Source organism: Pinus tabuliformis, chromosome 8 (assembly GCF_031772625.1).
Source record: "Pinus tabuliformis cultivar Carrire ecotype Pingquan chromosome 8, CPIR1, whole genome shotgun sequence".
NCBI classification, from domain to species: Eukaryota; Viridiplantae; Streptophyta; class Pinopsida; order Pinales; family Pinaceae; genus Pinus; species Pinus tabuliformis.
The window spans coordinates 749,716,007-749,788,095 of record NC_142294.1 but is presented as its reverse complement, the minus strand read 5'-3'; the positions used below and the strand labels follow the sequence as shown (position 1 = coordinate 749,788,095).

The following is a 72,089-nucleotide window of genomic DNA, read 5'->3' as shown; positions in this document are numbered from 1 at the left end:
TTCCTTCGGAAAGGAACAACAGAAAAATGAATGTGTTGTTCCTTTGGAAAGGAACAACAAAAAAAGCAAAAGTGTTGTTCCTTCATAAAGGAACAACAGAAAACAAAAGTGTTGTTCCTTCAAAAAGGAACAATAGAAAACGAAAGTGCTATTCCTTCAGAAAGGAACAGCAAAAATGCAGAAATTTTGTTCCTTCGAAAAGGAACAACAAAACGTAAAAGTGACGTTCCTTCGGAAAGGAACAACAAAAGGCGGAAGTGTTGTTCCTTCAGAAAGGAACAACAAAAATGCAGAAATGTTGTTCCTTCGGAAAGGAACAACAAAACGTGAAATTTTTGTTCCTTCGGAAAGTAACATCAAAACAATGGAAATGTTGTTCCTTCGGAAAGTAACATCAAAACAATGGAAATGTTGTTCCTTCGGAAAGGAAAAACAAAATCGTGGAAATGTTATTCCTTCGAAAAGGAACAACAAAATGCAAAAGTGTTGTTCCTTCAAAGAGGAATAGCAAATCGGTGAAAATGATGTTCCTTCCGAAAGGAACAGAAAAATGCAGAAGTGTTGTTCCTTCGAAAAGGAAAAATAGAACGGTGAAAGTGTTGTTCCATCTGAAAGGAACAACAAAATGCAAAAGTTGCAGAAATGCAGAGATCTATACAGAAAGTAATTTACACAAAGAAAACAAAAGAATTATCTACAAAATTTGAAAGCAATCAAATCACTTAGTGAACCAAAAGTGAGGAAGAGTTCTCCTCCTTAGCCAGAATCTACATGTCAGAGTCTTCCCAGAGTTGTTGGTCCCGAGTGAGTGGTTTGTGGTACAATCGAACTCGGTGGCCATTTTCCTTAAAGGTATGTCCATATCCATCAATGGTGGTTAAAGTAATGGTGCCATTATCATGCACCTTCTGGATTTCGTATGGTCCCAGCCAACAAGTTTGAAGTTTCCTCGGAAAATCCTGAAACCTGGAATCGTATAGGAGCGCCCAATCTCCTTCGCGGAAGACTTTATTTTTGATGAGGGCGTCATGCCATTTGGCTCTCTGTTGTTGGATTAATGCGGTATGTTGAAGCGTGGAGAGCCTGATTTCATCCAGCTCATTGATTTGTTGTAGTAATTAATCTGGGCCTCATTTAAATCTAGACCGACTTCTTGTGTTGTTCTCAAGGTTTGTATTTCGAATTCTATTGGAAAGATGGGTTCTTTTCCAAATACTAGGTGATATGGGGAATAACTAGTAGTGCTTCTCGATGTTGTTCTGTATGCCCACAAGACTTCTGGTAATCTTGTAGCCCAATCGCGTCTGTGTAATGCCTTTACTTTTACTTTGACTTGAGGAATTGTTTCTTGTTTCTGGTTTTTGCTTGATGTGTGTGGGATTGGGTAGTTTTTAGGTTCTGGATTATTTTTTTTTTTTGAAAGTTTTAAGATGACCGCACATTCTGTTTGTAACATAGTGCGGACATCCCCGCACTGTTTCTTTACTACACAGAGCGGTACCGCATCTGGTTCTACTGGAAGCCTGCGGACCCTGTTAAAATTTTTGAAAAACCTAAATTGTTTTTGTCCAGTTAAGTTTAATTTTTATTTTCGGCTTTTAGTGTCTACCCAGATCTGCATGTTTTCTATCAAAAAGCCTTGTTTATGAGTTTCTTTCAGCAAATTCTTCATCTCATCAATCTCCATTAAGTTAATTGGTTGTTTTGAGTCTCTTTTTTGAGAAATTCTTAATTTGATTTCCTTTGGTCATTACCTGGAAGGGGGGCTAAATTGTGTATGAGTGTTAATCGCCTTTGAGTGTTTTTATTTTTTGATCTTTGGAACTCTCACCCAATTTTCTTGACTTGCACTTGATTGGTTCTTAGATTACATTAGAATCATCTTGTGTTTGAGAATTCTCTTGCATAGATCACATTTGCATAATTAGAATTCTCATTTTCAGAATATGAATGAACAATGTGCATAGATTACATTTGCATACTTTTCAAGTGAATTGTGCATAGATTACAATACATTCTGGAAAAAACAATCGTAGATTTAGATCAACTTTCTTTGATTTGAATTTACATATTTTTATGCTTGTTTTTAACACACAAAAATAAAAATAAAAACTGTTTTGGAATTTATTTGCATTAGTTTTTCTTGATGAAATTAGTGCATTAGAGAATTTGTTATATTTCTCTTAGTGAAGATCCCACTGTACCTGAAGCAGACGTCAACTAGACTCACTTGGACTCTCTGGAGGGTTCTCTTCACTCGAGATGGTTTTGTGAAGAAACTTGTGCCAGTCTATTTCATTAAGCAGGTTGTCGGGGTAACTGTTCCAACCGCCCTTTCTGTATTGAATTCTGCGACGTTGGATTTCATCACCAACTAGTGTTTTTAGTATGGAAAGTTACTGTTTGTGTGTGGTTTGACTCCTAGATTTGATACCGCTTGTTAATTTGATTGTTTTTACTTTTAGAGACCATAGGTGTGAATTGCGAATTTTAATTGTTAGGTATGAATTGTGAATTGTTAATTTTAGTTTTAAATTGTTAATAAAATTCACTGAAGTTGAATATAATGGCAACTGTTCCGGAATTTACCAACCAAGGAACCCCTCTTAACGAGAATCCTAGTACTTTTCCTTACTTTGGAAATGTTGGTCTTCCTTATATGGCTACTTTGTCATTACCTGGATTTACAATAGGTTTACCGATATGGTTATTTTCAACTTTGTTGGCCCCAAATACTCCAATTGTTCCACCTCAACTGAATGCTTCACCTCAACAGAGTTCACCATCTCAACATCACCAACCTTCTGTTGACCCTTTACCTTCTTCTCCTAATTTTTCTTCCTCCATTTCTTCCTCTTCACTTGGTAAAATCCTTGACGCTAGTAACCAAGTGGCTAAGAAGAAGAAGAAAGGGAAGAAGAAGAAGAAGAAGAAGCAAGATAAGAAAGAAGTCAACCAACCAACCATGCCTGTAAGTGTTAGTTGTGTTGAGGAAACCTCCAACATGCATCGTAAACCCAAATACCCTTGCAGGCTTTGTAAGGGTGACCACTTCCTTATCAATTTTCCTGGTATTCCAAAGGTCTTGGAATTATGGTTAGAAAAATCTCATCAACTTTCCATTGATCCATCAACCAGTGATAGTCAGGTTCCTGGGGAAAAGGGTAAAGTTAGGTTTCCTTGTAAGTTATGCAAAGGGAGTCATCAAACTCACATTTTCCCTCACATGGATGAAGCCTCAAAATTGTTGGAAATCCTTACTGTTCCAGAGCAAGAATTTCCAACTGGTTACCCTAAACTTTCTCCCAACCTACCATCAACTGACGGAGTGATTGATATAATTTCAAGTACACTCAATCCCACTCTTCCATTGGAGAGTGAAACTCATATCACTCAGGTTGATGATCCATTAGTTGATCAAGTGGTCGATTCAATTTCAGATTCGGTCAATCCCACTCTCCCTTTAGAGATTGAACTTCATACTGCTCAGGTTCTTCTTGTTACATTAGATTCTTCTACGCCAGGGGGCATTTCACATGTTTCTACAGAACCCACTCCAAGTATTGAGGTCTTTTCCTTTGATTGGAATAGACTGACAGAACCTCGTCTTCCTTCCTCCATCCCTTTCCAAATCATTGTCAAGGCTTGTGGTAGGGAAATACACCACACACAGGTAGATGAAGATGCTTTTGTTAGTATTTTATCCTCAACTGCTTGGAAAGCTTTGGGTTCCCCTCAGCTTGTGCCTATTACGCAGAATCTGAAAGCTTTTAACAGAACCATTAGTGAACCTTTAGGGATCCTTCCTAAGTTTGCTATTACCTTGGAAGGTAAAACTGTCTGTATTGATCTTATGGTAGTTCGAGGTCCCTTGGATTTCAATTTACTCCTTGGGCAAGACTATGTTTATGCAATGAAAGTTGTCGTATCGACACTCTTTCGCGTGATGTCTTTCCCTCACAATGGAAATATTGTGACTATAGACCAGCTTTCGTTCCCTAGTCTTGTTTCAACTACCAATAATATGACACCCCTAAATGTTCTTGATTCTAAAGTGGTATCTACCTTGCCACGGGTTAATTATGTGGCAACTGGTCCCACGTTTTCAGTTACCGATGTAAGTGAGCCTCTCACTGTTTGCTCATCTTCCTTTGATTTAGATCCGGTAATTGACATGGAAAACTCTATGGGATTACTTGAACGTGATGTTCTTATCACTCTTGAGTCCCCTGACATGTGTTCCTTCCAGAGAACTATTCTTCCTTCTGATGAAGACCTCTTGGAAGCCATGATCAAGGTGTGTCCATTAACATGTATTTCTTTCAGTTGGAAGCCATAATCAGTGGGTTCGAGGAAAGTTCCTTTTACTGTGTCGACCTAGTTAAAAAATGAATCAAGTATGAGGACAGTTCTTTTCCTGTGTCAACCTCGTTAAAAAATGAATCAGTTGGTCAGAGGATAGTTCCTGTTACTGAGTCAACCTCACTAAAAAATGAATCAGGTATGAGGACATTTCTTTTCTTGTGTCAACCTCGTTAAAAAATGAATCAGTTGGTCAGAGGATAGTTCCTGTTACTGAGTCAACCTCGCTAAAAAATGAATCAGGTATGAGGACAGTTCTTTTCCTGTGTCAACCTCGTTAAAAAATGAATCAGTTGGTCAGAGGATAGTTCCTGTTACTAAGTCAACCTCGCTAAAAAATGAATCAGGTATGAGGACAGTTCTTTTCTTGTGTCAACCTCGTTAAAAAATGAATCAGATGGTCAGAGGATAGTTCCTGTTACTGAGTCAACCTCGTTAAAAAATGAATCAGGTATGAGGACAGTTCTTTCCCTATGTCAACCTCATTAAAAAAATGAATCAAGGATTTTAGAGCATAGTTCCTTGTCTTGTGTCAAGCTCGTTAAAAAATGAATCAAGGATTTTAGAGCATAATTCCTTGTTAGATAGATTGTAGAGAGTAGACATGAGCATAGTTCCTTGTCTTGTGTCAAGCTCATTAAAAAATGAAACAAGGAGCCTTGAGCATAGTTCGTTGTCTTGTGTCAAGCTAATTAAAAAATGAAACAAGGAGTCTTGAGCATATTTCCTTGTCTTGTGTCAAGCTCATTAAAAATGAATCAAGGATTTTAGAGCATAGTTCCTTGTCTTGTGTCAAGCTTGTTAAAAAATGAATAAAGGATTTTAGAGCATAGTTCCTTGTTAGGTAGATTGTATATAGTAGACTTGAGCATAGTTCCTTGTCTTGTGTCAAGCTCATTAAAAAAATGAATCAAGGATTTTATGAGCATAGGTCTTTGTCTTGTGTCAAGCTTGTTAAAAATGAAACAAGGAGTCATAAGCATAGTTCCTTATCTTGTGTCAGGCTCGTCTAAAAAATGAAACAAGGGTTTTGAGGATAATTCTTTTCCTGTGTCAACCTCACTAAAAAATGAAACAACTCCCTCGAGTCTTTCCAAGATCTTGAAAGTAAACCTTCATTTCATCCACCTGGTTGAATGCAATGAAGCTTGGGGGGCATGTACCTCATTTTGCGTCATTATGCTGGGGGCATGCGAACTTATAACAAGCATAGTTTTTCATTTCAAGCTTGTGTAAACATGAAACCAAATCCAAGCAGAGTTCTCTATGGTTCAAGCTTGTGTAAAAATGAACCTATATCTAATTTACATCTCGTGATTGTCGTTTTTATCCGCTAAATTCTATTAGATGAGCCTTGGTTGTTTTCATTCCATCGCCCCCATCTCTTTCGCTGATCATATGCTTTCACTTGGTTGTTTACCCTTCCTGAGGGACCGCATCTATGAGTGGTTTTATTAGCCAACCTCTTAACCATTACATGTTTTGAGTAGTTCCTCCATTGCCAGAACCAGTTGCTACCCTTTATACCACTTGTTCCTCTAGGACGAGTCGTCTTTAAGCTCTTTTCTGACTCGTAAAATATGAAAATATTGCTGAGTTTTTCTTTTTAAACTTGTTAAAATGGAATTAAAAGGACGGTCCACTTACAACTCTTTTCTGACCGTATAAACATGAAAAGATTGCCGGATTTTTGTTGTTTCAAATTCGATATTGGTTATAAAACGACGTGTCGTTGATCACTTTTTTACTTTTTCGAATCAGAGACACTAATTATGAAAAGTACTCCTTGATCGTAATGGTCAAGTGGTTCTCTCAAGTATTATTTTATACCTTTTCGGGCTTGGGAGACACAAATTTACGAAAAAGGACAACCATGGAGTTTTCTTAAGTTTTTCTTCTCACTCCCTAAAATTGAAAAACGCCGAGTTTCTCCTATACTGGACTCATTAAAATTTAACAGTCAAGGAACTATTTAATTACAAACAGGAACGGACTACTCCTTCTTAGGGTTCGAATTTTAAACTAAGTTGGACTCATCCGAAGGATGAGCTTATAATCAAGCAAATGTTATCCTCCTCAAGCTTGTCAAAAATAAAGAGGTACTTGCCAGAAATAGTGGGGGAAAAGAGAGAAAAATGGACCTGTTTGTTATACTTTGTGTCTCAAAAAAGCATTTAACCACTCTTGAACACAACACTTTTTGTACTCCTGTGTTGGGAAATCCTTTTCCTAATAGTTAATCAAAACATATTGAAAGTCTTCAGCCGGTTTCTGGGTATTAGCTTTGGGTCAATTGTCACCAAACCATCCGCAGTGTCGTTATGTGTTCAAGAGGTCAGTGAAAATAAACCATTCATCTACAAAATATATGTCATCCATCTTGACCATCCCTGAGTCAGTCCTTGCAAACATATTTCTTCAAACTTGATTTATGATTTTGTGTTGTGGGCTTGCCTACGACGGATCACTTTCTATCGACTTCAGCTCATTATCTAGAAAGATGATCTAGAAATCATCAGTACCTTGGAATCTGCATGCCTCAATGGCATGTTTCTCGCCTTCGATGACAGGTTGCATCATTGACCTTCGATCAAAGGATTCTGTGACATGTTCGACATCAACACATCTATTCACATTTCATGGATTGTACTAAGTACTTTGAGAGCCATTGACATTACTGGTGGTTTCTCTCACACTTGTTAACAATTTACATCATTGACTGGTAATCAAGTGGTTTCTACCATGTTCGACTTCGACACATTCATTCACATGGATAGAATCGTACTAGTTCGGGAAGTAGAAATCAAGACCCTGGATCTAGTTTCCACCATCCAGGTTGCGAGGAATTTTTTTATTCATTATACAGTGGACTATTCATAAACAGATGGCTGCACCCATACTGTGTCTACATATGTCTATACTTGAGATGTATTTCAAGATCACTCCTATATCAGAGCAGTTTAGTTAGCTTTCTAGTCAGTTTTGATCTGAGTATGGGAATGCCTACCTTAGCGATGATATGATCACATATATATATTTTGTATTGAATGTTTTTACAGGTTCCAACCAGGCTCTCCAAAGGATGATCCTCAAAATGATAAAGTACTTCACTCTTCTTAGATGACAAATACTATCCTCATCTATTACAGACTTCGCACTTTAGGGGACAATCTGCTACACAAAATATTGTCACCATGACATTCTGCAGTCAGTGTGAATCTATCACCACTCATGCTATCCTCCTATGAAAGTCTTAAACCTCAGCTCTTCATGTCAAGCCTTGAAAATGAGAGAAAGCCCTTAAAAATCTCTAAAACTCTGGTTCCGCACTTTCTCTTAGCATTACCTGCGGTCCCGCACCTACTGGTCATGTCCCCTGTGGATCTGCCTGCTCTGTTTCTGTGTAATGGGTGCGGACCCCTGTAAAAGTAAAAAAGGCGCAAGTACATTCTTAAAAACTCACTTTGGGTTATTTCTGGAAGCTTCTAGAGGGAATCTTGAGGTGGAAAGTTTGCTCCTTTGAGGTTCATGCATCCCATAACTAAAGGAGATAACCCCTTGATGTGAGGAGCTTATCCCTTTGAAGGAGGACTCTATCCCTTTAAAAGTGGACCTGGTAACTTCCTTCCTCTGCACTATAAAATGAGGCATTGGGCTGGTTGCTAGGGAGGTTAAAAGATGAACATATTTTAGGGTAAATGTTGTTGGAATTTAGACTTCCTATTTGAGTCAGTGTGAGTATATCACCACTCATACTATCCTCCTATGAAAGTCTTAAACCTCAGCTCTTCATGTCAAGCCTTGAAAATGAGAGGAAGCCCTTAAAAATCTCTAAAACTCTGGTTCTGCACTTTCTCTTAGCATTACCTGCGGTCCCGCACCTACTGGTCATGTCCCCTGTGGATCTGCCCGCTCTGTTTCTGTGTAATGGGTGCGAACCCCTGTAAAAGTCAAAAAGGCGCAAGTACATTCTTAAAAACTCACTTTGGGTTATTTTTGGAAGCTTCTAGAGGGAATCTTGAGGTGGCATGTTTTCTCCTTTGAGTTTCATGCATCACATAACTAAAGGAGCTAACCCCTTGATGTGAGGAGATTATCCCTTTGAAGGAGGACTCTATCCCTTTGAAGGTGGACCTGGTAACTTCCTTCCTCTGCACTATAAAATGAGGCATTGGGCTGGTTGCAGGTTAAAAGTTGAACATTTTTTAAGGGTAAATGTTTTTGGAATTTAGAGTTCCTATTTGAGCTTGAGAGAAGAGATTACATACCTTTTGGCTTCTTTGGGAAGAGAGTGAAACTTGTCAAAGTAGAGGATATTCTTGCTGGAACCTGGGAGGAGCTTGTACAACATCAAGGCACCAAGGTTGTAAAGTTCTTCTTTGTTTAAAGTTAATACAATCAGATTCATTTTTCTCAATAAATTGTCTTCTATGGTTTATTTCATGAATTCCTTGATCATCATGATAAATATGGTTTATTATATTGGCTATGCAAGTGTTATTTGATGTGTGCATGTTTATGTTTGCAAGTTCTTTAAAAGGGAGCTCATTTGGACAAACGAAGCGTGGCTTCCACAAACTAGCACTGGACTTGAGGTAGGGTTTGAAGCATCTCTTGGCTTTTATTTATAAATCACATATTTAGAGAAAGATAGAATTTGTTTGGTTTGCTTGTCGCTAGATATCCATAGATACTAGGGAGATTGGTCTTGTCCGCAAGAACGATTTATCCGCCTGACAGGGTTGAAGTGCCCAAATATGTCTATAACACTCATGGCTCAGGCAGAGCCTAGTGACGATACATCGTTGCAGCACCTTTTCCAACGTGTCTAGAGCTGGGTCAAAATCATCTCCGTATGGTGTAAAATCATCCATGTATACTTCGAGCCCTTAACTTATTAAATCTAAAAAGATGCTGAGGGTAGCCCTTTGAAATGTGGCAAGGGCATTGCATAGGCCAAAGGGTAAAACTTTGTAGGCAAACGTTCCCCAAGGATAGGTAAAAGTAGTTTTGTCTTGGTCTTCAGGGGCAATCTGAATCTGATTGTATCCACTGAAGCCATCCAAGAAAGAAAATAATTTCTTTCCTGCTAATGTATCTAATACCTGGTCAATGAATGGAACGGGAAAGTGGTATTTTTGGGTTTCTTTATTTAATTCTCTGTAATCTACACAAATCCTCCACTTTCCATTCTTTTTCGGCACCACTACAAGTGGAGAGACCCATTTGCTATCGAAGATAGGATAAATAAAGTTTACATCTAAAAGTTTTTGTAATTCAGCTTTCACAATGTCTTAGAGATGAGGGTTAAGTCTTCTTTGGGGTTGGCGAACAGGTCTTACATCCTTTTCTGTGTAAATGTGGTGTGTACATAACTAGGGATCGATTCCCTTCATGTCCGGATAATCCCATGCAAATGCTTCCTTGTATTTTTTCAGTATTTGGATCAGCTTCTCTTCTTGTTCAGGATTCAAGTTACTATTGATGTTTAAAGTTTTTCCTCCCTCAACCTCTACAGTTTTGCTATTTGAAACGGAGGTAGTAGGTATTGTTTGATCATGAGTGTCTTTGAGAGGATCTCCTTCTAATTCATTATCAAATGCTGCCTTTATCATGTGACATTATACGTGGGATCTGGATTCAGCTTGGTTAATAAAGTTGTTAATAACATCATCCTCTATTTGATCTTTGAAATTGAGGGCATTTTCTATAGTTAATGGGGATCTAATGTTTTCGGTAAAGTATGATACAGGATGTTTGTTAGCTTTTATTATCATTACACTTGGCTGGGCTGGAGGGTATAGGGCTAGATTCTTGATATTACTCCCTCTAGTTATGGTCATACTGCCTTGTCGGCAGCCAATGTAAGCATCAACGAATGTCCATCAAGTCGGTTTTTGGGGTTTATTATCAGAAAGTCGGCAGGATATTCCCAGGAATCAATATATACCATGACATCATGTAGTGTGCCTTCCGTCCTAACCACTGATCAGTCAGCTAGATCTAAAAAAGTGGAACTTGGTTCTACTGATGTAATGCCCAGTTTTTGACAAGTGGTGGTTGTTAAGATATTAATTGTAGTCCCTAAATCAACTAAGGCATTTAAAAAGGTTTGTCCATTGATTTTCACTGTCACTATTGGATTTCCTGGGTATTCATATTTGATGGGTGCTTCTCTTCTTGATAATAGGTCAGATAAGGTGCCAACTACTTGGACTATTGAGTTATTTGTTATTCTCCTCCTTGGTTTTTTTATACATAGCTCTTTGATGGTCTTTGGATATATTGGGATATCTTGGATAGCTTGGAGGAGTGGGATTTTTATGTACGAATTCTTAAGTTCTCCCAGAATATCAAAGTCGGGATGTTCTATAGGGTGTGGTATAATTAATCGTTCTGGGAATGGGGGAGAAGATGTGATTGCTTGATGATGAGTCGGTTTTCTAACCACATCTTCTTCTTGTAATGGTTTTTCTGCAGGTAACTGATTTTCAACTTGAACATTTTTATCTCCCTCGGTTTCTATAATGTGCCCATACCTTAATTAAATGTTGTTACACTCCCTTAGATCGGTTTCTAGCTCTGGTGTTTCAATTATTTGAACAGATTGGACCGGTCTGTTATTTGGGTTCGGGTTGGGTTGGGCTGGGAGTTGCGGTCTTAAATTGGACTGGGGATTTTGTTGTAGTGCTGGCAGTGTAGGTTGAGGGAGAGGAATGGTTCCTACTGGCTGATTCATTGGTATTTGCCAGTTTGTCTGCCAGGCTTGACTCTGCGAAGTGGGAGGGGACCATTGTGCTGGATACGCATTGGTTTGCCATTATGGTGGAACGTAGGGAAAATTTGACCAATTAGATTGGCTTGCTTGATTCGGCCATGATGATGAAGGAAATGGTTGTTGTGACCAATTTGAGAAGGGAGGTTGATTTTTCCACATTGTATCATATTGTTGAGCATGATATTGTGGAGGCTGGAAAGAAGAAGCTGGATCGGGGAACATGCTTGATTGTCGCAGCTGCCATTGATGGCGCTGATTAAGTAGGTACACTGGTTCTAGTTCTTCTTCTGCTTCTTTGTATACCGCTTTCAAACCGGGAAGTGAGGGACAACTTTCTGTAGAGTGGTCTTTTGTACAAATGATGCAAACTTGAACCGCATCTAATGGGCACACTTTGTGGCTGTGTTTCTTTCTGCATCTGGGATAGAAGATTTCCAGATTTTGCTCTGCCTCTGCTTGTTTCTGTTTGGCTTGCATAATATCGAGCTGTGTTGTCAGAGTCCCCAAATATTCAATGTTTCAATCCATTGTTCCTTCATACCTTTAATTAATGTTGTTTTTAATACATTGTCACGTAAGGGTAATGATGCATAAGGAGATCGTTGAAGATTATACTGAAAACATTCAACATATTCTTCTAGTGTTTCATTAGGTCTAGCTACCATCTGAAATATTTCATATTTTAACTCTCTGGATCTACAATAATCCTGATATTTCTTCAGGAAAGCACTTTTGATTTGATCCCAATCATTGATAACACCCCCACCCAACCCCATAAACCATCGTAAAGCAACCCCTTTTGAGGTAGAGAGAAATAGTTTCAGCTTCTGGGTGTCGGTGGTATAGTCATATCCTCTGCACAGCACATCGAATTCAAACAAAAATGCATCTGGGTCTTCCAATGTTAGGCCATGAAATGTAGGGATACCCTGGAGAGCAATTGTCTTCATAGGTGCATTGACTGCATTATCTACAATGGGATATTGCAGTGTGGAGGTTTGGGTGTTTGGCTAGATCTAGGCCATTTGGTCAAATATATGCCAATAACCTTCCGGGATTTCTAGGAGGGTATTCTTAGGTTGGCTAGACGGAGCAGGGATGGCCTTAATAGAACTTCCTTTGTCTGGGATGATGAGAGTTGCTAATGTCTGGGGGGATTTTAGTTCTTGAGGTTCTTCAACTTCGTTCTAGATGATTTTTGCAGCACTTCCCTTATCTGGGTTGCTTAATGCCTAAATTATTCCAAGAGGAGATATTGGTTCTTCAGTTTCCCCTGTTTCTCCTCTCCCTTCGCAAAGATTACTAAGGTTCCCTTCTTGCAATGATTTTGGGCTAGAATTCTCAATTTCTTGAAAATCTTTCTCCTCAGTTTGGCTGTGCACCTCAGTAAAGGCTACAGATGGTGATCCTGTGGCCTGAAGGGAACTAGTAGGTTGTCTAGAAGCAATTTTCTAGGTCCTATTGAAGGCTGATATTCTGCTTTTTTAAGGATTTCGTCTATAAAGGTCGATCTGCCAAGGGTCACCAGCCCCTTAGCTTTATCAGGCTTGGGTAGTGGTTTAGGATTCTTTTCAGGTTTTTTCTGCTTATTCATGCACACAAATCAAATTTTTATTTCTACCCAAAACAACAACAAATCTATAGTAAAGCGGGTAGGGGAGCAGGGCTGTTACATGCTCCGTACACAGGTTCTTACCTCCCATTTTTAAAACCCAATTCTCTCCTAGCAGGTACTTACACTACTCTAGAAAGAAACAAATGGCTACACTCTTCCCTGGCAATGGCACCAAAATGTCGAGCAGCAAAAAGGGTCTTTTTCACCTCTATTTACCCTACATTAATTATCAATCCAGGTACGATTTGTTATCTCAAAGAGTGTACTCAGTCTGAGGCAGTCACTTGTCAAGAGTAATGCTAGTAGTATAGTGCTTTAAATACAAGAGTAAACGGATGCTTGGAATAAAATCTACTTACAAAAAGAAACTTAACACTCTGAGACTTAAATCATTCACTCAGAAAGCTACATCACTTCATTAGTCAAGGGTGCAGTAACAATAACTCTTTCCTTTGTAAACTGATATAATTGGAAAGCAATCAAGGAAAATATCATCAACCTGGGAACTGGACAACAATAGTTAATGTTCACTACAGTTTCAGATCATTTTGTTCACACCAAAGTAATGATAATTGAAATAACAGGAAATGGAACAACAACTAATCTACTTAAAAATATTGAACAACAAAGCTTTAACCTACAGAAATGAACGAAGCAGTAATTGTAATATATAGGAATTAAGCATCAATCTTTACCTCAGAAATGATTTGAACAACAAACGGATATAGGACAACAAACTTAAAGGAAGTTATGAAATATTGAACAACAACCTGAATCAAATGTAAATGCACAACAAACCAAATCAAATATTGCACACATCACATCTATATTGAAAGAAACAGTAATCTGAGTTTCGGCATAACAATTATTAGTCACGGTTATGAAGAAATAGAAATTGCGATCACGGTGGAACAAAAATCCCAATGAATACTAATCACACTTGGAGGTAAACCGTAGATAAATACACAATAGTACTGATTTATGAATACGCAGCACCGTTACTCTGTAAACGAACAGTAATGGTAATCTGTAAGGAACAAAAATGTTATACAATAATCTGCTAAAGGAACGACAATGCGATATAAATTCAGAATGAACAGCATAACATTCTAGTTGCAGAAGATAACCTTACTATTCAAATGGGAATGTGATATAACAGAGCCAACATATGAAATAATAAGGAACAATAGATTACTGAACAAAGAAGATAAAAGAAATCAATCCACACACGACTTGGAATCGGAAAATAATTGTACAGGAAGCAAGTGATCCACCAGGGCCGGGCCCTTAGCCTCTTTCGCCAGATTGTTATTTTTAGTTATCTCTTCGTTCTCTTGCGCTGATTTGGTATCTCCTCTTCCTTTTTGTGGCTTGTACGCTCCAATATGGATTGCCTCATTTGGATGCGGTTCCCTGTCAAAGGGACAACGATTGATTTTGTCTTGTATTTTCCTTTGGAGTGGCGATCTTCCATTTTCCTCTTTTTCTGCATAGGAAAAGGTAATTATTAGACATTTTACGTTGCTCACAAATCTTCTAAACTTTATCATAATCTTTCATCATATGCTCATTTCATAATGCAAAGAAGTTATGAATTTAAGGAAAAGATGACAAAATAAGTGGTGATTACATACCTTCCCTAGTGCTCAACACAATAAGTGGTGATTACATACCTTCTCTCTTGCAAAGGTTCGACCAGTTTGTGCCCTAACTCCTTATATCCCAACCTCATTGGGGACATGCAAAGAAAAATTGATAAAGAGCAGAATGATCTAATACCACTGATTTGAACTTAAATGAGAATGCAACAAACCATAGATATAACCATAAATTTAGATACACAACAAAAATAACACTTCATTTCATTAATATCAAATATTGAAATATGCTTACAAACAAAATGGAAATAAACTAGCTCAGGCGATTGTAGCTTATCTCTTAGAAGAGATGTGCTAGCTACATGCCTCTGAATTGTGTTATAATGAGGCTCGAAGGCCTATTTGTTATTGAAAAACAATGAAAAACCCTAAACATCGAAAAAATTAACCCTAGGAGATGAAGCGCCAAAACTATGGGCCCTGTTTGGGTAAATTGGTACATCAATTTCACGGGTTGTAACTTTGGCGCACGATCTCCTTTTGATGCACACAATACCTCGTTAGAAATATCTAACTGAGGACTACAACTTTCGAATGTAATCATGAGTTGACTCATGTTTTCATGGTTTTCCCAAAAAATGTCGTTTAGGGACTCAAAAGGGCTACGGAAGTTTAGGACCCGAAAAACTACCAAAATAGCAAATTATGCAACAATTAAGGAAACTGAAAAATTGAAAGAGACAATGTTGGGTCCCAAGTGGAATAGGAGGGTTGCCACTAATATCCACCTGGATCAAAGTCAAGAAGGATTACTCAGAGATTACATGACGGTTACGATCGTGTACAAGAACGTATTACTTCAATTAGGGCAAATATTTCTCATAAGTGATTTTCTAGCTATGTTGCACTAAATTCTTCGATTAGCCCTCTATTTTTACAGAAGATGGGTTGAGTGATGCCATGGTGGAGGAGAGTGATACTTGTGAGACAAGCTTTGGAGGGATTGGTTATTGATTCCAATACTACAATAGAGTTGGATTTGCAGCCTATAAGTGAAGTTGACGCAGTGGATTTGCATTCCAACAATTTGGAGAAAGTGGTGAGCATTGGTGAAGTTTGACGAGGATAAGTGGTCTTCAAGATCACATGTATATCCTTTAGTGGTTGGAGGAAATGAAAGGTTTTTGTTCTTGAATTTGATCCAAATATAAAATAATATCTCAAATCTAATTTTGAGTGAAGAGAGGAAAGGGAAGGGTATCATTCTTACCCTCTACTTCAGCTTGCTAGAAGTTTAGATGGCTTGCTTAGTGATTACAAGATGGATACAAGCATGTTCATGTGCCAAAAAATTTAGTAACTTAAGTATTTTTCATAAGCTACTTGATAGACATGTTGCACTAACTTATTCAATCGATGAGAGTTCCAGAGATTCCATTTCTTGCAAAGAGGGAGTGCTATCTTTTCGTTGCTTTGAAATTATTTTCACCTAGCTAGGGGAGTACTTGGTGTGATGATGAAGGCTTGCGATCCCCTATCCCTTTTGTTTTATTTTTTTTGAATTACTTGGTGTGATGATTAAGACATGCTTCTCGAGGTCATTGTTAGCACACATGTGATGGTTTTGAAAGATTTTACAAGGGTGCACTTGTTTAGGATGATGGTTGCTTATAACATGTATTAAGGACCATGGAGGATGGTTTTATACTCTTGGAATTTGTGGACAAGTCATTAGAGGTATTGGAGACACCATGCACATATGTCGAGGAAAAATTCTTGAGTTTAAAAGCCAATGATTGGAGGGTGGACAACGGACACTTCATTTGGGGCTTTGATAGTTGAATCAGAATACTTAGTTCCATATTTTTGTGTCAACATCCCTCACATTAGGCCATATAAAAAAAGGGAAATTTCTTTATTAATCACAACTACCTAGTATCTTATATATCGATATTTGGTGTGATTATAGCTACTTGGGAATCTTGTAAGATCATGTATTACTTTTGTAACAAATATTCGATGATAATTCGATACTAGTATTAGGGTGCTTTCACTTGTTAGATGCAAGTATGTGGCTCTTATTAATGATTTGTGTGATGCAAGTGGAAGATCATGGGATTTGAAAATTCGTGTGATGTTGGGAGCTTCAAAGGTTGGCTTGTAGAGTTTGGTGTAATGCCTTTCTTGGCCTTTGTATTATTGAACAAAGTTCGTAGTCATTGTGGAAAACATATCTAGGTTTGGGAGGCATCAAAGACTCTTTTATTAGGATGATTTGTGAAAGGAATTGTTGCACCAACTCAAGATGAACTGGGATGTTTTGCTTTTCATTACTAGGATAATATGAAGTGTACAATTGTTATGCTAAATTTTTCATCATAAATAAGATATTTATCTTGGATCGATCAATGTTCATTGCTATTTTACAACATGATTTATTAAGATAGTGGGACTGAATTCTATGTTGTCATAACATGCTTAATGAAACTTTAAAATCTATAATATTATATTTTCATTGTAGCTGAAGTAATATTCATATATGTGTAATAAGATGGATATTTCCCTAAAAGACTGTAAAATGATGTACACATGAAGTCTTTTTCATGTTTATGTCCCTGATTTTACCTAGAAGTAGTGATGCGAAGTTTTGAATTTTCTTACAAGTCCATTGAAGAAATTGAATACAACACCAAGGATACAAAATCTAAAGAGTAGATATGTGGCCTCATAGAAGTGAGGCATATATTTATAATTGGGAAGATTCAATAGATATTGACATATATACAAACCAACATGACTTTAATAAGTTTACATGGTAAGTTCCAACCTCAAAATCATTAACTAAGTGATAATACTTGGGGATCATAAAAAAAGGCACAATCATTCTGTAAGCAAGAAATATTTCATTGGGTCACCTAGTGCTATTTTTTTTTACAATGAAAAGGAACTATTCACTTATCCCTTTCTCTGCATTTGCATCTCTTTTTGTTTAGTTTATATGTGACTTTTGGAACATTCAATGATACCGGGGGGGGTTGAATTAGTATCAACAATTTTTAACTTAAAAATCTTGTAAATGCATCCAAAGTTATAAATCAAAGCACATAAATATACAAAACACAAAATCTTACGTGAAAAACATATAATTATTTTCTTTATATATATATAGTACATTCAGATCTATCAACACTAATTGAAAGGAATCACCAACTCCCTAGTTTATCAACACCAACTAAAAGGAAACACAAACTCCCTAGTTTATGAGCACCGACTGAAAGGAAGAGCCAACTCCTTGATTGATCAACATCAAAGCTTATACAAGAATCAATATTAGTCAAAGAAAGTTCACTCTTTTGGAATCTACTCCTTTGTCCTTCACATAGGTACTAGGATTCCTAAACCCAACACTTCCCTAAACAAATGATCCTTGCACTCGACCTCTAGAGATCTGCTTCCTTCATAGGGTTTGACCTACTCAACATAGTACAATGGTATATCTTCCAAACAGACATGAATCTTGATTTCAAACACTCTAGGATTTATCCCTAAAAATAGGTTTGAGTTCAACCCTCTATACAAATCTAAAATTTGGCCTTCAGAGGGGACAAAGTTCTATCCTCAAGAATAGTTATGTAATTAGGCTTCTAGCCAGGGAAAAAAACAATAAAAAGGTGTGACAAAAGATCTTCCAAAATAATACAAAAAACCTTAAAAAATCTAAAAACAATTCAAAATGTGCCAAAAATCCTTCCCTGGAAAGTCTCTCCAAATAAGCTCTTTTTAGCTTCTGGTTCATGAGTTATGAACCTTACATATCTTTTCTTTGCTTTTTTGAATAGATCTAAAATATCTTGAGTGAGTTGCTTGAAATTATCCTTCTCGTGCCTATTTATAGTGCATTTGGGGTCTATATTGAGCCAACTTGTCCACTGGTTGCACTGACTTATGCACTGGCTAGACTGGCTTGTGCATCTGGCAAAATATATAGTGAAATTTTGAAAAATCATTTCTCCTAAACCGTGAGGAGTTAGAGGGAGTGCCATACACCATTAGAAAGGTATCAAAATAAGATTTCCAACCATATATGCTATGGTTCCATTTGAGCTAGGTAAATGGAGAAAAAATGCATTAAAATATAAGGTATCCAAATGGGGCATTGAGAATCCAAAAACTTCTTTCATTTGGACATCCTTTGACATCAATGACAACTTCTTTCAACAATCTCCCCATTTTTCATTGATGGCAACCATCATACTCCCCCTGTGATGATGCTCCCATTGCCTGCGTGTTTCTTGATCTTGCTCTCCCCCTTTGACATAAAAAAAAAGGTTAACTCCCCTTGAAACTGTCTCTCCCCTTTTCTTTCTTTATTGAAGATTGTGCAAATAAATTTGGAGAAGAAATTACTCCGAGTTTCTGTCTGAGATACTCAAATGTCTCTTTGGGAAGTGGCTTAGTGAAGATGTCTAAAATATGCTCCTTCAGGGCCAACATATTCTAGCTTAGTATTCCTTTTTTTTACTTGATACCTTAGAAAGTGAAACTTTATAGGAATATGCTTAGTGTTAAAATGCATATTTGGACTCTTAGAGATGTTTATTGCACTTGTGTTCTCACGAAGTATTGGAATAGGCTCATCAAATTTTACTCTTATGTATTGTAAGGTTTTCTTCATCAAGAGGACCTAAGTACAACATGTTACTACTATAATATATTCTACTTTTACTCTAGACAAGGATACTTAATATTGCTTCTTATGTAATTAGGATACTAAATAGTTTCCCAAGTAGAAGGATGCTCCACTTTTACTTCTTTTGTCATCTATAATTCCTACCCAATATGAATCTGTGTAAGCTACCTGTGTTAATTCCTTTCTTTTTGGATACCCCAACCCAGATTTTGTCGTTCATTTGAGATATATGAATATCCTTTTCATTATTAGAAAATGAGTTTCCTTCAGTGCTGCTTGAAATCTTGAAACCTATCCAACTTCTTGCATTACATATAGTCTTGAAGCTGTCACATAGAGTAGTCTACCATTCATCGATTTATATTGTTTTCGCCCATTTCGTTGGATTCACCTTCTTTTCTCAACTTTCATATGATGATCATAGGAGTGATCACAGGTTTCTAGTCTTCCATTTTGAACTACTTCAACATTTATTTGATTCACTTGGTTTGAGAGATGAAAATGACTTCATCTAGTAGAAATATATGCATTTCCAAAAGTAAAGTCAGCTCCACATGCAAAGAAATTTCAAATTCATTTGTCATATCATTTGCAAAGTTTTGACTTAATATATCATCATCACTTCCAAAGATGATGTCATCAAAGTATATTTCAATGACAATCATATTATCTTGATTTTCCTTTATCTATAGATTATTGTCTGCATTTCCCTTTCTGAGTCCTTGTTGTTGCAAATACTTGCTGAATATTGAGTACCATGCTCTAGAGGCTTTCTTAAGCCCATACAAAGCTTTATTTAGTTTACAAACATAGCCCTCATCTTTTGATAATAGGAATCCTTTTGGTTGTTCTATGTAGACTTCTTCTCAAGGATAATTTTAGGGGTGAGGGGTTTTAAATTTTTAGTGGGCGAATATTTTGTATCATAGTACATTTTTACAAATCACCTCAAATAGCCCACCTTATTTTAAGGGATAGGGTAAAAAAGGTAAATTTAGCCATTTTCAAGAATAGGTTTTATTTAAGAGAATCCTATGGGCCAAATACCATATTTATAAAAGAGGTATGGTAAATTAATAAAAATATAAATAAATGAGAGGTATGGTAAATAAATAAAACATTTTTTATATTTACTCCATAATTCACCTTATATACATGTAAGGGTGTAAACAAATAAAAATATAAGTAAAGTGGTGGTATGGTAAATAAATAAAACATCTTTTTATACTTACTCAAAAGGTATGGTAAATAAATAAAAATATAAATAAACTAGACATATCGTAAATAAATAAAACCTCTTTTTATATTTAGTCCATAACCCTCGTTTTATTTATGAAGGCTCAAGAAAGAGGTTTTATTTAAATGAATCCTATGGGCCAAATACCATATTTGTAAAAGAGGTATGGTAAATTAATAAAAATATAAATAAACGAGAGGTATGGTAAACAAATAAAACATTTTTTTATATTTACTCCATAAGTCACCTTATATTAAGGAACACTCAAAAAATGGATTATATTTAGGTGAAACCTATGGCCAAAATACTATGGGACAGATACCATGGACTAGATTGTTATTAATACCATGCAAAAAACCATTATTAACCCTAATATTAGAATTAATAAAAATAAAAATAACACATGATATTGACTCATGGTATTCACCAAAATGGCAAATGGTATTGACCCATATTCACCTCAAATGTAGCCTATTTATATGTGGGAATTAAACCAGCATGTAGCCTATGCTAAGATTCACTAGGACTTTACAAAGTTTTATTATTTAGTGAAAGACTCGCCAAGATCTTACAAGATTTTATAATTGAGTAAAATATTCGCCATGCCTGCTGAGAGATTCGCCAAAAAATTATATATACATATTATATTATTGATAAAATCGCCTTCCATTTTTCCTATATACCATGGAGATTCTCCCATTTATTATATTTATAAATTTAGGGGGGGTTCTTAAAATTTTCCCTGCTTCTTCTAGATCCCCATTAACCAAGTATAAGTTTACATCCATCTTATACACTTTTATTCTTTTGGAGCATGCATAGGCCAAGAGAATTTTGATTGCTTCCATTTTGGCTACTAGAGCAAAAGTTTCTTCAAATTCTATTTCTTCAACTTGGGATATTCTTTGCACACTATCCTTGCTTTGTTTTTGGTCACCTTTCCATATTAATTTAGTTTGTTTATGAAGACTCATTCTGTACCAATCACATTTTTGTTCTTGGGTCTTGGAACAATTTCCCATGTCTGATTATTCTTTATTTGATTAAGTTATTCTTCCATGGAATTGATCCAAAGTTCATTTCTAGCTTCCTCAAAGTTACTTGGTTCAATTGTGGACGATAATGATACATGCCCTTGCTCTGATGTTTGTGCTTTTTTTCTTCTTTTGGTTTCTACTCCTGCACTCTTTTCCCTAATGATTTGTTTAAATTTTTGGATGATTCTTCTAATACCAACATTTAGGTGTCCACAAAGGTGTTCACTTCTAGTTCATGAGGTATGAACCTTAAACCTCCTTTTCTTCACTTGTTTGAATATATCTGAAATTTCTTGAGTGAGTTACTTGAAATGATCCTTCTTGCACCTATTTATAATGCATTTAGGGTCCAAACTAGGCTTGCTTGTCCACTAGCTTAGCTTTGCTTGTCCACTAGCTAGACTGGCTTGTGCAATTGGCAGAATGTACAACGAATATTTGAATTATTATTCTCCTAACCATGAGGAGTTAGAGGGAGTTCCATATACTATTAGAAAGTTCTTGGAACTTGTAATATTTCTAACCATATATGTTATGATTCCATTTGAGCTACGTAACTGGAGTAAAAATGCATTCAAAGATAGGGTATCCAAATGGGGCATCAAAAATCAAAAAATAATATTTTGAAATATGTAATTTGAATATGTAATTTTCTCTTTAATTTGGATATATGTTGACATCAATGAAAACTTCTTTCAACATTGGTCTTTATACCATTAAACCTAAAACCAAATATCTATTATATGAAATCAAAAAATAAAGAAAAAATTATGGCACCCATGGTAACTTAGCCAATTATGCATTAATTAAACATAAGGAAATGATGAATGATAACCAAAAATAGGGGTGAGTAATGACAAAGAAATGAAGCACATAATAGATCTAATAATTTTGTGGTTGGCATGGATGGCATTTAAAAGTAGCAAGAAGGATACCATAAAGTAGTCAAGGTTATAACATAACAACCCTAAATAATAAGGCTTGAAAAACATAAATATTTTGAACCCAATGTAGTTTAATTAATGTTATGACATATGTTTGAATTTCAAAGCACTAATTAAGCAATAATACCCAAGAACCATGCTAGAATAAGAAACCATTTTGCAAATGAAGAATATTTGGTTTAATTATAAAATGATGCTATTTTGCTAGAAAATAACACAACCCACCTATCCTCTCCCTTGAATTTACATTGTCTAAGGTATATTATTTAGTTAGCCTTGTTATAATCTACAACTACAAACACTTATTGAACAAACAAAATTTATATATGAGGCCATAAATAAACCACATACAAAATTAAGTATCTAAGTAAAGAGAACGATGAATTAGCCATACATTCCCCATTTCCCTTGGTCATTTCCAACTTCTAATATGGAATCATCATACATTGATCAACATTATAGTTGTGAAAATAATGAATAATAAGTCCATGTGAACCACAATATAATTCTTTTTTAAGCAAAGTTTGTGGAAAATATCGAAAATCGCACATATTGACAAGATGATAGTTCAACAAAATTATGACAAAATGATAAATCTTTGTGAAAATACATTTCGAAGAGAAAAACATGAGTCACCCATCCTTTGTGCTACATTTTCACAAGGTACGGTATCTTCAACATTGGAACTTCTTAGATTCCACAACTATACTCACACATTACACAAAGAAAACAAATGAACTAGAGTATTAGACCACAAATAAGGCATATAATAGATTAAATAACGAATAAATGCAATGAAGAATTAACCATACATATCTCCTTGACATAAGTGAGACACGTTAAATATAAGATAAGGTGATTCACATTCATTTATGAACAATAATCCCCATCTTATTTTGTAAGAGAAAATCTTGATTCCCACATCCTTTGTGCTAGAATCCCATAGTGTAAGGTATCTTCACAACTACACCTTTATAGACTTTATTACTGTAGGAACTCACTACATAAAGAAAAAAATATTTGAGTATGAGACCATAAATAAAACACATAATAAATTGAATAAAAAATTAACCATGCATGTCTCCTTGCTATCATCCATTGCCCATTTACATTGAATCACTAGCCATAGAGAAACCCAAATGAGACACATTGCATATAGGATAAGGTGATTCATATTTATTTATCAACAATACCCCCCATCTTATCTCTTTCATTTTCTCTACATACAAGCTTCCTCTTTTAAGCAACAAAACAAACCAAGCCCAAGCTACAAACAAGAAAAAAGACAAAAAAAACTATTAAATACCAGAAATAAAACAAAGCATGGACATGCTCAAGCTCACAAAACAAAAACCTACAAATAATAAGAAAACAAAATGCTGCAAATGTCATAAATCTCTATGCATAATCCTTCTTGCAATGTGGTCTCCTTCTCTCAAAGAGAAAAAGTAGGGAGAATTAGGTAAAATAAATAGAGGAAAAGTAATTGTAAGCATATCTCACAACCAATAATTATCCATAATATGAAACAAACCATTTGTAGAATTTGTTTTATAAAATGGAAAATCCAATTTTTTTAATAATAGTATTAAAATTGTAATACAAGTCAAGCTAGGGTGTTGAATGCAGGAACTTATCATCAACTTACTTTAGGTTCATTTATACTTCATTCTACATCTTAAACACTTCATTGTTATCTTCCCACCTTCAAATCCCTACTAATTATATATATTTTTAAATATATAAATAAACAAAAAAATATCATTATAGAAAAAGAAATTAAAATTAGAAAAGAAACAATATGACCTTTTTTATCTAAATCTTGAGCATTTTCAGAGTTGTCCATGAAAGCACTAACATTGTAACCCTAACAACAACAGGGAACGCAAACGCCATACGTTCGCTTTTTTCTACGGTGAATCTTTTTTCTACGGTGAATCTTTATTTTACTGGTTATTTTTTTCCTTCAATTTCTTCTCCCTCCATCGCTTCAACTTCTTCTGAAACTTTGCATTGTTCATACCACAAGACTCACAGAGTTCATGCAACTCAACAATGGTACCACGGAGAGCGTGGTAATACGTCTTCATATCTTGGAAACACTGCGACTGAGACCGCTTCAAATTCCGTTCTCTCCGCAGCAGAGCTTCAGGGCATTGCTCCTCCTTGCACACACTCGCCCCCCATGTGATCGCCGGGTTCCCAAAGTTAAGATTCAGCCACATCGTCATTATTGCTCTGCCCTTCTGGAAGAAATGCACGAAGTCTAGATTTTTCCCGCTCTGTAAGATCTTCTCTCCACGCCTCTACCGTTAAAACGTTTCTGAGATCCTGTAGCGCAAATATTTCTCTGGGCAATTTTATGGTTTCAGCAATTTGGGCTTCCTGTATCTTGTACTTGTTGCTCACACAATGCTTTGTTATACCTATCTCTGATTCCGGCGATCTGCTTGTGTTGGGCTTGGGCTTCTTGTTTTTGTGGGTATAGCGTTCAATTTTTTCAGAATGACGTTGGCAGTAGCTCTTGCCCTCCACGCGGGGCTGAGAACAACGCCATCGCCTCCCGTCCGATCGCTTGCACCGTAATTCATCTGCCAAAGCGCTTTCAGCGGTTGCCCTCGGGCTCATGATTAAGTTATGTGGGTACAGGATATTCTCTGTAATTTGAGAGCAAAGAAAGATAAAAAGGCAAGAGATTGTACTGTAATTTCAGAGCAAAGAAAGATAAAAAGGCCCGAGATTGTAGTGTGGGCATTGTGATGCAACCCTTTTTCCTATTTATGGTTTAACCTGCGGGTATTTCTTCCATCTTCCATGGCAGCGGACAAGACGAGCTTGCCAGGTTTTTTTTAAATGGGTATTGAGATTGGAGAAGTATTTGGAAACATTAATTTAAAAAAAAATTGAAATAGGTATTTGGAATAAAATTATATAAAAATATTTTATTATAATTGGTTCATTAGATTTTAGCTTTCATTTGGTGATAAATTCATTTTTTTTGGGTGTTTTGGGGAATCTAACTGTACAAATTAATTTATATGGTTATGTTTGTTGGGTTTGTCCATGGTAAAGTGGGGTGATTTTTCGTATTTAAAAATATTGTTTCTTGTTTTTTTAATGTATATATATTTAAGTTAGATATCATCTATGAGTTGCAGACTAATTAGCTTGTGTAGGGTTTAGTCTACACAAAGTCCTATGTTCAAATTTCATGGGGAGGGTTTTGGAATAGGGCTTCCAAAATTCTAGTAAAATTATTAATAATTATTAAATGGATGGTAGGTATTTAACTTCCATGGAATATTGTGATGCAACCCCTTTTCTATTTTTAGTTCAACCTTGCATATATTTCTTCCATCTTCCATGCAACTGACAAGACTAGTTTGCCAGGTTTTTTTTAATGGGTATTGAGATTGGAGAAGTATTTGGAAACATTAATTTAAAAAAAAAAAAGAGACCTGTATTTGGAATAAAATTATATAAAAGTATTTTATTATTGTAAAGTTTGTGGTGGTTTATTTGAGTGGATAATACCACATGCCCAAAAAACATAACTTGTTCCAGAACCAAGTTATTTTATAACAATATGAAAATATTCTCAACCATGGATATTCACCCTTTCTCACATACCAAAAATAATTATAACATTTTTCATTCTTCTATTCAAAAAAATGTTATAAAAATAAGATAAAATAAAATATTTTTATTGTGAAATAAGTTAAAGTTTTTTGGTATGTGGTATTGATAAGCCATGGTATTGATCCATGGTATTGTAATAAATCATATTTACAAGTTAGTAATATCCATGGCAAAGCACGACTTAATATCCATGGTTAATAATGTTGTCATGTTTTTATAAAATATTTTGATTGTGAAATAAGTTATGATTTTTTGGCATGTGGTATTGATAAGCCATGGTATTGGCCCATGGTATTGTAACAAAGCCTATTTATGAGTTAATAATGTCTATGGTAAAGTGAGGGTGAATATCCATCCTTAAGAATATTTTCATATTGTTATAAAATATTTTGGATGTGAAATAAGTTATGTTTTTTGGGCATGTAGTATTGATAAGTCATGGTATTATCCTATTGTATTGTAACAAATCTTATTTCTTACAAGTTAATAATATCCACTGTAAAGTGGGGGTGAATATCCATGGTTAAGAATCTTGTCATATTGTTATAAAATATTTTGGTTGTGAAATAAGTCATGTTTTTTGGGCATGTGGTATTTATAAGCCATGGTATTAGCCCATGATATTTTAACAAAGCCTATTCACAATTTAATAACTAAATCAAGGTATAACAAATTGAATTTTATTATTTTTATTGCTTTAACCTTTTATTATTAATTGAACAAACATTTAAATGTTTGAACTCTTAGCCATATCACTTTTAATTTTTAATTTTTATTATTATAAATAATTAAGCCTACATTTAAAATCGTTTACATACTTAAGGTTTTAATAAAACAAGCCTAGATCCATCTTAACTCTAAATCTATGAAGCCACGAGAGGGATCCAATTGGTGCAAACCTCTTTTTTAGTACAAAACTTGAGGAAAAGTTTCCACCTCGAGAGATTTGATAGATGGATCTAGGCTAGTTAGTAATAGTCACAAATCAAAGGTTCATGTTTTTTAAATATGTGTATGTTAATGTTGAATACTAGAGAGGAGGGGGTTGAAAATTTCACTTCAATCCTTATTTCTCATGCATTTATGGAATAAATAGAAAAACATCACATAATTAAATGAACACATAGAAAATAAAGATTTAACATGGAAACCAATAAAGGGAGAAAATCACATACAAATTTTCTTTTCTTTAAATGATTGTTGTAGGCACCATTCTACACTTACAAAAATTGCAAACTCCCACTTGTAGAAGATATATATCCCCCTTCTTAGTTTTGTAGGCTCTAACCCACTAGAGACACCTGTCCCCAAAGTTTATTAGGCACCGGTAACATTGATCCCCAATTAGTGTTATTCAATTGTTCATATCTTTCTTTTCATCACCTAATCTTTCTCTTAATCTTTTCCTTTCTTCTGTTTTAAAATATCATTACACTAAGGGTTGGGGAAATGGGGTGAGGCGGGAGGAGGGTGTCAAATAGTGTAATTGAATAATTTAACAAGTATTAACAATATATAGTAATTAAGCCATTCAATAAACAACTAGATAAGAAACACATAGGAACATAAGATATAAAAGGAAATTCATGGAGGGAGAAAACCATAAAGCTTATATCATAATATTGTTGTAGACTCCATTCCAATGTTATATAAAATTTACTAGCATCAACCAGAAGGAGATGCCCATCCCCTTATTTGTAAACACCCACTTGCAAGAGGAACCAACCCCCTTTCTTTATAGGCATGGACCTAAACGAAGCACTAACTCCGTGAATTTTATAGGTACCCACCTAAAGGAGACTCGTATCCCCTGATTTGCAGGCACCAACCCACTTAGCCTATTAGATACGTCTTTCATCCATTTGAAACACATACCCACATTCTTTATTTTCTTCTTAATCTTCAATCTTATTTGATTCTTGCTTCAACTCTAACTTACCTAGATATTTAACTGCATCTCAAACATACTCAATCTATCAACATTTCACTCAATCACATCTATAATCTTTGTCTCTATTCTGCATCTCTTTCCTCGAGCCTATGCTCCTTCCTACTCTAAGGTTATCTACAACCCTTCTACTCCGCTTCAGATCTCCATTTCTTCTTCTTACACACAACGACTTTAGCTCACTCTCATTTCAATTGTATAAATCCATTTTCTATTTTATTGTTTTTATATGTATTTATAGTTTTCAGCCTACTTTACCATGGGTGTTGACCCATGGTATTTACCCATGGAAACTCTTCACCTTACTGTATCAATTTTTTTCCTTCACGATATGAGAACTTGAGCCTCTTCATATTCACGTTGTTTCATTTCTAGCATCCCTCAAATTTGTACAATTCATGCTTCAATAAATCCTCCTATTTATAGGCATAACATCTTCATATTTGTTCTTTGGTGGAATTTAATAGTGTCAACATTTAAGCGAAGTTGGTGTCCAAATGCAAAATTTTATCCAATTGTATCCCGTTATTTTCATGCTCTCTAGAACATATGACCATAGGTCAAAACCGAGTGCTTACACCTAACATGGCGCTTAAGTCTGGACCTATGCAATTCGCCAGTGTTAAATACCCAATAATTTCAAAGATGCACCCAATGACCCGTTCAATTCAACAATGGAGAAGTCACTTCCCCCATGAATATATGAACATTAATAAGAGGGTGGGAGGAGTGGGGGTCTGTATTTTGTCCTATGTGAAATTAAATATCCCCCACTTTTTTAAAGTGTGCCCTGTGATCTAGTGATCTACTAAAATCAAATGACAAAGGCATCACTTCAACCCCCCTCCTCCCACACCTATCCACACTTTAACAAGTGAGGGGGCGGCAGGTTGGAGGAGTTGAAGGTTTTGTCCTATGCAGTTTACTTTTGTGCAACGTGGTGCCAAATGAGGTTAATGCGGTCCACTACATGCGACCACTAACATGCGCCAGTGGCTTATGGATAATGGGCCATGTCTTTTCCACATCACTTCCAAGTAATTGTCTCCCACTTGTCATGCCACATCACCACCACGTCATTGGCACGTGTTACTTGAAAAAGGACCACTTGGTTACCCAAAAAGGCCAAATCCACCTGTCATGTGTCGTGACCATAGGGTGCCACATCATCATCTACCACCTGTCTCTGCCAAGTCACCTTGCCATGTCATCGAGGGTCCACTAGGGTCCACATCTTTATTAAAATCCATTACCTCAAACTTAATATTCTTCTTCATTATTGAAGAGTTAGAATAATTGCCATATACCAATGGAAAGCTCTCTGAGAGAGCTATCCAACCAAACAATTTTCATGTGAATTTGAACAAGTTACTTGCAAACAAAGTGCCTTCTAAGATGGGCTACTAAAAAACAACCAAGTCATCATGAGCTTAGAACATTTTTAATAGAAACAATCAAGACATCAATAACAACATAAGCATCATGCATGAAAATTCAACAAGATCCCCCTAAACTTGATATCACTTGACATCACTAGCTAGACTTGACAACAATGACAACATACTCAACAATCTGCCCTTTTGGCATTGATGGAAATACAACCTAACATTACTAGTCATTGATGGCTTTTGGGCTTAAATCCCTAAGTTAGACTCATGAAACTACCATTGTTTGCTCACTCTCTTCATTTTCTTTTGAAGTGCCAATGACTTATCATTCTCCTCTTGGCTTTGAGGTGCTAATAGATGATCATTATTCCCCTTTGAAACCAATGGGAAAAGGATTTAACTACTCCCACTTTGATCATTCTTCCCCTAAAGGGATTTAGATGCTCATTTTCCCAAATGAGGTTGACACTAAGCATAAACATCTTGCCTATGAATTATGGTCCAAACACCACCTTACTTTTGTCGTTGTTTACTTGTATCACGAGATACTGATAATTATTCCAATAGCCAAATGGTACCCCCACTTTGATATATTGGGCTATTGGCTCTAATTTCTACTAAAATAATGTTAGGTCCCTATAATACTAGTGTAAACCCTTATTCTTATTAGTGGAAGCCCCTTATTATATTGTCGTTATTATTGTGTTCCATAGAATCCCACTATTGTTTTTGTTGTTCCCTTATAATATTATTGTTATCTAGGCTCTGATTATATTGTGACCCTTGAGACTCCTATATATAGAAAGGAGGTCTTGCCATTTGTATCATCCAATAATTGTTCATTTGTGTAATGTGAAGGAGGTTTCCCCCTTGAAGAGGCTAATTTTAAAGTCGTTGATCTATCTCTTCTTCTATTTTGTGTGCTTGTTGCATAACATTAGCTTTGGATTCTAGGGTTTCGCTACTTCAAAAAAGGTCATCATGGAATGTTCGCTCTAATTTTTTTTGTCCGAAGTTTCAGAAGCTGAAATTAAAAACCATTTGGGCTGAAATCATGATGCACCTCATGTCATAATTTCAGATCTCATCTCGCTATATTTTCGGAGATATGATCCAAGGAATTTAGGGTTTTTGCACGTTCCTGAATTCCATCTCAAATAGGTGACCTTGGTAAAATCATCATAAATTTATCTCTGAGCATCGGATTCAAATTTCGTAAAAAGTGACAGAAAGAGGACAAAATTTTGTTTTTTGGGTATTGTTTTTAGGGCCGAAGGTTGAAACAATGACACGTAGCACTTCGTACAACTTCGCTCTACTGAACTAGTCTATAATGAGGCCATCGTGGGAGATTGGGCATAAATATTTATTGGATAATCCAATCTTGATCAGACTTGTGGGGTTGTAAAGAGGACTAATTGGGCTACCACATGACCAAATTTCAGACCTTTGAGATCTGAAATTACAGAGATATAACAAATTCAATATCAAGCTCCTACAAAGTGAAAAAAAGGTGTGTAATTTTTTTAAAAATTGCATAAGTTTTGTTTGAAAAAATAGTTGAAGTGATTCAAAGGGCATAGTGAAGCATAATTATCATTAATTTATGCCATGAAGAAAGAAAATGGAAATAACTAGTAAGCAACCCAAAATCTCTACTATGACTCATGCAGAAGAGGAATAAATGCAACATGATATATCAAAATTACGAGACCAAGTGCAACAAATTTCACTCTCACAAAAAGTAACAAAAGCTAAGATGGATGGTTTGAAGAATGGCATGGAATCTAAGATGGATGGTTTAGAATCAAAACTGAAAGGAAACATTGAATATTTGAAGAAAGACATGGAAGGTTTGAAGGGATTTTTGGCAAAGTTACTACAATAAATGCTTCCTAATGGCGAAAAGGTAGTAGAGGAAATTCATGATGAGAACAAAATAAATGTTAATCATGATTTCATGGACTCTAACTTTGGATTGAAGACCCACCATATTCGAAAGATCGATATGAGGAAGTTTGATGACAATACTACAGAAGTTTGATGCATTGCAACTTTATATTTAGAACCCAATCGGTTTGTATGGTATCGATGGATTTTCTCTTGTAAAATAATTTCCACTTGGTCAATTTTTACGGAGGAAATGACAACACATTATGAGGATACAAAGAGCAACACCTTCTTTAGCCAATTGACAAATCTCAAACAAAGGGCTTCAATGGTGGAGCACATTGAGGAATTCCAAAAATTGAATATAAGGTAAAGGATATTCCAAAGGAGCATATGATTAATGTCTTCATAGGGACTTTAAAGGATAACATCCAACATGAGGTTTGTCTTTGGGAATCTGATTCATTGGAGAAGGCATTCAGGTTGGCAAGAAAAGTTGAAATCAAAATTATGGCAACAAGGAATCCTACCACTCACAGCTATAAAGATGCAAGTGTTGTTGCTTCTATACTTCCACAACCTACAAGCTTGAAAGCACAACAATTGGAAGAAAAAAGCGCAAAAGTTTTCTATTACAGTTGTAATAGAAAATACACTAAAGGTCATAAGTGTGCTGAGAAGAAATTAATTTACATAAATTAGGAAGAGGAGGAAGAAAAGGATCAAGAAATGTCAAAAAAAGAGGATATACACCAGGAACCAGCCCTAGAGGAAGAAGAAATGAATCTCACCATATCTTGTAATGCATTGACAAGAATTACCACTCCTCAAACTCTCAAGATAGAAGGGCATATCAAGAAGAAAAAAGTAAAAGTGTTGATTGATTCGGGTAGTACCCATAATTTTATTCATTATCAGATAGTCAAGCAATTGAATTGCTTCCTATATCTAGCACCAACGTGTCAAGTGATGGTTGCAAATGGAGGAACCATAAATTTCTCTGGAAAGTGCCATAATATCAAGCTATCCATAGGAGAATATGTATTGTGTTAGCACCTAAATCTGCCTTAGGTTGAAAGAAGGCAAAAATTAGGATAACCACAAACCACGCTCAGTCTGGTAGCTAGCCCTACCAGAGCAGGAGAGGGCTCTCTCCGAGTCACGCTCAGTGAATGGATAGGCAAAATGGTCTGAGATGACTCACAATGCAATATTTACCTTAGGCTAGTAAGTGAAAAGGGATTTTGGAAAAGATTTTATGAAGTGATCGAGCTTCTAGGATGTATATGGGATTGGCACTTAGCAAAGAACAGAGAAATGAAAATGAAGGCACAAATTATTTCGTGAGGCAAGGTAGGCGGCAAGCGCAACAATTTCGGGTTAAGGTAATGCGGAATGGAAATATTTCTGAAGAGAGTGAAAAGGACATGGTCGCATGAATCATTTTCAACAGAAGAATAACACTGCACATGAAATTTTCCCACCGGCAGAGCAATATAAATTGAATTCTACCTAATCTCACTTAGAAAATTTCACGGAAATAAAGCATGAAATGAAATATGAAACATAACAAGATACATATGGAACAGAAGAACACATTTGCTACACTCACGACCACAAGAATCTCATGAAACAGAGCCACTGCCTTTCATTAATTCTCTGTCAAAAATACACAGTGCAGAAACAGAGTTTCTTTCCCACAGTCTCCCAGAAGTTACAATCGAGCCAAGCTTTTGCAAATAACTTGCATACAATATATAGAAAGTGTAGAGAAGAGATGGAATGCCCACGGGTTGGGAAGTTACTCAAATCATTTCGAAAAGGAGATGGAGAGCCAACCATCAGCTACAGGTGCAGCGCTCTCAAGCATGACATTTGGCTGGGTGACCCTCTGCATTCTTTTGCCACTTGGATAGATGCCCATCTGGAGAGAAAACTCTTTAAATGCCACCTTTTGTGCCAAAAAACCGAAGTGTAGATGATCGGTCCCACTTGGAGAAGTCGCGACCCGAAATGTCGCGAAACGGGAGCAAATTGGCTGTTTTTTCCCGTGTGCACCGCGCCAAATGCTCTGTGCGTTGCGCCACTTTAGAGCCTGTTTTGGGGCACTTGCATGTGTCCAAAATGTGCCCAAGTGGGCTTGTTGGAAATCCTGTCCTGTCTAATTTCTAACCCCACTATAATTTCTCAATTTGGTGCTCATTTGCCCCTCCAAATCTTCATTCTCCCAAGACTGCTTTTTGTGTGTCAAAAAAGTGGCAGAGAGGCCATATTTTGGTGTTTTTTGACCTTTAGAAGACACAAAACTTGTCAAAATTTCTTGCTCAGACACTAGTAGACATATTTTTTGATGCTGAATCCAAATATGCAAGCCGTTCCTTGATTAGAGTCCTATATTTTTAGCGACGCGCTAGTGGCACGACGCACAGGGAGGAATTTCCTATTTTATACCCAAAAAAATTTCCTGTGACGAAAATTTGCCCAAATTTTTTGAAATTTGGGCTGGAGGTTCCCTATGAAGTGCTTTGCTATGCCAAGGAAGCCTCGGCCAAGATTTGAAGCTGATCTTGCTCCTTTGCCTCCTTTGCCTCTTTTGTCGCTTTGCGCAATTTTGCCTTTAGGCTCCTGATTCTTACTTTGGAACTCATGTTTCGGGCCTGGTAGTGATGAGTCATGCGCCTCAGCATGTCTTTCTCCCTGTTTTCTTTGTCCAACAACCTCTCCAAATACATGTTGACCCTCTCAAGGTTGGACTCTCGGTCTTCATTGATTTCTTGCTCCAAAGAGTTGAGCAGAACCCTTCTTCTTTGAGCAGCGCCAATGTTCTGCAGCTCCATGATCGTCTGTTGGTCCTCAAGCTGTTTGTTTCACCGCTCCAGGTAGTTCATGTTCCACTTGGCCCTTTCTAGATCAATGGTCATGTCTTCAATCTCTGATTGCTGCTCCCTGATATCTCTATAAGCTCCTCATTGGTTGGTTCTGCATCTGTCTCGTCATCCTGGAGGAGAACAAACTCGGTCTCCTTCTCGCCTGATGGACGTTCCTCCTGCACTGGTTCTTTTCCCTTACCCTGCTCTTGTGATGTTGATGGCGGAAGTGAGGCCCCTTCCACCCCGGGTGGAGATAACACTCGCTTTGCTGCTGCAAACAACGGTTTGGTGCCTTTCGGATAGCCTCTCTGATATGTGATGAAAACTCGCATGGTGGCAGTCTCATGGCTCTCAAATTGATGTGAAGGACTTCCCATCTCAAGCTCAAATTGATGTGAAGGACCTCCCAGATCAGGCTCAAACTGATGTGAAGGACCTCCCATCTCGTGTTCTTCATCTGATATCACTCGTGGGGCGCTGAAGAAATCACGGGAGATGAAGTCCTCCCAAGCAATACCCTGCAATCCCAACTGATGGTCTACCAAGATCCGGATGAGAGTAAAATGATATACACTGTTTAGCTTCTATCGTTGGGTCTTGCGCTGCAAGAAGTTTTTCATCTTCTCAATGTTGTTGCAGATGAAAAATGGGAGGCTCATCATCCGCACCCTAGTGAAGTGCATGAGCAAGTGGATGTGATAGGCATAAAGGCGAGAAAACCTCCCCTCGCAACTAAAATACTTCATGATCAATCTCATGAGTGGGGCATGCTCATCCCTCAAGAATCTGAATGGAAAAACTCTGGTGAGCTGGCTCAAGCAGCTGTCCTTGATGTAAGGCTCATAGTGATGCCTCTCCACCTTCTTCTTCTTATGCCACTGCTCCCCAATGTTTGGTAACCTTGTTGCTACTGATATAGCCTCCGATGTTAAGGTGAAAGTGACCCCAGCCAGGACAGATTGGCCTCCCTGTAGATGAAGTGCAAAAAGGTGGGCCAACTCGTGATGGACTTTGACATTAGCCACCCTTTGAAAAAATTCATTGCATGCCAAGCATTGAAAACAAGACATGGCAAGTGGGCATGCCTGCAGCTCAGTGAGGGTGCTTGGCTCATCTCTAAGATGTCTGCCACTCCAATGATGTCTCCTATGGGCCCTCTCTCCTGAATATGTGTCACTGTGGGTCCCCTCCTCATACTCTGATGAATTTTCTAATGCCATTACTGCTGCTTGTACCCTGAGTTTTATGCTGCCCTCTGAATCCAATGAAACTGATAGATGCTCCAAAATTTGTCACCAAGGGGACAATAAAACAGGGAAGTGTTAGGAGGGGAATGATGAAAAGGGGAATAGGGGTTTAAAGGAGAAATTTACCACGGATTTGGGAGTGTTTGGGGTATGGTTTTGATGGGGTAGGGTTTGGGATATTTTGAGCTATGGGAATAAGGGGACGAATGGATATGATTGCAATGTAGCTAGGGTAACTATTAGGGGAAACTGCTCCAGGGGAATTAGCTGATAGAGGTAGGGTAGGAGCATATTTAGCAATCATGTTACTGTAGCAAAACCCTAGCTTTTTACCCTTTTTGTGTCATTTTTGTGTTTGCTTAATAAAATTTTCGCCTTTGATTTCATGGTCACCAAAATCGTCTTTTTCTTTGAGTTAAGGATCAATGGTGAAAGGATCTAGGGCCACCTTTGCAATTTGGAGAGCCATTTATAAAAATTTGGGCGATTCGGTGCTTTTTTGGATTCACAGGCCTGTGTGCCACGCGCTTTTCCCAGTGCGCCGTGAGCCGTGTATGCGCCGCACCAGTGCAATGTTGACACTGTGGCCAGGCTCCCAATGCGCCGCGCACCCTGAGTGCGCCGCACCACCTTGTGTGTGCATCGCGCACTGTCAAACGACACTTGTTTGCTTGGAACTCCGGGGATGGGTCTTAGTGGAGATTTCTAGGGGGTTTCCTTAGGAGACAAGGGGGCATGGAGGTGACAAATGATGAGGAGTGAGGGGACAAGGGGATGGGAGCAACCTTGGTGGCGTCTTCACAAATTTGCAAACCCCGTTTATCATTTTGCTTTGATGATTGTTTTCATGGATGGCCAATGCGCTTTAGATATCATTCAACATCTTAGAAACACCAGTCATTGACCAAATTGACAGAGAATAGGTTTCTTTTGAGCCTACCTCTTGCTTGCTAGCCTTCAACCGGGATATAAAACCAATTTGCAAGTGTTTTGAGCTCCCTGGCTATGTGCGTCGTGCGCCAAGCCCAGTGCGCCGCACGCCCTGAGTGCGTCGTGCCCTTGTTGATTTTTCACTGCGGGCTGGTTGCCAATGCGTCGCGCCCTCTGTGTGCGCTGCACTCCCTGGTGTGTGCGCCACGCCCTTTGGAAACCGGCTCTCCCTCACTCAAACCCTCATGAATTTACTCTGTCACCTTTGTAATTTCTCTCCAAGCTTGCCAAAGCACAAATGGTTTTTCTTTTGGGCAAAAACAAGTATATATAGGCTTTGGGAGAGTTGGGTTTAATTTTTTCCTCTTTGAAGACCCACTTTCTAATGTTTGAGTTTTGCACTTTTCATTGACTTTAAAACACTCTGCTTTTCATTTTTTCTTTGAAATTTTGGCTCTCATTATGAAATTTTCGGCATTTCTTTGCAGGGATTGTGTGACTGGGCACCTGGCCATGAAAACCCTGACTGCATCTGACAAATTCAATTGGCGATTTTTTGGAAAATTTTGTCATAGTTGACCTTGTTTGACTTTTCTTCAAAACAGAGTTTTGAAGAAGAGTCGATGTCTCTTCAGGTGATGATGATGCTTTCTGAACCATAGCTGTGTAAGATCTCCCTCTGCCCTGCATGACTTGTTCTAGACATGTTTTTTCAAAGACCACACTGATGATTTCCTAGACCCAGCAATAAAAAGGACTTTGTCCGGTAATATGACCAGACCTTGACTATCATGAAATTCAATGATTATGGACCAGGACCTGGACCAGCAGGGACCAGACATGAGGGAAAATGAGTAGCATGACTTTCTCCGTCAGATCATGACATGTCCCTAGCGAAATGCAGCTGAGTGGATGGAGCGGGACACCTAAAATTGAAATGCACAAAGAGCTTTGATCTCTGACGGAGGGCTGACCAGACCGACTCTAACATTGGCTCCAATGGGGGATGGTAGCTCCTTGGAGGTGCCAAGAACAACAGATCTCTGGAGGAGCTAGATAGTGCCTTTTGTCCATTGGGCTATGGAGCCATCATTTTAATAAACAGCACAAGACTCTGACTTGTTTATACAACTGGAATAACCAAGAAATTGACTCAAACTTGACAATTGGAATAACTCAAAAACTGACTTTACATACTGAAACAAACTGAAATAAAAATGGTATTTACAATGACAGTGGAAGCAACATTAATAGATCAACAATGATACCGCTTGAGCAGCCGACCATTGATCAGCCCTCCAGGACAGTCTTCCCCATTCATTTCCTTCAGAAGAAAGGCATTCTGACCTCTATATGCTGCGATTTTGAAAGGACCTTTCCACAGATTTTTGAACTTTCCATGCTTGCCTTTTTCTTCATTCCTTGCATCCCACTTCAACACCACATCATCCAACTGAAAATTGTCCGCTTTAGCTTTTCTCTCATAAATTTTCTTTATCCTCTCCTGCAACTTGGATGTGTTTTTGAAAACTTCTTCTCTTGTTTGCTGCAAGTGTATCATTTGATTCAGCCTTCTCTGCATGGGATCTTCCTCACTGCTGGCCTCCTGAAGAAGTTTGACCACTGGGGCAGCAAGAGAAGCGGGAAATACTGTGTTTACTCCATAAACCAGCTCAAACGGTGACATACCAATAGACTTTTTCTGACTGATTCGGTCTGCCCAAAGTGCATGGACCAGCCTCTTGTTCCAGCTCTTCTTATTTATTTCCAGCAGCTTCTTGATGATGTTGACCAAAGATTTATTCGAAGATTCCACCAATCCATTTCCTTGCGGATGATAGGTAGTTGAATGACCCAAAATTATGTGATATTTGTGACAAAATTCTACCATCCTTTGCGATTTGAAAGCTGCTGCATTATCAGTGATTATTTTGTTTGGACAACCAAAGCGAGACAAGATGTTATTTTCAAGAAATGAAATTATTACCGTGTCTGTCGCTTGTCTGGTAGGTGCTGCCTCAATCCATTTTGTGAAATAGTCTGTTGCTGTAAGGATCCACCTATGCTGTCCAGAAGAGGCGGGATGAATTTACCCAATTAAATCCAACCCCCACTGCTGGAATGGAGTGCTCACTTCGATAGGCTTAAGTGGCAAAGGCTGTAATTTCTGTTTCCCTTCAAAAATTTGACACTTATGACAGTGCTTTACCATCTTATGCACATCAACAAACAAAGTAGGCCAGTAGTACCCCTCTCTCAAATTTTTGTTCGCTGTTGATTTCCAAAAAAGATTTCCACCACACTCTCCTCCGTGGAAATCCTCCATGACTTTCTTTGCCTCCTCTTCCACCAGAAAGTTTAACAAAATTCCACCGGGATCTTTCCAATACAATGCAGAATTCAAGATACAAAACTTGGCAGCCTTCAATTTGAGTGTTCTTGCTTTGTTACTATAGGAAATCATGTAACTTCCTTTTTTCATCATTTTTAAAGATTTTTTTCACTTGGAGGAGGAATGGGTGGTGTTGTAGTAGTGGAGGGATGGAAATGGAGGAGATGGAGTGGTAGGTGAGTGAGGTCAATGATGGCATGAGCCTTGGATTTTTTTTTCTTTCTATTTTTTTAATTTTTCTGAGTGGCTTTTAATGGACACAGAGGTTGGTATGGTGATGAGCTGGTATTGGGTGAGAGGTGGTGAGGTGTTTGGTCCCTTCTTTCAACCTAGAATGGGCTTGCATAATCATTTTCCAATCATAATTTCATGTCTATAGTGTTTCAGGACATCCTCCTGTAGTAACTACAGGAAACTCCTGTAGTAAATACAGGAAACCCTATATAAGTAAGAAAACTGCATAAAAACTGGTTTTTGATGCCAGGAAGTGAGGATGGATGACAGAGACATAATAGGCATGGGAGATATGAAGTGAATGGAGGAAGAATGGGGTGATGTTTGTCTTTCTGTCCCATGAACTATGAGTCCTTTATTTCCTTTAAAAGCCTACAAAAATCACAAGATTTTATTAGTGGGCATGTTTAAGGTCCGTGCCATGGCATTTTGTTTTTGTTTTTCCTTTTCTCTTTTTATTCCATTTTTTTTGAAAGACATGTAGGTCACTTCAAAGGAGGTTTTCAACCTCTCTGCCTACCCTAGGCATCTCAAGGGTGGTTTTCACCCAGGGATCTTTTTTTTTTCTTTTTTTTTTTCACTCTTAGCCTGACGTGCCCTTTTTGCAATAACTCTTGAATCTGCCTCTTGATCTAGTCATTCTCCATAACAGAGCATCGATAGATCGATCCATTGGGTAGCGGTGCATTGGGTAGTGGTGCCCAAAGTAATAATAAAAGAGCGAGGTCTATACTCTCATACAACATGCCACTTCCACAAATATGGTTGTCTTAATAATACATCACAAACTTCAAGAGGAGAAATATCACATAGTACGTCATCCGTGAAGGGCTTGATGTTGTAGGGAAGGTGGCGCTATTGGATAATGTGGATATCTCATCCTTGGTGATGCCACTCGTTAGTGTACGACTACATATGTGATGTAGTCGGTAGACCTATCTGCTTCATGACCTCTTCTAAAATGATTTTCTTTTGGCTCCTACTATCGACAATGAACTACAGGGAAGAACCCTTCACCATCATTTGTTGATGCATGTTGGAGGGTGACTCTTTTTTTCTTCTTTTTGTTCAGGTAAGTGCTTTTCCTTGGTCACTCTTCTGTATATTTCTTCCTGTTGATGTGGTTGTCTTCTTTGTTGTTGTGTGTAGGTTCTCAGTCTCTACTGCTACTGCTGAGCTCTAGATGGAAGTCATATTGTCTGGAGGGATGGAAGAGCTCTTTTCTTGCATGGGTGTTGAAGAAGAATGCATGGAGAAATTGTTGTTGTGATAACACAGTCTGCTACAGGGTTTCCTCTAGTTACTATAGGAAATCATGTAACTGACTTTTTTCATCATTTTTTTAGATTTTTTTTTCACTTGGAGGAGGAATGGGTGGTGTTGTAGGAGTGGAAGGATGGAAATGGAGGAGAGGGAGTGGTAGGTGAGTGAGGTCAATGATGGCATGAGCCTTGATTTTTTTCTTTCTATTTTTTTTCATTTTTCTGAGTGGATTTTAATGGACGCAGAGGTTGGTATGGTGATGAGCTAGTATTGGGTGAGAGGTGGTGAGGTGTTTGGTCCCTTCTTTCAACCTAGAATGGGCTTGCATCGTCATTTTCCAATCATAATTTCAGGTCTATAGTGTTTCAGGACATCCTGTAGTACTAGAGGAAACTCGTGTAGTAACTACATGAAACCCTATAGAAGTCAGAAAATTGCATAAAAACTGGTTTTTGATGCCTGGAAGTGAGGATGGATGATGGAGACATAATAGGCATGGGAGATATGAAGTGAATGGAGGAAGAATGGGGTCATGCTTGGCTTGTTGTCCCATGAACTATGAGTCCTTTATTTTCTTCAAAAACCTGCAAAAATCACAAAATTTTATTAGTGGGCATGTTTGAGGTCCGTGCCATGGCATTTGGTTTTTTTTTTTTCTTTTCTCTTTTTATTCCATTTTTTTTGAAAGACATGTAGGTTGCTTCAAAAGATGTTTTCAAGCTCTCTGCCTACCCTAGGCACCTCAAGGGATGTTTTCACCCAAGGATCCTTTTTTTATTTCTTTCTTTTTTCACTTTTGGGCTGCCTCAAGGAGGTTTTCAACCCAAAAACTTGGCCTTAGGTGCCTCATAGAGGTTTTCACCTAGGTCCCTTATCGTTTTCCCCTTTTTTTTCATTTATTCAAAAATAAAAACAATCTTCAAGAATTTGGTGAGCTGGAAGCTAAGACACTTCCAAGCACATTCACTTCCTTATTGAAGGTATTGATGAACTCTTCCCTTGACAAAGGTCTTCTATAGGCTTTCAATCTATATCCATTGACAAGAAAGGGGATACCTTCTTCATCAATGGTCCTTATTTGAATAGCCCCATTTTCATGACAAATTTCTATCAGATATGGGCCTAGCCACCTAGTCATCAATTTTCCTTTGAAGTCCTTGATCCTGGAGTCATATTCGAGAGCTCAATCACCTTCTTGAAAAAAATTGTCTTTGATGTTTTTGTCATGCCAAACCTTTCTTTGTACTTGAGTAACTTCTGTGTGTAGGAGGGCTTGCATCCTGAATTCATCAAAACCATTGAGGTGGAACAACCTCTTTTACTATTCCTTTGTACAATCTAAATCCAATTATGCTACCATTCTCAAATTGTTGTACTCAAACTCAATGGAGATCAGAATCTTCTTCTCATAGACCAAGTCATAAGGGGTGAAGTCAGTGGTTGTCTTCCAGGTTGTATTATAGGCCCAAATGGCCTCAACTAGTCTGTCAGACCAATATTTTCTGCTGCTTCTCACAACCTTTGTTAGAATTCCTTCCAATGCTCTGTTGGTAACCTTGACCTTTCCATTGGCCCGAGGAAGATATGCAGTTGACTTATTTTGTTTGATCTTATGTTGCCTCAACAAATTTTCAATCAGGTGTGAGGTGATTTTAGCTCCCTCGTCAGTGACTAGTTCTCTAGGGTACCAAAACTTGTAAAATAAATTCTCCCTTAATAACTCAGCCACTTTCTACTCTGTTTCTACCTTGATAGCATTGGTTTTAGCCCACTTTGTCAAATACTCAGTGCACACAATATTGTACTTTTTATGCCCTGATGGTGGATCAATGGGCCCAGTGAAATCCATGCCTCACTTGTCAAATGGATCAAGAGTCACTTGAGGTTGCAAAGGAATTTCATCCCTGGGAGTAGGTTTCCCCATTCTTTGGCACTGGTCACATCAACTAGTGTATCTTCTTTCATTTTGGTGGAGAGTGGGCTAGTAGTATCCAGATTGCAGTACCTTGAAGGTTGTCCTCTTAGCTGCAAAGTGACCTCCATAAGGCCCATCATGATAGGCCAGAAGGATGTCAAAGACTTCCTCTTCCCTGACACATCTCCTCAAAATTTGATCTAGGCCTAGCTTGATTATATTTCCCCCAATCCAAAGTGAATGGGGTGCTCTTTCTTATCATTCTGCTCTTTTCCTTGGGGAACCGTGCAACCAATAAGTAGTTGGTTATGTCAAAAAACCATGGAGAGAGAACTAAACCAGCTCACAAAAAGATAGAAAAGAGAGATCCATGCCTTATAATTCAACCTCTTCGAGGGGGCAACCTCCTTTACATTACATAAATGAACAATTCTTGGATGATACAAATGAAATGACCTCCTTTCTATATATAGGAGTCTAAGGGATCATAACATAATCAAAGCCGACATAACAATAATAATGTAAGGGCACAATAATAACAATAGTGGGCTTCTATGGGGTACATTAGTAACAATATGGGCACTACATGGGTACATCAATATAATAAGTGGGTTTTACTAATAACAATAAGGGGTTACACTAGTAGTATAGGGGCCTAACATGCCCCTCTCCTTCAAAAAGCATTGTCCTCAACGCTTGAGTAGTTCTTGATGCTTCTGTATAAAATTCTTGTTCTCCCATGTGGAATCTTCAGCGGGTAAGTTCTTCCACTTGATGAGATACTCTGAAATTGATCGATTTCGTATTTGTCGGGTTCTTGTTTCTATGACTGCTCCAGGTTCCAATATGATTTTTCCTTCCTTTTTAATATCTGGAAATATTGTTTGAATTGGGATCTTTTGCAACTTTTGAATAAGTGGCCATACTTCTTTGTCCTTCTTCCATTGATCCCTTGCTTCATTTATCCAATCTGGTTGGATAATAGAAATAGCACAAAACAATGCTTTCACATCCTCATCCTTGAAGAGTCTTCCCATTCGGTAAGGTCGTCATTTAAGTGCATGTAGTATTGCAAACATTTCCTTCTCATAAATAGCTTGCTTTAGATGTAGCAGTAAAAATACCCGGCCACCTACATCAAATTTTTTTTCACTATGATGTTGATCTACCTGTTGTTTCATTTGATTTTGCACCGAAGTGGCGTTATCCTTTAAATGTCGGAGAACTTGTTGTTGATGCTTGATGTGATCTTTCACTGCTTGAACCTTTTTCTTCTTGATATGTCCTTCTATCATTAGAGTTTGAGGAGTGGTAATTTCTTCCAATCCTTTACAAGATATGGTCGGATTCATTTCTTGACGCTCGATGTGATCTTTCACTTCTTGAACATTTTTCTTCTTGATATGTCCTTCTATCTTGATAGTTTGAGGAGTGGTAATTCCAACCAGCGAATTACAAGATATGGCTGGATTCATTTCTTCTTTCTTGATGTGATCTTTCACTTCTTGCACCTTTTTCTTCTTGATATGTCCTTCTATCTTGAGAGTTTGAGGAGTGGTCATTCTTGCCAATAGTTTACAAGATATGTTCTGATTCATTTCTTCTTTATCTGGGGTAAGGTCCTGACGTATATCTTCTTCTTTTGATGTTTCTTGATCCTTTTATTCCTCCTCTTCATACTCTATGTAAAATAATTTCTTCTCAGTACACTTATGACCTTTAGTGCATTTGCTATCACAATTGTAACAAATCCCCTTTTCTCTTTTTTCTTCCAATTGTTGTGGTGTAACCCTTGTAGGTTGTGGAAAGCTAGGAGAAACAACACTTCCATCTTTATAGTTGTGAGAGGTACACTTCTTAGTTTCCATAATTTTTCTTTCCACTATGTCACAAAGACCTTTCACCCTTTCCAATTGTTGTGGTGTTTCTCTAAAGAAGGTGTTGATCTTTGTATCCTCATAATGTGCTATCATTTCCTTCGTGAAAATTGACCACGTAACAAGTTGTTTACGAGAACAAAGCCCTTTGTACCATAAAAATTGATCTGGTTCTAAATATGAAGATGCAATACATACCTTTTGTAACAGTTGTACACCATTTAGATCAAAATATTGCTCCATCTGAAGTATCCAATTTACCGGATCCTTGCCATCAAACTTCCTCATCTTGCTTTTTCTTGATTTTAGGATCTCGACCTTGAAATGACTATAACTTTGTACTTTTGGATCTTTAAGTTCTGAAATTGCAACCTGTAGTAGCCTTCTGTGTCCTCTTTCCAATGCCACTAGTCTGATCCAAATTGGATTCTCCAAGAAAGAGTTATGCACAATCTCCCACAGTGACCTGATTGTAAACTAGTTCATTAGAGCGAACTTGTATGAAGTGCCACGTGTCACGGTTTCAAGATTTTACTCTAAAAAATATATAAAACAAACTACAGTCCGTCCTCTTTTTGTACCTTCTTGATAAATTTCAATCCGATGCTTAGAAAGAAAGTTATGACGATTTTCCCTAGGTCACCTGTTTTGAATGTAATTCAGGAGTCTGTAAAAAGACCAAATTCCTCAGAGTATATCTCCGTAAATATCGCTCGAAAATCTCTGAAATTTGGACCCAAGGTTCAGCGCGCTTTCTTCTCAAATGGGTTTTTTTTGTGACTTCTGAAACATCATAGAAAAAAAGTTATAGCGAAAATGCCACGATGACCTGTTTGGAGCAGCGAAACCCTAGAATCCAAAGCTCTGATACCAAATGTTATGAAACCAGCTCACAAAAAGATAGAAAAGAGAGATCCACGCCTTAGAATTCAGCCTCTTCAAGGGGGCAACCTCCTTTACATTACATAAATGAACAATTCTTGGATGATACAAATGAAAATACCTCCTTTCTATATATAGGAGTCTAAGGGATCATAACATAATCAAAGCCGACATAACAATAATAATGTAAGGGCACAATAATAACAATAGTGGGCTTCTATGGGGTACATTAGTAACAATATGGGCACTACATGGGTACATCAATATAATAAGTGGGTTTTACTAATAACAATAAGGGGTTACACTAGTAGTATAGGGGCCTAACAGGAAATCACACCCATAGGGAGTGAAATCATCCATATAAATTTCTACAGAGTCATGGACTAGCTCTGCAAACATGCACAAGACTTCCTTATGAAAAGTGGCAGGGGCATTACATAATCCAAAAGGAAGAACCCTATAAGCAAAGGTACCCCAAGGAAAAGTGAATGTGGTTTTATCTTGGCCCTGTGGGCTGATCTAGATCTGATTGTAACCACTGAATCCATCTAGGAAAGAGAAGAACTTCTTTCTTGCAAGACCATCCAAGACTTGGTCAATGAAAGGTAGAGGGAAATGGTATTTTTTTGTGGCTTTGTTTAACTCTCTGTAGTCCACTCAAATCCTCCATTTTCCATTCTTCTTTGGGACCAAAACTAGAGTAGACACCCACTCACTCTCTGAGATGGGGTAAATTAACCCTACATCCAACAACTTCTGCAGTTCTTCTTTAACTATGTCTTTGAGGTTTGGGTTCATTCTCGTATGAAGTTGGAGCACTGGCTTTCAACATTACTTGATGTAAATATGGTGAGTACACACTGAAGGGCACACTCCCTTGATTTACTTATAACTCCACACAAAGGCATCTGGATGCTCTCTTAGCATGTCACATAACTCCTTTTCTTGATGTGCAGAGAGAGAGGGGTTGATTTTCAACGTTCTATCTGGACAAAATTCTATCATCTTTACATGAGTAGGACTTGAGTCAGCTAGGCACAAATCTGTCCAAGGGTTATCTACGGCTTTCTTTGCTAACTCATCAAGAGACATGGTGTTGGGGTCTGATTCTGTAAGATTTTATCAATCAAGTTGCATTCATTAGGTTGCATTCATTATCTAAGTATGGTTGAGAAGGGGGTACAAGACCAAGTTTTTGGATAAATGCCCATTTTTAATGGTCATATTCCCAACCCTACAACTTTTGTAAGAATAAGAAATGGATAACCATTTCCTTCAAAGGATGAGAGGATAACCATTGAGCTTGGTCATGGGTTGGAGAACTAAGAAGTCAGTAGGGTATTCCCAGGAATCAATGGAGACCATTACATCCTCAACAAATCCCTCAGGGGCTACTGTGGATCTATTTGCAAGTTTCAAGACTATTGTGGTCTTCCTTAATGATCCTTGGAGATTCAATTTAAGCATAGTATCCTTAGTCATCACATTTATGGAAGCCCCAAGATCAATCAAGCTATGGGGGAAAATGATACCATCAATGTGCACATCTACCAAAGGATTTCAAGGGTCTACATACTTCGGGCAAATCACTCTCCCCAACATAAGTTAGACAACTATCTAATGACACTAATGGTAGGTGTGTCTTTCTTTCTCCTCCCAGGATGTTTGAAGCATTTCTCCTTGATTAACTTGTTGTAGATGGGGACATCCTTGATAGCTTAGAGGAGTTGGATTTTAACACACAAGTTTTTCAATTCACCCACAAGTTCAGTCTCTTCTAGGATGTCTTGGCTAGGATGGATTAATCTCTTAGGAAAAGGAGGTGGATTGACTTGAGGACCACTCTCTTCCTTTTCCTCTTCAAGCTCCTCAGGTGGAGATGGAGGTTGATTATCTAGAAGCACTCTTCCAAACCTGAGGTTGATTTCTTGAATTTCAAAACATAGGCAGGGTAGGATGTCTCTCCACTATAGAACTGTTGTACCTGCTTGTTTTTTGGGTTCAAATTTGGCTGAGTAGGCATCCGAGGTTGCTTAGGTGGAGAAGGGTGAAGTAGATGTGACATAGATGGATCTGGAGGTAGTACAGCTAGAGATAGTTTGTATGGGGGCCTCCACCCCTGTGATGGTGTAGTCCATTGACATTGTGGGGAATCATATGGTTGAAATGATTGATTGGCAGGTTGGGAATGGTATTGAGGTGCAAACGACTAGGGAGAAGGTGTGGACCATTAAGGATGAGCATGAGGACACCAAGGGGGAACGGATGCATTCTAGTTAGGGCTGTAATATCAATAGGACACCCCTTGCATGCCTTACTGGTATGGTCGAGGTCCTTGAGGCCTCCTTTGGTTGATATATCAAAGTTGTTCAGTCACACCTTCAGTTCCTTGATATACAACTTTCAATCGAGGAAGAGAAGGAAAATTTTTTGTGGAGTGGTTCTCCTCATAGACAAAGCAGATATTTATAAGATTCAATGGGAATTCATTTCTATGGTTCCTCCTGGTGCATTTAGGGAAAAAGATAACTAAGGCACTTTCTGCTTCCTCCTGCATCCTCTTGATCTACATGGTGTCCATTTGCAGAGAAAGGGTATGCATCATTTCACTCTTAAAGTCTTTCAACATGTTCCCAATTTCACTTTTGATGGATGTGTTGGAGGAGGATGAACTGACTAAAGCTTGACTAGCCCTACCCTTCTTTCTAGTTTCCCTAGAATAATTTTTGAAAACTGTCTTGATATCATCATAAGATAATTGGTAAATGTCCCTCCTCGTAAATGTACTTCAGGTATTGCACCTTTGCCTTGGCCAATTCCCTTATTTTCTTCTTGCGGTGCTTCTTCAGTATTCTGTTGATCGGTTTTTTCAAGGGTAGAAACCCTAGCTTGCTCTGTTGTTTCCTGGGTAGTTTCTTCTTCTACCCCTTCTTCATCATGGAATTCTTCTGGTGTATTCTGACTAGCAACAGATTGTTCCTCTTCTTCATTCTCGTCACTCTTATCCCCAGATACGCTCTCGTTATGAGCGGAGTGGTCCTCTTCTCCCTCTTCCTCATCACACAGTTCCTCGGATGCACTTTTATCATGAACAGAGTGCTCATGCAGTCCTTCTTCCTCATCACATAGTTCCTCGGATGCACTTTTATCATGAGCAGAGTGCTCCTGCAGTCCTTCTTCGGTATAGGGGTTAAGTGGGCTGTGAGGTTGGACATATTCGCCCATATTGGCCAGAATTTGGTCCAGTTCATCTTCTTGCAGCGAGTTTTGCAGTGGAATTTCACTGCGTTGCTCTGCTTCCTCTTCTTCTCGACCGGATTGCTCAGTCTCCTCCTCCAGTTCTCCTTCATTGTTTTCCTCCAATTCTTTTTCGTTCTCCCCTTATGGGGGTTGTTCATCTCCTGAATCATGTATCTCTTCAGGTTGACTAATATTTCCCTAGGAATTTCCCAGCATTCCTCTAATCCTTTCCAACCTAACAGATTTTCTTCGTTTCAGTGGTCTGCTCGATGTATTGTCAACATGTTTTCATTTTGGGGCTGGCAAAGCGAGTCCCCCGTCTATCATGAAAATCAGTTCTTCCCAACTACTCTGCTGTTGGGCAAGACTGTAGATGACTATCAGTCATATTAACCCATGGTGGCTTACTAATGACTTTACATGGTGAGATTTCTCCATGCTTCGGGCAACATCGTGTAATAAAAAATTTAAAAACGCAGGAAAATTCACAGTGCATTTTTGCTTTAACACAGCTAAAAGTTTAAGATGGTGTGGTCTTACCACGTCTTTCCTACCATTACAAGTGATGCAACTCTGGATAATTCTCGCCAATTCTGCCCATGGCTTTCCCAAGGTTGTCGGTAGAACTCCCTTCCCTTTTATAGTCAGGTTCTGCTCCTCGTCTTGGAAGATTTTCATGGCATCTCACAGTCTCACCTTTTTAAGAGTCCACACAGGTCCAGTGGCTAGCAGTCCCGAAACTTCTGCAATTATGTCATTAGTAACTGCTATCTGTCTCCCTCTCACCATGGAAATATGTTCTTGCAAATTTTACAGAAACTCAATCGCCACTATCTCGTTGGATTGCTGTAGACGGTTAAGGTAAGTTATCCATCCTGCCCTTGCTATGATTTCTCGTGCAACATCGGAGACCATCAACACCTTTGGCTCGCTGCGAATTGATCTTCCTCCCATCTTATTTCATGCTTAGCACACACTGTAAAAAAACATATAGACGATAATGGAACAACAGGCTATTCAAATTTCACTCTTAGGAAAGCACAGATAAGGTGATGGAATAAGAAGCTGTTCAAATTTCTAATTTACTGCTAATTTTTACAGAGAAAAATACGGAAATAGCTTTGGAACAACAAGCCATGCATATTGGGAAACAAAATACCGTTAAGCTTTGTTGTTCTCGAGTCATAATTCTTCTGAATGATGAGCTGACATGTATGCTAGCGAATTATGAGAATCACCCGCGCCCCCCTGTAATGTAATAGGCCGTCCTCGGCCATCAAATGAAGGAGCAGCATGATGAACTGCCATAGTACAAAGTCATAAAGGAACAACGTATAAAGATATGCCATGTTTACAAAAATAAGCGGATTATTGAGATCGAGGCATATGATAAAATCGCCAATAAATAAGGAAATGTCATGATATGATGCGAGAATTTGAGGATAGGACAAATGACGTGAATAAAAGGTCCTATGCGATCATTATCAACTTTTACCATCATAATTGATTTGCAAATGATTTTCATGTATCAAAGGTTCGAAAGGGTTGTATACATAATCTCATTTGAACCATTTACAAAGATATAAGAAGAAGGGTTATATAATTGCTATTGGTGTATTAGAAATATGACTTCAGTACCATCAACAGAGCTCTGTTGCCGACATGTCTCCATAACCTTGATAGATTTGTTCATTTCACGTTTGGAACCATAATCCTTTGTGTACGCCTAGGAAAGTGTTGTGCAATGTCAGAATGGAGGCCATTATGCTGGCTTGGTAACCAGATGAATCACAATGTCATTCACCAGGAAGGAGTGAAAGGTGGGTAGGTCGGCTCATGATGAGACGTCCTGTTCCAAGAATTTTTTATTTTTTCTGATGTGCCTCTTGGATCATATCCCTGGTGTGGTGGCCATGGTGGGAATGCCACTTCACTTTCTTCCTTATGATCATGGTAGGCTAGCTCTTGATGAGACCCCCTATCCTTTATCTGACAAATCATGTTAGCAGTCATATAAACATTTTTCTTTTTCTTATTTTCTTTTATATAACACTTTTCCTATTTATACAGAGGGTGGTTCAACACTCCTTAAAAGTAGGGATGATGGAAGAAGTCTTAACATCTCAATAGAGAAAAATATTCCCTTATTCTTATTCAATAATAATGATCAAAGAGAATTATGGGGATTTAGGAAGAACCATCATGATAAAAATAATCAATCATATTGGTATTAGTAAAATAATGATAGCACGATGATCAATAGTTGTGTCCTTTCCTCTTTTCTCTTATCAATTCAAAGCAATTTCTTCTAAAGATAACGATTTTTATGTAATTTGTTGATTTTAGTATCCTCTAGTATTTGTTCCATAAACGTATAGTTGTTCTTTAAATGACCGTGACTCACAAAAATGATCTAAATGGTAAAACACACAAAAAAGAAGAAAATGCACTCTAAAATGTTGTTCTCAAGATAAAACAACTATTGTACACAAAAACCGCAAGCAAAAGGAAAGACATACTCGAAACTGCTATTCCTTGAGAGGAACAACAACTGTCCCTTAACCGGAATAGCAAAGAAAGCAAGTGTAAACAAAAAATGCGAAAATGTTGTTCCTTCAAAAAGGAACAACAAATAAATGGAGGTTCTGTTCCTTTGGAAAGGAACAACAAAAAATAAAAGTGTTGTTCCTTCGGAAAGGAACAACAGAAAAAAGAATGTGTTGTTCCTTTGGAAAGGAAAAACAAAAAAAGAAAAAGTGTTGTTCCTTCAGAAAGGAGCAACAGAAAACAAAAGTGTTGTTCCTTCAGAAAGGAACAATAGAAAACGAAAGTGCTATTCCTTCAGAAAGGAACAACAAAAATGCAGAAATTTTGTTCCTTCGAAAAGGAACAGCAAAACGTAAAAGTGACGTTCCTTCGGAAAGGAACAACAAAAGGCATAAGTGTTTTTCCTTCAGAAAGGAACAACAAAAATGCAGAAATGTTGTTCCTTCGGAAAGGAACAACAAAACATGAAAATTTTGTTCCTTCGGAAAGTAACATCAAAACAATGGAAATGTTGTTCCTTCGGAAAGGAACAACAAAATGCAAAAATGTTGTTCCTTCGGAAAGGAAAAAACAAAATCGTGGAAATGTTATTCCTTCGAAAAGGAACAAAAAAATGCAAAAGTGTTGTTCCTTCAAAGAGGAATAGCAAATCGGTGAAAATGATGTTCCTTCCGAAAGGAATAGAAAAATGCAGAAGTGTTGTTCCTTCGAAAAGGAAAAATAGAACGGTGAAAGTGTTGTTCCATCTGAGAGGAACAACAAAATGAAAAAGTTGCAGAAATGCAGAGATCTATACAGAAAGTAATTTACACAAAGAAAACAAAAGAATTATCTACAAAATTTGAAAGCAATCAAATCACTTAGTGAACCAAAAGTGAGGAAGAGTTCTCCTCCTTAGCCAGAATCTGCATGTCAGAGTCTTCCCAGAGTTGTTGGTAGAAGGATTCCCGAGTGAGTGGTTTGTGGTACAATCGAACTCGGTGGCCATTTTCCTTAAAGGTATGTCCATATCCATCAATGGTGGTTAAAGTAATGGTGCCATTATCATGCACCTTCTGGATTTCGTATGGTCCCAGCCAACAAGTTTGAAGTTTCCTCGGAAAATCCTAAAACCTGGAATCGTATAGGAGCGCCCAATCTCCTTCGCGGAAGACTTTATTTTTGATGAGGGCGTCATGCCATTTGGCTCTCTGTTGTTGGATTAATGCGGTATGTTGAAGCGTGGAGAGCCTGATTTCATCCAGCTCATTGATTTGTTCTAGTAGTTAATCTAGGCCTCATTTAAATCTAGACCGACTTCTTGTGTTGTTATCAAGGTTTGTATTTCAAATTCTATTGGAAAGATGGGTTCTTTTCCAAATACTAGGTGATATGGGGAATAACTAGTAGTGCTTCTCGATGTTGTTCTGTATTCCCACAAGACTTCTGGTAATCTTGTAGCCCAATCGCGTCTGTGTAATGCCTTTACTTTTACTTTGACTTGAGGAATTGTTTCTTGTTTCTGGTTTTTTCTTGATGTGTGTGGGATTGGGTAGTTTTTAGGTTCTGGATATTTTTTTTTTTTTGAAAGTTTTAAGATGACTGCACATTCTGTTTGTAACATAGTGCGGACATCCCCGCACTGTTTCTTTACTACACAGAGCGGTACCGCATCTGGTTCTACTGGAAGCCTGCGAACCCTGTTAAATTTTTTGAAAAACCTAAATTGTTTTTGTCCAGTTAAGTTTAATTTTTATTTTCGGCTTTTAGTGTCTACCCAGATCTGCATGTTTTCTATCAAAAAGCCTTGTTTATGAGTTTCTTTCATCAAATTCTTCATCTCATCAATCTCCATTAAGTTAATTGGTTGTTTTGAGTCTCTTTTTTGAGAAATTCTTAATTTGATTTCCTTTGGTCATTACCTGGAAGGGGGGCTAAATTGTGTATGAGTGTTAATCGCCTTTGAGTGTTTTTATTTTTTGATCTTTGGAACTCTCACCCAATTTTCTTGACTTGCACTTGATTGGTTCTTAGATTACATTAGAATCATCTTTTGTTTGAGAATTCTCTTGCATAGATCACATTTGCATAATTAGAATTCTCATTTTCAGAATATGAATGAACAATGTGCATAGATTACATTTGCATACTTTTCAAGTGAATTATGCATAGATTACAATACATTCTGGAAAAATCAATCGTAGATTTAGATCAACTTTCTTTGATTTGAATTTACATATTTTTATGCTTGTTTTTAACACAAAAATAAAAATAAAAACTGTTTTGGAATTTATTTGCATTAGTTTTTCTTGATGAAATTAGTGCATTAGAGAATTTTTTATATTTCTCTTAGTGAAGATCCCACTGTACCTGAAGCAAACGTCAACTAGACTCACTTGGACTCTCTGGAGGGTTCTCTTCACTCGAGATGGTTTTGTGAAGAAACTTGTGCCAGTCTATTTCATTAAGCAGGTTGTCGGGGTAACTGTTCCAACCGCCCTTTCTGTATTGAATTCTGCGACATTGGATTTCATCACCAACTACTGTTTTTAGAATGGAAAGTTACTGTTTGTGTGTGGTTTGACTCCTAGATTTCATACCGCTTGTTAATTTGATTGTTTTTACTTTTAGATACCATAGGGGTGAATTGCGAATTTTAATTGTTAGGTATGAATTGTGAATTGTTAATTTTAGTTTTAAATTGTTAATAAAATTCACTGAAGTTGAATATAATGGCAACTGTTCTGGAATTTACCAACCAAGGAACCCCTCTTAACGAGAATCCTAGTACTTTTCCTTACTTTGGAAATGTTGGTCTTCCTTATATGGCTACTTTTTCATTACCTGGATTTACAATAGGTTTACCGATATGGTTATTTTCAACTTTGTTGGCCCCAAATACTCCAATTGTTCCACCTCAACTGAATGCTTCACCTCAAAAGAGTTCACCATCTCAACATCACCAACCTTCTGTTGACCCTTTACCTTCTTCTCCTAATTTTTCTTCCTCCATTTCTTCCTTTTCACTTGGTAAAATCCTTGACGCTAGTAACAAAGTGGCTAAGAAGAAGAAGAAAGGGAAGAAGAAGAAGAAGAAGAAGCAAGATAAGAAAGAATTCAACCAACCAACCATGCCTGTAAGTGTTAGTTGTGTTGAGGAAACCTCCAACATGCATCGTAAACCTAAATACCCTTGCAGGCTTTGTAAGGGTGACCACTTCCTTATCAATTTTCCTGGTATTCCAAAGGTCTTGGAATTATGGTTAGAAAAATCTCATCAACTTTCCATTGATCCATCAACCAGTGATAGTCAAGTTCCTGGGGAAAAGGGTAAAGTTAGGTTTCCTTGTAAGTTATGCAAAGGGAGTCATCAAACTCACATTTTCCCTCACATGGATGAAGCCTCAAAATTGTTGGAAATCCTTACTGTTCCAGAACAAGAATTTCCAACTGGTTACCCTAAACTTTCTCCCAACCTACCATCCACTGACGGACTGATTGATATAATTTCAAGTACACTCAATCCCACTCTTCCATTGGAGAGAGAAACTCATATCCCTCAGGTTGATGATCCATTAGTTGATGAAGTGGTCGATTCAATTTCAGATTCGGTCAATCCCACTCTCCCTTTAGAGATTGAACTTCATACTGCTCAGGTTCTTCTTGTTACATTAGATTCTTCTACGCCAGGGGGCATTTCACATGTTTCTACAGAACCCACTCCAAGTATTGAGGTCTTTTCCTATGATTGGAATAGACTGACAGAACCTCGTCTTCCTTCCTCCATCCCTTTCCAAATCATTGTCAAGGCTTGTGGTAGGGAAATACACCACACACAGGTAGATGAAGATGCTTTTGTTAGTATTTTATCCTCAACTGATTAGAAAGCTTTGGGTTCCCCTCAGCTTGTGCCTATTACGCAGAATCTGAAAGCTTTTAACAGAACCATTAGTGAACCTTTAGGGATCCTTCCTAAGTTTGCTATTATCTTGGAAGGTAAAACTGTCTGTATTGATCTTATGGTAGTTCGAGGTCCCTTGGATTTCAATTTACTCCTCGGGAAAGACTATGTTTATGCAATGAAAGTTGTCGTATCGACACTCTTTCACGTGATGTCTTTCCCTCACAATGGAAATATTGTGACTATAGACCAGCTTTCGTTCCCTAGTCTTGTTTCAACTACCAATAATATGACACCCCTAAATGTTCTTGATTCTAAAGTGGTATCTACCTTGCCACGGGTTAATTATGTGGCAACTGGTCCCACGTTTTCAGTCACCGATGTAAGTGAGCCTCTCACTGTTTGCTCATCTTCCTTTGATTTAGATTCGGTAATTGACATGGAAAACTCTATGGGATTACTTGAACGTGATGTTCTTATCACTCTTGAGTCCCCTGACATGTGTTCCTTCCAGAGAACTATTCTTCCTTCTGATGAAGACCTCTTGGAAGCCATGATCAAGGTGTGTCCATTAACATGTATTTCTTTCAGTTGGAAGCCATAATCAGTGGGTTCGAGGAAAGTTCCTTTTACTGTGTCGACCTAGTTAAAAAATGAATCAAGAATGAGGACAGTTCTTTTCCTGTGTCAACCTCGTTAAAAAATGAATCAGTTGGTCAGAGGATAGTTCCTGTTACTGAGTCAACCTCACTAAAAAATGAATCAGGTATGAGGACATTTCTTTTCTTGTGTCAACCTCATTAAAAAATGAATCAGTTCGTCAGAGGATAGTTCCTGTTACTGAGTCAACCTCGCTAAAAAATGAATCAGGTATGAGGACAGTTCTTTTCCTGTGTCAACCTCGTTAAAAAATGAATCAGTTGGTCAGAGGATAGTTCCTGTTACTGAGTCAACCTTGCTAAAAAATGAATCAGGTATGAGGACAGTTCTTTTTTTGTGTCAACCTCGTTAAAAAATGAATCAGATGGTCAGAGGATAGTTCCTGTTACTGAGTCAACCTCGTTAAAAACTGAATCAGGTATGAGGACAGTTCTTTCCCTATGTCAACCTCATTAAAAAAATAAATCAAGGATTTTAGAGCATAGTTCCTTGTCTTGTGTCAAGCTCGTTAAAAAATGAATCAAGGATTTTAGAGCATAATTCCTTGTTAGATAGATTGCAGAGAGTAGACATGAGCATAGTTCCTTGTCTTGTGTCAAGCTCATTAAAAAATGAAACAAGGAGCCTTGAGCATAGTTCGTTGTCTTGTGTCAAGCTAATTAAAAAATGAAACAAGGAGTCTTGAGCATATTTCCTTGTCTTGTGTCAAGCTCATTAAAAATGAATCAAGGATTTTAGAGCATAGTTCCTTGTCTTGTGTCAAGCTTGTTAAAAAATGAATAGAGGATTTTAGAGCATAGTTCCTTGTTAGGTAGATTGTATATAGTAGACTTGAGCATAGTTCCTTGTCTTGTGTCAAGATCATTAAAAAAATGAATCAAGGATTTTATGAGCATAGGTCTTTGTCTTGTGTCAAGCTTGTTAAAAAATGAAACAAGGATGGTGAGCTCCAGTATTGTAGCAATAATGCTACAACTCCTGGGGCTTCCTGTCTCTTATTTTATCAACCCGGTAGTTCGTACAAACTTGGAAGCGACGGTGCTATATGCACAAGTACTAGCTCTTGTCGCAGCTGTCACTTGGTCAGCTGGCACAAGTCCGCTAGGGCTCAAGCCAACTTCTATAGGCTCTCAGAAGAAGCTTGCTAATTGATGGACGAAAGCTAATCTCAAAGCAAGGCTACTTTACTTGACAAAAATGAACTGAAAGCAAATCAAAGCATGTAAACCTAGGAAACCCTAATTTGACTAGTCTAACCTCTACAATGCAAAGAATGTAAATGCAACTCCTACCAATGCTGTCATTACCTCTAATAAGTGAAAATGCATGGATCTAAACTACTTGCATCATGAAAGTTATGTTTTTGTATTTTTCCTTTAAGTGTGTGGAATGATTGTGATCTTGTGCTAACTAGGGTTTGGTTGTGCAGATGGGATGGAGAAGGAAGGAAAGCGTGGGACAGGTTGGGAAGGTTAGGAGAGGTACCTAGGGATCCTTAGCACCCATCCATAGAGGTTCCTCGCATTCAGATGCTCAGCAACTGAGAGAGTGGCCTCCTACAGGATGGCTGTGGAGGATCCTACAAGATACTCTGTTTTCTACAGGATGACTACAAATGGCTACAGGATGACCTATCGTGAGTGTTTGGAGTGATGGAGGGGTAATGGAATGGTAGAGGGAGATGTGTAAGGTAGGAATGAGGCTGGTGATGGCTTTAGAAGTGAAAGAATAGGATGGGAAGTGAGTGTAGGGAGTAGGTTGGAAGGTAAAGGGCTATGTCAACGAAAGTTGAAGGAGATGGAGCTATGTGGGAAATGAGAGAGTTGGAGGGTAACTGGGTGAGACAGAGGTTAAATAGAACTTGAGGAGGTGATGAAGATGATAGAGATGCCTTGCAAAATGCTCATTTAAACGAATCAATGAATTCTTGCAAACAAACCAAGTCCTAGCTAACTTAATCTAATTGTCAATGAAATAAATGAACAACAGCTTTGTTTGGAAAGAGAACCATGTACTTCACGTGAGAAAGAGCATTCCAAAATATCTAAATGCATAACAGACTCCTACCAATCGATTCTAAGCATAAAAAGCTACGTTACCCCATCAAAACCAACTACCATAACAAAGCAAGATCTAAAGAGCAGATTTTTTATTTCAAGAACGCAGCAAACACATAAAGATACACAAGGGAGGTACTAGGCTCTTGAGATAGGCCCAACCCCAAGAGCTATAGCCTCCCATGAAATATTTAGAGCTGGTGCAAAGCTGGATCCATCTTTATTAATCAAGAAATGAAAAGTACATCAAAACTGTCCATAAGGAGAGCTTGAGAATGAGCTGAAAGAAAAGCTAATCCATGGCCTAAAAATCGAACTACAAGCTAGCTAACTAATGTCTAAAACAAAATGACTAACTAGCTACAAAAATGACTACCAACTAGCTAACCAAAATGAGGCCCCAAGCCTTCTTATTTATACAATTTGAGGACCCAACAGTCCTCCTAAAAGTTAGGGACTTGGCTGCCCAAGACTTGTAGTTAACAGCAGTCCAACTTGACTTGCTTGGCTGCCCTTGAGCTCATTGATTTGGTGGCCTTTAAACTCCGAGCTGATGGTGGAGAATTCGAGGTAAGGGTCCATAAATGAGGGGGACACCTTCCTACAAATCCTCTGGCTTGTTCTCCCACGAATTTGGCTGCCAAGTGCTCATTAAGACCTTCAATTTTGTCTCCAAGTTGACCAACAAGGCTACACAAAGCACCCATTAGACTTGTTGGCATAATGACTAACCAAATTCACTCTATTAACATAAAAATAATCAAAAACATGCAATAAACAAATGAGAATGGTGGACTAAGCCAAATTAGGAGGTTGAATGAGCCCAAATAATTGTGCATTTTTGGGGCTCATCATCACCCCCCTACTGAAAGTGTTGCTCATCCTCTGAGCAACCAAATCTCTCCCCTTGTCTTTGATGGCCCTGGTGACGTCCTTGGCTAGCATCTCGGCCGATTTCTCCTTTGGCTTCCCTCTTTTCAAACTTTCCTGTAGAAACTGTTTGCTAGCTTCCTGTAGAAACAGTCTCTGTCTTCCTGTAGAAACAGTCTGCTAGCTTCCTGTAGAAACAGTCTGCTAGCTTCATTGAACTGCCCGAGAATAGATATTGCATGCCGAAGCTGGATGGGAATCACTGTTTTTTCCATTAGTTAACCTTGATTCGCGTTTCTGTTCCTGACATGACAATACTTTCCGACTGCGGCAGCTTTCTTTGCTTCATAAAATGCTTACTGCAATAGCAAATATAATAACAGATTTGTATCCCACAGCCAACCCAAATATAACATTAGTTGCTGCTTCCAGTCCTGCATGAATCGGCAACATCTTGGACAGGGCTGTAAGCATTACTAGTGCAGTATTCAGTGACAAAACCAATAACAAGGCCAGACCACAAACCAATAGCACCACAGAAGAAAAGCTCCCAGTTCTTTACAACCTTCTGGGTACCAAAATTGAAGATAGTGAAGGATGAAGGCAATGCAACTAGGCTTACAGCAACAATGCCAATAGTCATCACTACTATGGAGATAATACATTGCTTTTTCAATGCAGGCTCAATTTCCTTCACAGCCTTGATCTCAAATATGTTAGTTGCAAACAGAGTTGTGATTAAGCAAGCAATGATACCCATTGAACTAATAAGCAAGGGATAACACATGGCAGTAAGATCATGAGAGTTTTCAAATGATGATATGGATGCAACAACCAGAGCTGCACAGGAAGATTCAGTCATAGGACCCAAATAGATCTGATCCCATACCAGCGATATCTCCAACATTGTCACCAACATTATCAGCAATGACAGCTGGGTTGCGTGGATCGTCTTCAGGAATGTTCCTCTCAACCTTGCCAACAAGATCAGCACCTACATCTGCTGCTTTGGTGCAAATACCACCACCTACGCTGCCAAATAGAGCCATGGAAGAACCACCGAGACCATATTTGAAGATGTTGAAATAAGTTTTGCTAACCATTTCATATATTTTTCTCTAAGATGTTCTGCTAATTTTCGTTTATCTCCATCTGAATTCGAATACACTTCGAGTGAATCATGATCATTGCAACAATTTTGGAGAGAAATAAAACAATCATCAAATGAGTTGATGATAGAGAACCAATTAACTGATTGTGCACACTTTAGTTGAGGACGTGGAAAGTGTCGATGAACAGCAGTTCATGAGTTTCAGCCAAGCCGTCTTCAATTTCTCCGTGATTTGTGATGAGGTGGAAAAAACATGTGCGCTAGATTTTTCAAACTGCAGTGATACATGTCTTCTTCTCTCCGTTAATTAGTTGACATCCTGTTCACTGGAGTTCAACTACCATTAACTGTGTTTTTTTTAATTTTCACGTGAATGGCCGATCATGCTGCGTGATTTTTGCCTTGAGCGCTAGAGAAGACAATCGGTTGAGCCTCACTAATCCGTGGCTTAATCTCACCATTTCATTCATTCATGCAGTTTCCAAATTAATTTTATGCAATAGAAGAATGGGTTTGTCACATACCTCGAAGTTGAATGGCTGCCGTGAGCTGCTGTGGGCTGTCATTGCTGCATGCATTTGATTTTATGGTTGCATGATGGCTGGGCTGCTAATCCATGGCTGGTTTTCTTGTGCAGGTGTCCTCTGGCCAGATGCATGCAGCAAGAATTCATTTCCACGTTCAGATCTGCATCCTGAACCTGCTGCCATTGAATTTTCACAGGACCAGAACTTCTTTTTTCCATTTCTCCCAAACGGCAAACCGGATTGAGCTGAAACTTGGTGGGCATGTTCCTACCATCATGATGCATCTCCCATAGCAAATTCGTGATCAATGGATGCACGTATTTCGAGAAAATTGGAAAATGGCTGAAGATTTCAGAGTTCGATTTCTCGGAAACCATGCATCGGAATCGGCTGAAACTGCTTGGGTAGGCTACTATCATCCATGTGCATCTCCCCATGAAACAGGTTTTGAAACGGATGCACGGTTATGGAGAAAATGCAAAAATGGCTGATGGTGATGGAGGCTGATTTCTTGGAAACCGTGCACCGGAATTGCATGAAACTGCTCAGGCATGTTGTCATCAACCTTGTACAATTCCCCATAAAGCGGTTTGTCAAATGGATGCATGGTTTTTAGGTTATGGCAAAAACAAATTCTGCTCTATGGATTTTTGCCTCAAAGCTTTTTGCATGTGCTTGCATGGGATGACAAAATGAATTTTTGCTGTGATGCAGGTATGGAGATGATGGAGGATGAGTTGGAAGACTGAAGGAGGACTCTTGAACCTTTGAGGAAGCTACCATGCTTGCAAAACCACTTTTTGAAATGCATGCCTAGTTTCCCACAATTTCTACAGGAAGATCTTGTAGAAGCACAATAAGAGGCACAAGGAGGTGGAAAAAATGATGGATGAAGGCAAGGGATGGACACACAAGTGCTTGTAGGCCTAATCAACAGATTCCCACCATTAGATTCATTTTTGAGATTGAATTTGGCTCGTCCAAAGGTTCTACAGGATGTTTCCTGTAGAAATATAGAGCATCCTGTAGAAAACACAGTTTTGAGGAAAGAAGCATAATGACATGAAAAGAATGATGGAGAAGGGGTGAGGAGTGGAAACATAGATGAGTGTAGGCCTCATGGACATATTCCAAGCCTTCAGGTCCTCTTTGGGGATCAATTTGGCTTTTTTGTAAGCTTCCTGTAGAAGATACGAAACTTCCTGTAGAAGGCACCAAAACTCCTTTGTCTTTGTTTTGAGTGATCCACCTGATCTACAATGTCCTTCTTGCAACCTGCAATGTCACTGCTGCAACATGAAATGGAGATTAGCTTTTTATTTTTTCTTTTTTCTCTCTTTTTTTTTTTTGAAAAACAACTAGGGCGCCTCATGGAGGTTTTCACCCTAATTGCCTGCCTTGGGCGCCTCCAAGGGAGGTTTTCACCCAAAGATCTTTTTCTCTTTTCTCTTTTTTTCCAACCCATTGACCGCCTCATGGAGGTTTTCAATCGATGAGCCAATCTAAGGCACCTCCGAGGAGGTTTTCACCTTAGATTTCTATTTTCCTCTTTTTTCATTTTTTTTTTTTTTCTTTTTTTTCTACCCTACCCTACTTGAAAAAAAACAAAATCATTTTCAAGTATAAGAATACTTCCAATGGAGCCATGTGCACATCAAGATTAGAGACAAAATGATGTGAAGGCTCGGAATGCATGCTTTGACAACTATCCAAATTTCAGAGACAAAATGATCTGGCTTTGAAGGGATCAAACGAAGTTGAGGAAGAAAGTACTGCTGCAACTTAGTGATCTTCTGAAACCATATCTCAATATAGCTTTGATATCCTTGGTTCTTTTGCTGATCTGGATCATTCTTCATGTCACCTTCTATCATGACCTTATGATCTTCCTCTTTTTGCTGATTTTTCTCTTGAGTACATGGAGGATTTGATGGTGACCATGAGGAAGCTTTCTCGATCTCTGATTCTGATCTCTTTTCTTCATCAAGTGTAGCCCATGGTTCTTTGATCTCCTCTTTTGAATCTTCTTTTGCTTTTGGTCCTTCAATGCTTTCAAGATGATCTCTTTTTTGCATTACTTTTCCTGAGCTTTGGTGAACATCATTGAGCTCACGAGGAATCATTTGCACATGTTGTGCCTCAGATTTGCAATTGGGTTGAGCTGCTCCATTGCATGGTTTTGGAAATGGAGGTACGGGGAGCTGAGTGGAGGTGTGAAATTGAGATGGAGATGGATGGCATTGTGGTTGGGTAGGAATTTTGGGTTGCCTTGGTGGAGGAGGAGGCGATGGTTGTGGATGAGCAGGTGGTGGAGGAAAATGAGTGGGATGAGAGTTGTACTGGGGCCTCCACTCCTGATAAGGTGCATTCCACTGAGGCTGTGGCTGAGCATAAGAGTGAAACGAATGAGCAGCTGGTTGGGCATAATATGGATCTGTGAAGGAACAAGGAGAATATGACCAAGGAGGAGGTGTAGACTAGGAAGGATGAGCAGGGGGATCCCAAGAAGGCATGCAAGTGGCTTGATAAGGGTCATAATAGGTCTCGGGTATCCTTGCATCTCCTGCTGGTAAGATCTAGGTCCATGTGGCCTCCTTTGGTTCATATAATAGAGTGATTCAGTGGCTCCCTTGGCTCTTTGATATGCAGCTTTGATTCTGGGCAAGGAAGGGCACTGATCTGTAGGATGGTATTCTTCACATACAAAACACACTTCTAGGGAGTGCATTGGACATTCGTTCCTAGGATGCTTTTTAAGGCACCTAGGACAAAAAATGACCAAAGCCCTCTTGGCTTCTTCTTGCTTCTTTTGGATCCGCAAGGTATCCAGTTGCATGGCAAGAAACTGCCTCATGTCACTCTTGAATTCTTCGATATGATTTGCAAATTCATATTTGGATAAGGGACTGCTCCCAACATTTCTGCTTGTAGCCATTTGCTTCAGAGGAATGTTTCTTCTTCTTCTCCCCTAGAGGTTCTTCAGATATGTCTTGATGTCCACCCAGGGGTCCTTTCATCACAGCCATCGAAGAAGAACGTTGGCTGTGTGAAGCAGTGGGGGTGTTGTGCAATCATTTTTCTAACTTATCTCTACTCCTACAAAGCATGAAATAGATTGAACTGCAACTAACTATCTTGCGAAATTGAAAGGACTAATCTATTTTGCTCAAATGAAATTGCAAGAATGAAATGCTAGTCTACGCTTGTGGAATTGAAATGCTAATCTACGCTTGCAGAATTGAAATGCGGAATTGAAAGGCTATTCTAGGAAAGCAGGAAATGCTAATCTATGAAAGCAGGAAAGGCTAATCTACTTTTGCATAAATGAAATTGCATAATGGAAATGAAGTAAACTACTTAGAAGAAGGTTGTAGTAGAAAATAGAAGAATAGCAACAATCACCAATACTCTGCCGCTTCCCCGGCAACGGCGCCAAAAAGATGGTGAGCTCCAGTATTGTAGCAATAATGCTACAACTCCTGGGGCTTCCTGTCTCTTAATTTTATCAACCCGGTAGTTCGTACAAACTTGGAAGCGACGGTGCTATATGCACAAGTACTAGCTCTTGTCGCAGCTGTCACTTGGTCAGCTGGCACAAGTCCACTAGGGCTCAAGCCAACTTCTATAGGCTCTCAGAAGAAGCTTGCTAATTGATGGACGAAAGCTAATCTCAAAGGAAGGCTACTTTACTTGACAAAAATGAACTGAAAGCAAATCAAAGCATGTAAACCTAGGAAACCCTAATTTGACTAGTCTAACCTCTATAATGCAAAGAATGTAAATGCAACTTCTACCAATGCTGTCATTACCTCTAATAAGTGAAAATGCATGGATCTAAACTACTTGCATCATGAAAGTTATGTTTTTGTATTTTTCCTTTAAGTGTGTGGAATGATTGTGATCTTGTGCTAACTAGGGTTTGGTTGTGCAGATGGGATGGAGAAGGAAGGAAAGCGTGGGACAGGTTGGGAAGGCTAGGAGAGGTCCCTAAGGATCCTTAGCACCCATCCACAGAGGTTCCTCGCATTCAGATGCTCAACAACCGAGAGAGTGGCCTCCTACAGGATGGCTGTGGAGGATCCTACAGGATACTTTGTTTTCTACAGGATGACTACAAATGGCTACAGGATGACCTACCGTGAGTGTTTGGAGTGATGGAGGGGTAATGGAATGGTAGAGGGAGATGTGTAAGGTAGGAATGAGGCTGGTGATGGCTTTGGAAGTGAAAGAATAGGATGGGAAGTGAGTGTAGGGAGTAGGTTGGAAGGTAAAGGGCTATGTCAACGAAAGTTGAAGGAGATGGAGCTATGTGGGAAATGAGAGAGTTGGAGGGTAACTAGGTGAGACAGAGGTTAAATAGAACTTGAGGAGGTGATGAAGATGATAGAGATGCCCTGCACAATGCTCATTTAAACGAATCAATGAATTCTTGCAAACAAACCAAGTCCTAGCTAACTTAATCTAATTGTCAATGAAATAAATGAACAGCAGCTTTGTTTGGAAAGAGAACCATGTACTTCACGTGAGAAAGAGCATTCCAAAATATCTAAATGCATAACAAACTCCTACCAATCGATTCTAAGCATAAAAAGCTACGTTACCCATCAAAACCAACTACCATAACAAAGAAAGATCTAAAGAGCAGATTTTTTATTTCAAGAATGCAGCAAACACATAAAGATACACAAGGGAGGTACTGGGCGCTTGAGATAGGCCCAACCCCAAGAGCTACAGCCTCCCATGAAAGATTTAGAGTTGGTGCAAAGCTGGATCCATCTTTATTAATCAAGAAATGAAAAGTACATCAAAACTGTCCATAAGGAGAGCTTGAGAATGAGCTGAAAGCAAAGCTAATCCATGGCCTAAAAATCGAACTACAAGCTAGCTAACTAATGTCTAAAACAAAATGAATAACTAGCTACAAAAATGACTACCAACTAGCTAACCAAAATGAGGCCCCAAGCCTTCTTATTTATACAATTTGAGGACCCAACAGTCCTCCTAAAAGTTAGGGACTTGGCTGCCCAAGACTTGTAGTTAACAGCAGTCCAACTTGACTTGCTTGGCTGCCCTTGAGCTCATTGATTTGGTGGCCTTTGAACTCCGAGCTGATGGTGGAGAATTCGAGGTAAGGGTCCATAAATGAGGGGGACACCTTCCTACAAATCCTCTAGCTTGTTCTCCCACGAATTTGGCTGCCAAGTGCTCATTAAGACCTTCAATTTTGTCTCCAAGTTGACCAACAAGGCTACACAAAGCACCCATTAGACTTGTTGGCATAATGACTAACCAAATTCACTCTATTAACATAAAAATAATCAAAACCATGCAATAAACAAATGAGAATGGTGGACTAAGCCAAATTAGGAGGTTGAATGAGCCCAAATAATTGTGCATTTTTGGGGCTCATCAAAGGAGTCATAAGCATAGTTCCTTATCTTGTGTCAGGCTCGTCTAAAATATGAAACAAGGGTTTTGAGGATAATTCTTTTCCTGTGTCAACCTCACTAAAAAATGAAACAACTCCCTCGAGTCTTTCCAAGATCTTGAAACTAAACCTTCATTTCATCCACCTGGTTGAATGCAATGAAGCTTGGGGGGCATGTACCTCGTTTTGCGTCATTATGCTGGGGGCATGCGAACTTATAACAAGCATTGTTTTTCATTTCAAGCTTGTGTAAACATGAAACCAAATCCAAGCAGAGTTCTCTATGGTTCAAGCTTGTGTAAAAATGAACCTATATCTAATTTACATCTCGTGATTGTCGTTTTTATCCGCTAAATTCTATTAGATGAGCCTTGGTTGTTTTCATTCCATCGCCCCCATATCTTTCGTTGATCATATGCTTTCACTTGGTTGTTTACCCTTCCTGAGGGACCGCATCTATGAGTGGTTTTATTAGCCAACCTCTTAACCATTACATGTTTTGAGTAGTTCCTCCATTGCCAGAACCAGTTGCTACCCTTTATACCAGTTGTTCCTCTAGGACGAGTCGTCTTTAAGCTCTTTTTTGACTCGTAAAATATGAAAATATTGCTGAGTTTTTCTTTTTAAACTTGTTAAAATGGAATTAAAAGGACGGTCCACTTACAACTCTTTTCTGACTGTATAAACATGAAAAGATTGCCGGATTTTTGTTGTTTCAAATTCGATATTGGTTATAAAACGACGTGTCGTTGATCACTTTTTTACTTTTTTGAATCAGAGACACTAATTATGAAAAGTACTCCTTGATCGTAATGGTCAAGTGGTTCTCTCAAGTATTATTTTATACCTTTTCGGGCTTGGGAGACACAAATTTACGAAAAAGGACAACCATGGAGTTTTCTTAAGTTTTTCTTCTCACTCCCTAAAATTAAAAAATGCTGAGTTTCTCCTATACTGGACTCATTAAAATTTAACAGTCAAGGAACTATTTAATTACAAACAGGGACGGACTACTCCTTCTTAGGGTTCGAATTTTAAACTAAGTTGGACTCATCCAAAGGATGAGCTTATAATCAAGCAAATGTTATCCTCCTCAAGCTTGTCAAAAATAAATAGGTACTTGCCAGAAATAGTGGGGGAAAACAGAGAAAAATGGACCTGTTTGTTATACTTTGTGTCTCAAAAAAGCATTTAACCACTCTTGAACACAACACTTTTTGTACTCCTGTGTTGGGAAATCCTTTTCCTAATAGTTAATCAAAACATATTGAAAGTCTTCAGCCGGTTTCTGGGTATTAGCTTTGGGTCAATTGTCACCAAACCATCCGCAGTGTCATTATGTGTTCAAGAGGTCAGTGAAAATAAACCATTCATCTACAAAATATATGTCATCCATCTTGACCATCCCTGAGTCAGTCCTTGCAAACATATTTCTTCAAACTTGATTTATGATTTTGTGTTGTGGGCTTGCCTACGACGGATCACTTTCTATCGACTTCAGCTCATTATCTAGAAAGATGATCTAGAAATCATGAGTACCTTGGAATCTGCATGCCTCAATGGCATGTTTCTCGCCTTCGATGACAGGTTGCATCATTGACCTTCGATCAAAGGATTCTGTGACATGTTTGACATCAACACATCTATTCACATTTCATGGATTGTACTAAGTACTTTGAGAGCCATTGACATTACTGGTGGTTTCTCTCACACTTGTTAACAATTTACATCATTTACTGGTAATCAAGTGGTTTCTACCATGTTCGACTTCGACACATTCATTCACATGGATAGAATCGTACTAGTTCGGGAAGTAGAAATCAAGACCCTGGATCTAGTTTCCACCATCCAGGTTGCGAGGAATTTTGTTATTCATTATACAGTGGACTATTCATAAACAGATGGCTGCACCCATACTGTGTCTACATATGTCTATACTTGAGATGTATTTCAAGATCACTCCTATATCAGAGCAGTTTAGTTAGCTTTCTAGTCAGTTTTGATTTGAGTATGGGAATTCCTACCTTAGTGATGATATGATCACATATATATATTTTGTATTGAATGTTTTTACAGGTTCCAACCAGGCTCTCGAAAGGATGATCCTCAAAATGATAAATTACTTCACTCTTCTTAGATGACAAATACTATCCTCATCTGTTACAGACTTCGCACTTTAGGGGACAATCTGCTACACAAAATATTGTCACCATGACATTCTGCAGTCAGTGTGAATCTATCACCACTCATGCTATCCTCCTATGAAAGTCTTAAACCTCAACTCTTCATGTCAAGCCTTGAAAATGAGAGAAAGCCCTTAAAAATCTCTAAAACTCTGGTTCCACACTTTCTCTTAGCATTACCTGCGGTCCCGCACCTACTGTTCATGTCCCCTGTGGATCTGCCTGCTCTGTTTCTGTGTAATGGGTGCAGACCCCTGTAAAAGTAAAAAAGGCGCAAGTACATTCTTAAAAACTCACTTTGGGTTATTTCTGGAAGCTTCTAGAGGGAATCTTGAGGTGGAAAGTTTGCTCCTTTGAGGTTCATGCATCCCATAACTAAAAGAGTTAACCCCTTGATGTGAGGAGCTTATCCCTTTGAAGGAGGACTCTATCCCTTTAAAAGTGGACCTGGTAACTTCCTTCCTCTGCACTATAAAATGAGGCATTGGGCTGGTTGCTAGGGAGGTTAAAAGCTGAACATATTTTAGGGTAAATGTTGTTGGAATTTAGACTTCCTATTTGAGTCAATGTGAGTATATCACCACTCATACTATCCTCCTATGAAAGTATTAAACCTCAGCTCTTCATGTCAAGCCTTGAAAATGAGAGGAAGCCCTTAAAAATCTCTAAAACTCTGGTTCTGCACTTTCTCTTAGCATTACCTGCGGTCCCGCACCTACTGGTCATGTCCCCTGTGGATCTGCCCGCTCTGTTTCTGTGTAATGGGTGCGAACCCCTGTAAAAGTCAAAAAGGCGCAAGTACATTCTTAAAAACTCACTTTGGGTTATTTTTGGAATCTTCTAGAGGGAATCTTGAGGTGGCATGTTTTCTCCTTTGAGTTTCATGCATCACATAACTAAAGGAGCTAACCCCTTGATGTGAGGAGATTATCCCTTTGAAGGAGGACTCTATCCCTTTGAAGGTGGACCTGGTAACTTCCTTCCTCTGCACTATAAAATGAGGCATTGGGCTGGCTGCTAGGGAGGTTAAAAGTTGAACATTTTTTAAGGGTAAATGTTTTTGGAATTTAGAGTTCCTATTTGAGCTTGAGAGAAGAGATTACATACCTTTTGGCTTATTTGGGAAGAGAGTGAAACTTGTCAAAGTAGAGGATATTCTTGTTGGAACCTGGGAGGAGCTTGTACAACATCAAGGCACCAAGGTTGTAAAGTTCTTCTTTGTTTAAAGTTAATACAATCAGATTCATTTTTCTCAATAAATTGTCTTCTATGGTTTATTTCATGAATTCCTTGATCATCATGATAAATATGGTTTATTATATTGGCTATGCAAGTGTTATTTGATGTGTGCATGTTTACGTTTGCAAGTTCTTTAAAAGGGAGCTCATTTGGACAAACGAAGCGTGGCTTCCACAAACTAGCACTAGACTTGAGGTAGGGTTTGAAGCATCTCTTGGCTTTTATTTATAAATCGCATATTTAGAGAAAGATAGAATTTGTTTGGTTTGCTTGTCGCTAGATATCCATAGATACTAGGGAGATTGGTCTTGTCCGCAAGAACGATTTATCCGCCTGACAGGGTTGAAGTGCCCAAATATGCCTATAACACTCATGGCTCAGGCAGAGCCTAGTGACGATACATCGTTGCAGCACCTTTTCCAACGTGTCTAGAGTTGGGTCAAAATCATCTCCGTATGGTGTAAAATCATCCATGTATACTTCGAGCCCTTAACTTATTAAATCTAAAAAGATGCTGAGGGTAGCCCTTTGAAATGTGGCAAGGGCATTGCATAGGCCAAAGGGTAAAACTTTGTAGGCAAACGTTCCCCAAGGATAGGTAAAAGTAGTTTTGTCTTGGTCTTCAGGGGGAATCTGAATCTGATTGTATCCACTGAAGCCATCCAAGAAAGAAAATAATTTCTTTCTTGCTAATGTATCTAATACCTGGTCAATGAATGGAACGGGAAAGTGGGATTTTGGGTTTCTTTATTTAATTCTCTGTAATCTACACAAATCCTCCACTTTCCATTCTTTTTCGGCACCACTACAAGTGGAGAGACCCATTTGCTATCGGAGATAGGATAAATAAAGTTTACATCTAAAAGTTTTTGTAATTCAGCTTTCACAATGTCTTAGAGATGAGGGTTAAGTCTTCTTTGGGGTTGGCGAACAGGTCTTACATCCTTTTCTGTGTAAATGTGGTGTGTACATAACTGCGGATCGATTCCCTTCATGTTCGGATAATCCCATGCAAATGCTTCCTTGTATTTTTTCAGTATTTGGATCAGCTTCTCTTCTTGTTCAGGATTCAAGTTACTATTGATGTTTAAAGTTTTTCCTCCCTCAACCTCTACAGTTTTGCTATTTGAAACGGAGGTAGTAGGTATTGTTTGATCATGAGTGTCTTTGAGAGGATCTCCTTCTAATTCATTATCAAATGCTGCCTTTATCATGTGACATTATACGTGGGATCTGGATTCAGCTTGGTTAATAAAGTTGTTAATAACATCATCCTCTATTTGATCTTTGAAATTGAGGGCATCTTCTATAGTTAATGGGGATCTAATGTTTTCGGTAAAGTATGAAACAGGATGTTTGTTAGCTTTTATTATCATTACACTTGGCTGGACTGAAGGGTATAGGGCTAGATTCTTGATATTACTCCCTCTAGTTATGGTCATACTGCCTTGTCGACAACCAATGTAAGCATCAACGGTTGAAAGCCAAGGTCTGCCTAAAATTAACGGATGTCCATCAAGTCGGTTTTTGGGGTTTATTATCAGAAAGTCGGTAGGATATTACGAGGAATCAATATATACCATGACATCATGTAGTGTGCCTTCCGTCCTAACCACTGATCAGTCAGCTAGATCTAAAAAAGTGGAACTTGGTTCTACTGATGTAATGCCCAGTTTTTGACAAGTGGTGGTTGTTAAGATATTAATTGTAGTCCCTAAATCAACTAAGGCATTTAAAAAGGTTTGTCCATTGATTTTCACTGTCACTATTGGATTTCCTGGGTATTCATATTTGATGGGTGCTTCTCTTCTTGATAATAGGTCAGATAAGGTGCCAACTACTTGGACTATTGAGTTATTTGTTATTCTCCTCCTTGGTTTTTTTGTACATAGCTCTTTGATGGTCTTTGGATATATTGGGATATCTTGGATAGCTTGGAGGAGTGGGATTTTTATGTACGAATTCTTAAGTTCTCCCAGAATATCAAAGTCGGGATGTTCTATAGGGTGTGGTATAATTAATCGTTCTGGGAATGGGGGAGAAGATGTGATTGCTTGATGATGAGTCGGTTTTCTAACCACATCTTCTTCTTGTAATGGTTTTTCTGCAGGTAACTGATTTTCAACTTGAACATTTTTATCTCCCTCGGTTTCTATAATGTGCCCATACCTTAATTAAATGTTGTTACACTCCCTTAGATCGGTTTCTAGCTCTGGTGTTTCAATTATTTGAACAGATTGGACTGATCTGTTATTTGGGTTCGGGTTGGGTTGGGCTAGGAGTTGCGGTCTTAAATTGGACTGGGGATTTTGTTGTAGTGCTAGCAGTGTAGGTTGAGGGAGAGGAATGGTTCCTACTGGCTGATTCATTGGTATTTGCCAGTTTGTCTGCCAGGCTTGACTCTGCGAAGTGGGAGGGGACCATTGTGCTGGATACGCATTGGTTTGCCATTATGGTGGAACGTAGGGAAAATTTAACCAATTAGATTGGCTTGCTTGATTCGGCCATGATGATGAAGGAAATGGTTGTTGTGACCAATTTGAGAAGGGAGGTTGATTTTTCCACATTGTATGATATTGTTGAGCAGGATATTGTGGAGGTTGGAAAGAAGAAGCTGGATCGGGGAACATGCTTGATTGTCGCAGCTGCCATTGATGGCACTGATTAAGTAGGTACACTGGTTCTAGTTCTTCTTCTACTTCCTTGTATACCGCTTTCAAACCGGGAAGTGAGGGACAACTTTCTGTAGAGTGGTCTTTTGTACAAATGATGCAAACTTGAACCGCATCTAATGGGCACACTTTGTGGCTGTGTTTCTTTCTGCATCTGGGATAGAAGATTTCCAGATTTTGCTCTGCCTCTGCTTGTTTCTGTTTGGCTTGCATAATATCGAGCTGTGTTGTCAGAGTCCCCAAATATTCAATGTTTCAATCCATTGTTCCTTCATACCTTTAATTAATGTTGTTTTTAATACATTATCACGTAAGGGTAATGATGCATAAGGAGATCGTTGAAGATTATACTGAAAACATTCAACATATTCTTCTAGTGTTTCATTAGGTCTAGCTACCATCTGAAATATTTCATATTTTAACTCTCTGGATCTACAATAATCCTGATATTTCTTCAGGAAAGCACTTTTGATTTGATCCCAATCATTGATAACACCCCCACACAACCCCATAAACCATCGTAAAGCAACCCCTTTTGAGGTAGAGAGAAATAGTTTCAGCTTCTGGGTGTCGGTGGTATAGTCATATCCTCTGCACAACACATCGAATTCAAACAAAAATGTATCTGGGTCTTCCAATGTTAGGCCATGAAATGTAGGGATACCCTAGAGAGCAATTGTCTTCATAGGTGCATTGACTGCATTATCTACAATGGGATATTGCAGTGTGGAGGTTTGGGTGTTTGGTTGGATCTGGGCCATTTGGTCAAATATATGCCAATAACCTTCCGGGATTTCTAGGAGGGTATTCTTAGGTTGGCTAGACGGAGCAGGGATGGCCTTAATAGAACTTCCTTTGTCTGGGATGATGAGAGTTGCTAATGTCTGGGGGGATTTTAGTTCTTGAGGTTCTTCAACTTCGTTCTGGATGATTTTTGCA

The 72,089-nt window shown here is 38.3% G+C and overlaps 1 pseudogene; it reads right to left on the bottom strand.

Annotated features, from left to right (window-relative positions):
- Positions 1 to 58,405: 58,405 nt before the first annotated feature.
- LOC149237756 (pyrophosphate-energized vacuolar membrane proton pump 1 pseudogene) lies at positions 58,406 to 59,039 on the bottom strand (annotated as a pseudogene).
- Positions 59,040 to 72,089: the final 13,050 nt, after the last annotated feature.